Source organism: Tachyglossus aculeatus, chromosome 2 (genome assembly GCF_015852505.1).
Source record: "Tachyglossus aculeatus isolate mTacAcu1 chromosome 2, mTacAcu1.pri, whole genome shotgun sequence".
Lineage (NCBI taxonomy): Eukaryota > Metazoa > Chordata > Mammalia > Monotremata > Tachyglossidae > Tachyglossus > Tachyglossus aculeatus.
The window spans coordinates 14,631,189-14,693,443 of NC_052067.1; the positions used below are offsets into that span (position 1 = coordinate 14,631,189).

The 62,255-nt window shown below is 42.1% G+C and overlaps 1 protein-coding gene across 1 annotated transcript; it reads left to right on the top strand.

Moving 5' to 3' along the window:
* Positions 1–23,573: 23,573 nt before the first annotated feature.
* GPNMB (glycoprotein nmb) lies at positions 23,574–59,686 on the top strand. Its single transcript, XM_038742245.1, has 11 exons — positions 23,574–23,747; positions 37,848–38,000; positions 39,286–39,429; positions 41,384–41,551; positions 44,102–44,260; positions 44,458–44,769; positions 47,823–47,954; positions 50,560–50,662; positions 55,125–55,333; positions 57,831–57,924; positions 59,284–59,686. The coding sequence occupies exons 1-11, from the start codon at positions 23,678–23,680 to the stop codon at positions 59,435–59,437; spliced, it is 1,698 nt and encodes a 565-aa protein (XP_038598173.1). The 5' UTR covers positions 23,574–23,677; the 3' UTR covers positions 59,438–59,686.
* Positions 59,687–62,255: the final 2,569 nt, after the last annotated feature.

Below are 62,255 nucleotides of genomic sequence, written 5' to 3' on the forward strand. Positions count from 1 at the left end.
TGAAGGTGACAGCTTGCTAGAAAGGCATAGAATGAGAGGTGGAGGTGACAGACATAGCCAAAGCAAAGAAAGCATGTAGCAGACCTGGGCACCAATAATAATAATAATGATAATAATGGTATTTAAGCACTTTCTATTCAATCGTATTTATTGAGCGCTTACTGTGTGCCAAGCACTGTTCTAAGCACCAGGATAGACACAGGCTAATCAAGTTGTCCCACGTGGGGCTCACGCTTTTAATCCCCATTTGACAGATGAGGTAACTGAGGCACAGAGAAGTTAAGTGTGGCCCAGTGGAAAGAGCATGGGCTTTGGAGTCAGAGGCCATGGGTTCAAATCCCTGTTCAAATCGTCAGCTGTGTGACTTTGGGCAAGTCACTTCTCTGGGCCTCAGTTTCCTCATCTGTAAAATGGTTATTAAGACTGTGAGCCCCCCGGTGGGACGACCTGATCACTTTGTAACCTCCCCGGCGCTTAGAACGGTGCTTTGCACATAGTAAGCGCTTAATAAATGCCATCATTGAAGTGACTCACCCAAGGTCACACAGCAGACAGGTGGTGGAGTCGGGATTAGAACCCACATCCTCCGGCTCCCAAGCCCTCACACAGTAAGCGCTCAATAAATACGATTGATGATGATGATGATGATCCTCCCCAGCTGAAGCAGAAGTCGGCTTGGAAGCAATACTCCCACGGGACTGGGCTGAAATTTTTATCAGGAATTTCCTCTATGGAATCCTTGACAGCTTGTGCTCTGCACACAGTAAGCGCTCAATAAATACGATTGATTGATTGATTGATTGATTGATTGATTGTCCCAACCACCTCCGCTGGAACGAGGGCGAGGACTGCCTGTCTACCTCCCTCCGCTTCAGCCAAAATCACCACCTCTCCTCCTCCCGCTGAAACAGCAACCGAATTGATCTGCCTGCTCATAGTTGAGGTGGCAGGCAGGGTGGTGGGTAGCATTTTGGGACCGTCCCGCATCCGATCGGTGTTCGGGTCCATCGTGTTTACGCAGAATAAAACACCAAAAAGGAATTTAAGCGGGTAGGCCCGAAAGTGAATAGTAAAAGGAAAGACTATATGGGATTCTAAATTTGTCTAGAAAAGTGTTCGGTGAATACTTAAAATCTGAATTTACGTAAGAAAATTCATTAGCAACAGTGAACTTCATAAATAATAGTAAGCGCTTAACAAATACCATCATCATTAATCAATCAATCGTATTTATTGAGCGCTTACTGTGTGCAGAGCACTGTACTAAGCGCTTGGGAAGTACAAGTTGGCAACGTATACAGTCCCTACCCAACAGTGGGCTCACAGTCTAAAAGGGGGAGACAGAGAACAAAACCAAACATACTAACAAAATAAAATAATTAGGATAGATATGTACAGGTAAAATAAATAAATAAATAGAGTAATAAATAAGTACAAACATATATACATATATACAGGTGCTGTGGGGAAGGGAAGGAGGGAAGATGGGATGGAGAGGGGGACGAGGGGGAGAGGAAGGAAGGGGCTCAGTCTGGGAAGGCCTCCTGGAGGAGGTGAGCTCTCAGTAGGGCCTTGAAGGGCCCTACTACTTGAAGGGCCCATTACTATTATTATTATTATTATTATTGAGCACTTACCATGTGCAGAGCACCATACTAAGCATCTGGGAGAGTACAATACATCAGAGTAGTAAGTACTCACCCCTTTCTCAAATGAAAAAAAAAAAACAGAAAAAATTTATTCTCTTTGTCTCTTCTCCCTCCTGATCTCTCCCCCATTTTCTTTCCTTTTCTCCTCTACCTTTTCTTTTCCTCTTCTTTTTCAAATTCTCCCTTTCTGCTCACACTCTTTCTGTCACATCAGAAAACAGCAAAGTATTATGTTAATTTTGAATATTCATTACATAATTACACCCTCACAATGAGGTAAAAGATATTAAAATAATATAAAAATTGTAGGATGGGGTCTTCCACACACCAACTGTTCAAAGTTGAATTTTGTTTCTCTCTTCTGCACAAAAATGTTGCCAATCCCCGCTGTAAGATAGCTATCAACAGGACCAAACGTTAAACCGTTTTCTTTTTCTGAAACTTCATGTCAAGAAACAATCCATTCCCCGTGCGACTCTTCTTAAGAAAGCACAGGGTGAAGGAGACAGAATGAATGAAATCAAGTAATTACATTTTGTGTTTCTCTAGCCTATTGAAATGTGGATCTCTAGTGCCAAGTGGATTAGAATATGGTGCCTTTTGTCATTTTGTCATCTACTGAGGACCAAGTGGGTGAGCATTTTGGAGTGGCGTAAAAGACGTGTAAATAAACTATCACTTTTCACCAAGAAGCAACCAAGCTAAAGGGTATATTTATGACAATGAACCAAATATTGATTCATAGTATCCTAGCTTCTAAATTTGCCCCTGCAATGGAGTTTTAGCCTTGTGTTCGTAGTTTTTTCCTCTCAACCTAGAAGGGGGAGAACACTTGCAGTTGAAATCCCTTCAACCCCCTATGCCCACATTCATACACACGCACTTTCACGCTCTCACCCAGTTGTTTCTTCACAGGTCTCATGCAGAAGCACGTGAATGCCGAGTCAAGAACTTGGAGACTTTTAGGGAAGCTTCAGTCATGCCCCCTAACTTGTTTATAATCAAAGGAAGTAGAATGGTGGAAGAACCAATGACCCACGACCTTCATTCCTTCTGATTTTTTGTAGTTTTTTTTTAAAATGGCATTTATTAAGCGCTTACTATGTGCAAAGCACTGTTCTAAGCGCTGGGGAGGTTACAAGGTGATCGAGTTGTCCCACATCGTGTCAAGTAGTTGACACGATGATCCCTTTTTCAATCTTCTCTTGAGCTGTGCTTCTTCAGATAACCTGGTAATAGAGGATTATGGCTTCTTTTTATATTGTGCAATATTGTGGATATAGGTTCTACGTGTGTGAGTTCGTTGAGAAGCAGGACAGTCACTGCACATTCTAGGAAATGACCATCTATTCATTTAATAACAATGATGGCATTTGATAAGCGCCTACTATGTGCAAAGCACCGTATGAAGCACTGGGGAGGATATAAGGTGATCAGGTTGTCCCACGTGGGGCTCACAGTCTAAATCCCCATTTTACAGATGAGGGAACTGAGGCCCAGAAAAGTAAAGTGACTTGCCCAAAGTCACACAGCTGACATTTGGCGGAGCCGGGATTTGAACCCATGACCTCTGACTCCCAAGCCCGTGCTCTTTACACTGAGCCATGCTGCTTCATTTACCAGATTAAGCTATTAGCTAGGGAATTGGTCTCCTTCTCTGTTCTTCGATTGCTTCTCTGAATTCTGCAATGCTTCCTGTGTCCTTATAGATTATTCTGTCTCTTTAAATAAATCATCCCAACCTCACTTCTTGGAGCCTACCTAAAATCCCGGTTCTAGTCCAAATTGTATTTCTTGAGCACCCACTGGGTACTGACTTTAAGCAGTCATTTCTCCCTCTCCAGAGGGAAAATTAAATAGGGAAAAGGACCTTATGTTAGGTTGTTGGTCCCTAAAGAACTCAGTCTACTTATTTTCTTAAAAGGGATTGGAGGTGAAAGGGCAGAGGGGAGGGACAAGAGGGAAGAGGTGGATGGATGGATAGATGAGTTGAGATGGGGTAGGTATTTTGTTCTTGCATATAAGGAAGAGCAACCTAGTGACAGGAAAATCAATGTTACACACATCTACACTACACACATCTCCTCCACTTCCCAACTTTGTACAAGATCAATGGCATTTATTGAGCTTCTACTGAGTGCGGAGCTACACTAAGTGCTTGGGAGGGTACAAAGGAAGCAAACACACATTTCCTGACTCCCTAACTCTCTTCTTCCTCCTCCTGCCTCCCACTCTCCAAGGGATCCTTATGACATTTTAAATATGGAATCCAATAACCTGTAAGTTTTTCACTAAAATGAAAGTAACGAGCAAAATATTCAGTGTACATAACTACAAAGAGGAAATAAGCTCCTTCCATTATTCAGTTTAAGGGACTTCAAATGATATACAAGCATTTTCAGAATTGATTACCTTGTATAGTAAGTACGTCATTATTATTATTACATACACAATATTGGATAGGTTTCGGCTAAAATATGAATCCTAAAGAACACATAAAATATCCAAATCTTGAAATGTGAATGACCTAAGCATCATTTATTATGATGTCTGCCAACCTTAAATAAAAGTGACATTAGGCAAAATTGCAACATACTTTTAAAAACAATTTGAATCTTTTGAATTACTTAAGGGAAAGAAATTAAAAGAATTTGGATGACAAACTTTCATTTGTCAAGACAGCCAAGATTATGGTTTTGCAAAGATGAGTTCAATAGCATAAGCCCCTTGATTGGGCCACAGGCTTAACTGAACAGACCTCTGGAATTTCTAACATCCAGAGCAAAAAGGCATAACCCGGATTTTAAAGATCTGATCTCCAGGAAAGCACCTTCCCCTTTACTCATGTGATTGAAGGTCGGAGTTGATCCTGATGAAATTTGAACCATGGGTCCAAAAAACATGAGCAGTACAAAGCTAAAAACGTCAAGTTACTCTCTAGACCCGGGTTTCAGGATTTCAAGCCCACTGTGCTTTATAGCAACACTAAAAAAAAAAAAACCCAGCATATTTGCATGTTTAACACGCTTAGTATTTGTTCTTCTCACCCAAAGGCTTACTGATGGTGAACAGGCAGCTCTCGGAGGGCCCTAAAATCCATTTTACAGAGATGATGGCCAGAACAGCAGTCAATAATACCTCGTGGAACAACATTCACAACCTGTCCCCTTCCCAAAAGCACGGCCCTCCCACCCAATCACACAAGCCCCGAATTTCATAGACCAGAAGGGACGATGAATCTCCCAAGTGTATTATGTTGCCAATTTGTACTTCCCAAGCGCTTAGTACAGTGCTCTGCACATAGTAAGCGCTCAATAAATACGATTGATGATGATGATACTTCAGGGGCTTTTCTTAGAGCCAAGAGTCACGGGAAACCATTATTCACCCTAAATTGGGAGCCTGAGAGAGCAAGGGCGAAACCCATCATAAATTCTGCATAGTGACTATCATACTGAGTGCGTAATGAATGTTAAATATAAACCAGTAAGTTACCCCTATCTAATCCTCGCCCCATCGCACCCTCTCATAGAAACACTTATTGGCAGGGTCCCAGAGTTGAATGAATTTTCCAAGCGGAGTAGCCAGAGATTTCCAACGTGCCTCCTGCAAGCGAGAAAGCTTCAGATCGAGGACTGTCCAAACAGACATGCACCAATATCTCCAACACCAAGAGGGATTCCTGTGGTATTTCTGGCCAAAACAATCTCACCGGTGGCCCTGGCCACTTGGATTTCTTGTCGTCCCTTCAAACTTAATACAGTAAGTTGTACTCTATTTTCCATCTTAAATCTCCTCCTCGTTAACTAGCCATCATTGTGAACCACACCGTTCTCCTCCTTGCCCCTCACACTCGCATTCTTAAAGCCATCTTTTGTAGTGTATTCTCCCAAGTGCTTAGCACAGTGCCTCTGCACAGTAAGTGGTCAATAAATACCATTGATGTAGGCAGGGAATGTGTCTGTTATATTGAACTCTCCCAAGCACTTAGTACAGGGCTCTGCGCACAGTAAGGGCTCGATAAATATGATTAATTGATCGATGGATGATGATGAAGATCTATTGATTTCTCTCTAATTCACCTTCACATTCCAGCCCTGGCAGTTTTCTCACAGCAGGATTTTACAGATCTGGACTTTCCTCTCTGCTCTTTTGGCGTCATTATCACTGCCACCAGGACTACCAAAACAGCCTCTTTATCAGTCACCTTACCTCTAGCCTCTCCCCACTCCAGTCTAGCCAACAGGAGGCATGAGCAGCGTAAATCATCTTTCAGGGAAGCAGTATGCCTCAGAGACTAGAGCACAGGCCTGGGAGTCTGAAGGACCTAATCCCAGCTCTGCTACATGTCTCCTGGGCAAATCACTTCACTTCTCCGTGCCTCAGTTACCTCATCTGTACAATGGGGATTAAGACTGTGAGCCTTATGTGGGACAGGGACTGCGTCCAACCCAATTGCCATGTATCTACCCCAGCTTTTAGAACAGTGCTTGGCACATAGCACTTAACAAATACCACAATTATTATCATAACGATTAGTAAAACCACACTATTCCTCTCCTCTCTTCAGTTCCCAATCACTTCTCATATTAAACTAAATCTTGTGACCATTAGCTTCAACGGTCTCCATTTTCTGTCTACTTATCACCTATCCCATCACTTCCTCGCTTGTACTGTTTGCTTCACCCAAGAAAATCAGACTCCTGCAGTCAACTCCCCAGCATCTGAGCTCCTACTGTTTCCCCAAATAAACACTCTCTCTAGTCTGCTTCTCCAAACCTCTTCCCTTCTATCCCAAAGCCCTCCTAAAAAAACGCATCTCCTGCATGACACCTTTCCTGATTTGCCCCTTCTATCTTTCTCTTATATTTGTACATTTATCTAAATCAACGTTCTTCTATTTACTGGAATCCTCTATTAGATAAATTCCTCAAAGCCAGACGCATTGTCTTCTTCTTTTCTGCAACTCTCCTCAATGCCAAATACACAAAATAGAGGTTCAATAAATGCTGTTGTTGACAACAAAGAGTAGGAGTCAGTTACGGCACAGAAAGGTTTAGTAAATCTTCCAGGGACACACACTGAATAGAAGGAAGATCTGGGATTAGAATTACAGCTCGTACTTCTTCCTTTTCCTCTGTTTCTCCCTCCACAGTAACAAGTCCTAACAAATTACATCGTCTTCCTTCTTTTCACTGATTTTATTGCATGTTTTAATTTACCACTTTCACAAGAACCTCTCTTTTGGTTTTTACTCTTGCTGCACTCATCGGCTTCTCCTCTAACCCCACAGCTAATGTAGCTGTTTAAGAATCATTAAGTGCTGACTGGACACTTGACCAGTCAAACTGCCGGCTCTTAATAAGTTTGTGTTGCCCAATCCCCGCGTCTCTGCCCCAACTCATTCCTCCTGAAGCGTGGCTCTGTTTCCATGAATTCTTTCTGTCAACTCCGAATGAATTTTCTTCAGTGCTGAAATCTCTCCCCAAATTTCAGTTTCCCCACCAGCTCTGCATGGGACATCCATTTATTCATTCATTTTTTTGAAGTCTGATCCCTTCACAGTTCCCCACTAGTCTTTTCGGGAAGCCCATCTGACAGCTGTGTTCCCACTGCCCAGGCTTTACAGAGGTTTAATGTTCTCTCTTGAACAGCCCCTAGTTTGTTTCTGCCAGAAAGTTTACTTCCTTCACTGTCCTCTTTTTTCACGTCGTCGCTCTTCTTGGCCTTGAGTATCTTGCCAATTCTTTGCACACTTGATGAAATGATTCGAAAGCACAGGGATCGAATCAATGGGGTCTTTTTACCTCTGAATATCAGTAAACAGCACAAATCACTTACTTTCATGCTTGCTGTAATTTCTTCCCTGCATTAAACCACTTGGCAAATGCTTCTTATTATTCCCCTCCCATAAAGAGTACTGGTCTACTTCCTCGGTTTGAACACAGTCCAAGAGCTCGAAATCAATATAATGCTATGAGTTTAGAATGCGTAATCTTTTTCTTCTCTATACTCTTCACTGAAACATGAATTCCATCATTACTGTAGGCTGGAAAATTTCATGTTTGGGTAAATACACGCAAAAACCAGATTTTGTTCTCTTCATATATGTGAAGCAGAAAAATTCAAAAGTGCCAAATTCTTCCGTGTTGGTTATCTGACTCCTTTACTAATTTTGTTCAGTGATATTTAGTGGCCCTGAAAAAAACCCTACAATGCAAGCTAGCATAGTTTAGAAATTTAAGTCTTGGGAAAAAAAATAGCATTACATTCAAAACATAACAAAATAATCATAGTTACTTAGTACATGGACCTGTTAATTCATTGAATAGCATGTCAAAACAGTTATACAAGCCCAAATTGAAGCAGTTACACAACTGAGTAATAAAAATGCCATTCTCAAAACAGTGGCATTTTGCATTTAACAAACACCAGGAGACAAAGATGTTCAGAGAGAGTTAAGTGATTAGCCTGATATTCCAATTACCCCTGGGCTTATTTCTTAAAAGTTCAGAAACCTTCTACTTGGTCTTTCTGAGCTGCTTATTTTAAGATCAGTAATGTGTGCACTCATTTTTTTCCATCAATAGTACTACATAAAAGCTGAAATAAATCCGCCTTTTACTCATTATAATAAAATCAATAAGGTTATGATTAGGAAAGTGATCTTGGGATACCCAGTAACCACGCAATGTTATACCTTTCCCTCTAGAATTTTCCATAGCCTGATTGTGAGCATGAGTGGAGCACTGACACCAGAAAATTCCCCAGCTGATTCTCCTATCCAATTGTAGTGTTTTCCTTATGCTATTCCTAATTGGAAATTCAAACCCTCATTGAATATTCTCATGCATATTCTTCACCCTCAACTCTATTCTCAACCATAGTGGAAAGATTAATTTCCCTTTCCAGATACAGCGGGCTGAGAAATTCACTAAATTCCCTAAACTGAATTAAACCTAAATGTCAACAATTTCAAATTAACATGAACTAGCCTGGAGTTCCCAGTAGCACTTGCAGCATTACAAACGGATGATTTACAGCTTGACTTCACCAACTTTCAGAAATGTTTCTTAGATCTTTTTATGAAACAAAACTGCACAATGCTAATTTCATAGCTCAATTTAGATAAAAATCAAAGGGGCATTTTAACTGTTACTTGAATTTAAGAGTTACAGTCTAGTATTAAATGGATAAAGTAGGTTCCTAAAAGAAATTCTGATTTATATATTTCCTCTGATTTCATTTCCAATTTGTACAGCTGAGAGTGGTGGCTGTTTGAAGGGAGAGGAAGGAGCGGATCCAGGAAATATTGTTGAGGAAAATTCAGGAGGATTTAGTGACAGACGGAATGTAAGAGATGAAAGACGATGAATTAAGGAAAATGCCAAGATTGCAGGCTTCGGGGTCAGGGAGAATGGAAATCACCTTGACAAATTCTGTGTAGTTCTGTTGCATTCTCCCAAGGGTTTAGTACAGAGCTCCACAGAAAGTAAGCGCTCAATAAATACTGTTGGTTAACTGACTGGCTGATAGTGGGAAAGTTAGGTGGTGGAGTGGATTTGGGAGGGAAGTATCTGACCAGAGAGCCCAACAGGTGTGAGCTGGGAGATCCTCTGCTGGCCGGTATATTCCAGAACCTCACATTATTATCATTATTATTATTATTATTATTATGGTATTTGTTCAGTGCTTAGCCAGTTGTTAGGTAGGGACCATCTCTATATGTTGCCGACTTGTACTTCCCAAGCACTTAGTACAGTGCTCTGCACACAGTAAGCGCATATTAAATATGATTGAATGAATGAATGAATGCCAAGCACTGTTCTAAGCACTGGGGTAGATACAAGGTCATCAGGTTGTCCCAGGTGGGGCTGCTCAATAAATGCGATTGATTGATTGATGTATATATGTTTGTACATATTTATTACTCTATTTTACTTGTACATATCTGTTCTATTTATTTTATTTTGTTAATATATTTGGTTTTGTTCTCTGCCTCCCCCTTTTGGACTGTGAGCCCGCTGTTGGGTAGGGACCATCTCTATATGTTGCCAACTTGGACTTCCCAAGCGCTTAGTACAGTGCTCTGCACACAGTAAGCACATACTAAATATGATTGAATGAATGAATGAATGCCAAGCACTGTTCTAAGCACTGGGGTAGATACACGGTCATCAGGTTGTCCCAGGTGGGGCTGCTCAATAAATGCGATTGATTGATTGATGTATATATGTTTGTACATATTTATTACTCTATTTTACTTGTACATATCTGTTCTATTTATTTTATTTTGTTAATATATTTGGTTTTGTTCTCTGCCTCCCCCTTTTGGACTGTGAGCCCGCTGTTGGGTAGGGACCATCTCTATATGTTGCCAACTTGGACTTCCCAAGCGCTTAGTACAGTGCTCTGCACACAGTAAGCACATATTAAATATGATTGAATGAGTGAATGAATGCCAAGCACTGTTCCAAGCACTGGGGTAAATACAAGGTCATCAGGTTGTCCCAGGTGGGGCTGCTCAATAAATACGATTAATTGATTGATGCATATATGTTTGTACATATTTATTACTCTATTTTACTTGTACATATCTGTTCTATTTATTTTATTTTGTTAGTATATTTGGTTTTGTTCTCTGCCTCCCCCTTTTGGACTGTGAGCCCGCTGTTGGGTAGGGACTGTCTCTATATGTTGCCAACTTGGACTTCCCAAGCGCTTAGTACAGTGCTCTGCACACAGTAAGCACATATTAAATATGATTGAATGAATGAATGAATGCCAAGCACTGTTCTAAGCACTGGGGTAGATACAAGGTCATCAGTTTGTCCCAGTTGGGGCTGCTCAATAAATACGATTGATTAATTGATGTATATATGTTTGTACATATTTATTACTCTATTTTACTTGTACATATCTGTTCTATTTATTTTATTTTGTTAGTATATTTGGTTTTGTTCTCTGCCTCCCCCTTTTGGACTGTGAGCCCACTGTTGGGTAGGGACTGTCTCTATATGTTGCCAACTTGGACTTCCCAAGCGCTTAGTACAGTGCTCTGCACACAGTAAGCGTTCAATAAATACGATTGATTGATTGATGTATATATGTTTGTACATATTTATTACTCTATTTTACTTGTACATATCTGTTCTATTTATTTTATTTTGTTAGTATATTTGGTTTTGTTCTCTGTCTCCCCCTTTTAGACAGTGAGCCCACTGTTGGGTAGGGACCGTCTCTATATGTTGCCAACTTGGACTTCCCAAGCGCTTAGTATAGTGCTCTGCACACAGTAAGCGCTCAATAAATATGATTGATTGATTGATTGATTGATTGATTAATCCCCATTTTACAGATGAGGGAACTGAGGCACAGAGGAGAAGTGAACTGGCTTGCCCAAGATCACACAGCAGACAAGTGATGGAGCTGGGATTAGAACCCATGTCCTCTGACTCTTAAGCCCATGCTCTCTCCAGGATGCCACGCTGCTTCTGAACCCTTGACACGGACAAGTTACGGTGTTGGCTGGAACTCCTCCTTTAACCCCTGCCAGGTTTTGGGACCCAGTTGGAGACTTTCTCTGAGCCCACAGGTCTTTTTTTTTTCTCTTAATGGTATTTGTTAAATCAATCAATCGTATTTATTGAGCGCTTACTGTGTGGAGAGCCCTGTTAAATGTTTACTTACTCTGTGCCAGGAACTGTCCTAAGCACTAGGGTAGATAGAAGCCAATCAAGTTGGACACGGTCCCTGTCCCACAAAGGGCTCACAGTCTTAATTCCCATTTTACAGATGAGGGAACTGAGGAACAGAAACGTTCAGCGGCTTGCCCAAGGTCACGTAGCAAATAAGTGGCAGAGCCGGCATTAAAACGTAAGCCCTTCTGACGCCCACGCCCATGCTCTATCCACTAGCCCATGCTGCTTTTGGTTGGGTAGGGACTGTCTCTATATGTTGCCAAGTTGTACTTCCCAAGTGTTTAGTACAGTGCTCTGCACACAGTAAGCGCTCAATAAATACGATTGATTGATTGATTGATTATGGTCAGAATTTAGATAGCTCCCCCCGCCCCCAAACACACACTTATATCTGCCTCCTGAAGCATACTTAGTGTTTGGGTCACCTTCTGGGTTTTAGGCCAGATCAGGGTTTTGTTTGGGTTTTTTGCTCCCTTGCTGGACGTTAGGGTCTGCAGTTGGGACCAAGTATATTCATTCATTCATTCAATCGTATTTATTGAGCACTTACTGCGTGCAGAGCACTGTACTAAGCGCTTGGAAAGTTCAATTCGGCAACAGATAGAGACAATCTCTACCCAACAACAGGCTCACAGTCTAGAAGGGGGGAGTATATCATCATCAATCGCATTTATTGAGCGCTTACTATGTGCAGAGCACTGTACTAAGCACTCTAAGAGTATATGGTTCTAGCCCATAACCAATCAACCAATCGATAGTATTTATTGAGAGATTACTATGTGCTGTATTACTACTGTACTAAACTCTTGGGAGAATACAATGCAACGGAATTAGTAGACACATTCCCTGCCCATAACAAGCTTACGGTCTCGAGGTAAATTTGGAGATTAGTGTGATTAGGGCTGAAAACACTTGGCTATCCTCTCATTTTTTTTCATGAAAATGCTATTTATTGTCTAGCTTTTGGAACATCATCATCATCAATCGTATTTATTGAGCGCTTACTGTGTGCAGAGCACTGTACTAAGCGCTTGGGAAGTACAAGTTGGCAACATATAGAGACAGTCCCTACCCAACAGTGGGCTCACAGTCTAAAAGGACTCACAGTTTATTAACTCTTTCCTAAACTAGATTAAATAACCGATTAACATGAGAGGGATCACTGTTTTCCAAGACGGTTCTGTGCTGAGCACCAAACGCAGAAATGACTTTTTCAATCCCAATAATTAAGTAGATTTTGTTAGAAAAGTAGTTAAAACCTATAAAACGTGAGTTATCTAGACTTGATTTTTCCATGGTACCAAATGAAATGACTTTTTCAATCCCAACAATTAAGTAGATTTTGTTAGAAAAGTAGTTTAAAACCTATAAAACGCGATTTATCTAGACTTGATTTTTCCATGGTACCAAATGAAATGACTTTTTCAATCCCAATAATTAAGTAGATTTTCTTAGAAAAGTAGTTTAAAGCCTATAAAACGTGAGTTATCTAGACTTGATTTTTCCATGGTACCAAATGAATATTGCATTTGGAGGAGTCAAAAATAATATCATCACGTGTTCGGCCATTTCTAAATCTATGGCTAATCCCAACCAATTGTCCTCATGCAAACACAAGCTATTTAATATAACTATGGATTCCTTGAGAATCGTGGGATTCGAGGGAAACAGCTGAGTAATTATTACACTCGAGTGTGGGGCTGTTATTAGAGAAAGCTCTTATCCAGTGATGTGTTAGACAGACCAAGTTAGAAGCAACTGTGCCACACATGACCCCAGAATTAAATGATTCAGGCATGTTCCAACACAGTAAAGGCTTTCATTCTTCTTCCAAGCCACATGTTATTTATTGTAATTGTAAGCCCATGTTGCTATGATATAAACTGTATGTTTGATTGAGTAGATGAATAGGTGCAATGACAATAAACAAGAGCTGTTTTTAGAAACCAAACCAAACGGAGAACTTAACTTCAGCAACAGAGATCAAAACGGTAGTCACCTGTTTCACTTTGCAGAATATGCAGCGTTGGTTGAAGTCACTGTAAACTTCAAAGGCTTCTCTGTTGTTGCTTTTTATCTCCGGTATCCTTTGTAGTCGCTTGAAACCAAGGGGTGGGGGGAGAAACAAGATGAAAAATCGGAACAGTTCTTATGCCAAAAACAGGTTCTCTTTTTAAAAGGCAAATTAATCGGCTCCGCAGACACTGCTCAGTGAAGGAAGGATATTGGAAGCTGAGCTGATTAGACAAATCTTCTTATCCCAGTCTTTGCTGCGAAGAAAATCACATCCCCAAACCCTTTTTCTAGGTTGTGAGGGTTCAGATGTTTCTTCTCACCCACTTGCCTCAGTTCCTTACAATCTCACCTCAACAGTAGCCTGATGGTTTTATGTTTTGTTTTGTTTTGTTTCATGGTATCCGTCAAGTGCTTCCTGTGTGTCAGGAACTATAAAAAGCACTAGGGTAGATACAAGATAATGGGGTTGGACACAGACAATAGGCTCACAGTCTTCATCCCCATTTTTACAGAAGCGGTAACTGAGGCACAGAGAAGTTAAGTGACTTGCCAAGGTCACACAGCAGGCGAATGATGGAGTCAGGATTAGAACCCAGGTCCTTCCGATGCCCGGTCCCGTCCTCTATCCACTAGGCCACACTGACTTTCTGGGTTCATCTCAACTAAAAAGAACTGAGACCAAGAAATCATACGCTTAAAAGCAATTGATCTGATTTTCACCTCACATCTAATGTTTTTGCTTAGTAGGTCACTAAGCAGCGTGAAATAGAACACAGAATCTTGAAATAGAGCACAGAATCATCATCATCATCATCAATCGTATTTATTGAGTGCTTACTATGTGCAGAGCACTGTACTAAGCGCTTGGGAAGTACAAATTGGCAACATAACATAATATATAATATAACATAAGAATCTTAAAATATGGCCATGGGAAGATTCAGTCTTAATCCTATAATTTCTTTGAGATATTGCTCTGAGAAAATGATTCAATCTCCCTCTGAGTCAGATTCTTCATCTGTAAAAATAGTGGATACCACTACAAGTTTGCCAAAATGAATGAATTAGCTGAAATTTCTAGTGTTTTGAACTCATGTTAATTGGCATTACAAATCTGTAATTATTGTAGTTTATTTTATGCTGTCTAAATAACTTTTGCTGCAAGATTTCAAGAAGCTTTGCAGTTTGTAAAGGTTTCGCACTATAGAGAACTACAATAATTATATTTACAATCTTTATAAATGGAAAAATTACAAATCTGTAATTATTGTAGTTTATTTTATGCTGTCTAAATAACTTTTACTGCAAGATTTCAAGAAGCTTTGCAGTTTGTAAAGGTTTCACACTATAGAGAACTACAATAATTAGATTTACAATCTTTATAAATGGAAAAATTACAAATCTGTAATTATTGTAGTTTATTTTATTCTGTCTAAATAACTTTTACTACAAGATTTCAAGAAGCTTTGCAATTTGTAAAGGTTTCACACTAGAGAGAACTACAATAATTAGATTTACAATCTTTATAAATGGAAAAATTACAAATCTGTAATTATTGTAGTTTATTTTATGCTGTCTAAATAACTTTTACTACAAGATTTCAAGAAGCTTTGCAATTTGTAAAGGTTTCACACTATAGAGAACTACAATAGTTATATTTACAGTCTTTATAAATGGAAAAATTAAAACTATTTTTATTTTTATACAGTCTAATAGTATATCTGTTCCTCTTTTCTAGATCTCTTTTCAATAGTTTCTTTTTGCAAATTTTAAATCTCTAATATGCTTGCAATGGATTATCCTGAATTTAAAAAGTTTAATGAGATTATTATCATTATCATCATCATCAATCGTATTTATTGAGCGCTTACTGTGTGCAGAGCACTGTACTAAGCGCTTGGGAAGTCCAAGTTGGCAACATATAGAGACAGTCCCTACCCAACAGTGGGCTCACAGTCTAAAAGGGGGAGACAGAGAACAAAACCAAACGTACTAACAAAATAAAATAAATAGAATAGATATGTACAAATAAAATAATGTCTAGTCTTTTAATTCACACTATAAAGGGAACAGAAAATGTAAGTAAGTTGGGAAATGCCTTAGAACGGTAAGAGAGGAGGGAAATTAACTTGACACAAATAAGATCCCTTAGAAAAATCTTCCAAAAATCTTGTTGTGGAGAGTTTCAGATGAAGGGGTAACTGATATATTTATGTAAATATTTTCATTTGAAAACATGCTCGCCCAAATAGTTTAATCATTCCCATTCATGTCAGCATATCTGCACCTTCCGCTAGCTTTATGGATTTTGCAAGAATTTTGCTTCCAGTCTAAGCATCTTCTCAGTGAGTAAAACGAAGGTCTTTCAGATGCCTAAGTTGTTAGGTTACAATTTTAGCAGTTTTATACTAAATGAACTGCAGAAGTAGAAAAGACAAATGAAATTATCCTAAAACGTTGGTAACCTTCATTGTAGAACTGGTTTGAAAATGACTGAATTTGAGAGGGTGCCAGTTAATTAAAATTGAAGAGATTAAGCAAGACAACCAGTGACTAAGTTTAAATCAAGCAACTTTCTACTTTTACAAGGATTAAGGAGCCGAGGAGTCTGGGGCTTTGTTCTAGCAACTGGGCAAGCTTCATTCTCACATTTACCTTTCTTCTCTCCAGGACTGACGTTATTAACAGTATTGTTATATTGTAATATTGTAGTCTCCCAAGCGCTTAATACAGCGATCCGCACACAGTAAGTGCTCAATAAATATGATGGATTGATGGATTTCTTAGCCATCCAACTCAGACTCAAGCCCCTATGGATGGCGAGCACTGGTTGGCGAGCACTGGATGGTAGCAGGATGGGCGGTGGCTGAAATTTATGTCCCAGATCAATTTTACTATAGTAAAATGCCACCGTTTGTGATTTTTCCTATCCCTTTGCCTTAGCGGGTTATTGAGGGAAATTGGCAAATTATAATTTTGGAATATTGGAAAAAGTGTTAATTATTTATCCATTTGAGCGGAGTACTGTTTTAGTTTGTTTTTATGGTATTTGTGAAACGCTTATCACAGTAGAGTACTGTTTTAGTTTGTTTTTATGGTATTTGTGAAACGCTTATCACAGTAAAAACTGTTCCAAGCCGTGGGGTAGTTACAAGTTAACTAGGCTGGACACAGTTCCCGTCCCGCACGGGCCTCATTTATTCATTCAGTTGTATTTTTGCACTTTTGTGAGCTACAAGATTAACTGTGAGCTAAAAAGCTTAAGCAATATGTGTAACATTCAGGCACTAAATTTGCTTGTTATTGTGTAGCTTAACTTTTATTCTCTCTATCCAAAAGTATCCTCAGTATTTAAGAAAATCCTTCGATAGAAGCAGCGTGGCTCAGTGGAAAGAGCCCGGGCTTTGGAGTCAGAGGTCATGGGTTCAAATCCCAGCTCTGCCAATTGTCAGCTGTGTGACTTTAGGCGAGTCACTTCACTTCTCTATGCCTCAGTTCCCTCATCTGTAAAATGGGGATTAAGACTGGGAGCCCCCCGTGGGACAACCTGATCACTTTGTAACTTCCCCAGCGCTTAGAACAGTGCTTTGCACATAGTAAGGGCTTAATAAATGCCATTATTATTATTATTTATTGAGCACTTACTGTGTGCAGGGCACTGTACTAAGCGCTTGGGAAGTACAAATCGGCAACATATAGAGACGGTCCCTACTTAACAACGGGCTTACAGCCTAGAAGGGGGGGGGGCAGACAAAAAAAGCAAAACAAGTAGATAGGTGTCAAAACATGGCTCAAAGCATGGCTCAGTGGAAAGAGCCCGGGCTTTGGAGTCAGAGGTCATGGGTTCAAATCCTGGCTCCACCAATTGTCAGCTGTGTGACTTAGGCAGGTCACTTAACTTCTCAGTGCCTCAGTTACCTCATCTGTAAAATGGGGATTAAGACTGTGAGCCCCATGTGGGACAACCTGATCACCTTGTATCCTCCCCAGCGCTTAGAACAGTGCTTTGCACATAGTAAGCACTTAATAACTGCCATTATTATCATTATTATTTATTGAGCACTTACTGTGTGCAGGGCACTGTACTAAGCGCTTGGGAAGTGCAAATCGGCAACATATAGAGACGGTCCCTACTCAACAACGGGCTTACAGCCTAGAAGGGGGGGACAGACAAAAGAAGCAAAACAAGTAGATAGGTGTCCAAACCAACAGAATAGAGTTACAGCTATATACACATCACTAATAAAATAAATATAGTAAATATGTACAAATAAAATAGAGTAATAATTATGTACGAATATATGCAAGTGCTGTAGGGAGGGGAAGGAGGGAGGGCAGAGAGAGGGAGGGGGGTGATGGGGAGGACTCATAGTCTAAGTAGGAAAGAGAACAGGAGAACTGAGACTCAGAGAAGTTGTGACTTGCCCCACATCCCTTCCCAGGGAGGCCTTCCCAGACTGAGCCCCTTCCTTCCTCTTCCCCTTTTCCCCCTCCTCATCCCCCCCCGCCTTACCTCCTTCCCCTCCCCACAGCACCTGTATATATGTATATATGTTTGTACGGATTTATTACTCTATTTTATTTGTACATATTTATTCTATTTATTTTATTTTGTTACTATGTTTTGCTTTGTTCTCTGTCTCCCCTTTCTAGACTATAAGCCCACTGTTGGGTAGGGACCGTCTCTATATGTTGCCAACTTGGACTTCCCAAGCGCTTAGTACAGCGCTCTGCACACAGTAAGCACTCAATAAATATGATTGATTGAATGAATGAATGAATCCCCCAGCAAGTAATTGGTAGAACCGGGATTAGAACCCAGGTCCTCTGACTCCCAAGCCGTTTCTCTTTCCACTACGTCATGCTACTTCTCTTGCGTGAGGTAATTCTGTGAAAAGGGGCTAGGGAGGATAGGTTTCAAATAGAGGAGTTTCAATCAATCAATCAATCAGTAGTATTTATTGAGCGCTTACTGTGTGCAGAGCACTGGACTAAGAGCTTGGGTAGTACAAGTTGGCAACATATAGAGACGGTCCCTACCCAACCGTGGGCTCACAGTCTAAAAGGGGGAGACAGAGAACAAAACCAAACATACTAATAAAATAAAATAAATAGAATAGATCTGTACAAGTAAAATAAATAAATAAATAAATAAATAGAGTAATAAATATGTGCAAACATATATACATATATACAGGTGTTGTGAGGAAGGGAAGGAGGTAAGATGCGGGGATGGAGAGGGGGACGAGGGGGAACATTGCTTAATATAAACATTAATATTGCTATTAACAATGTTAATATTGTTAATATTAACATGAATATAAATTAATTTTGCAATCTTATAAAATTGCTATAATATTATAATATTAATAAATTAATAATATTGTTATGCTGATATTAACATTAACATTAATATAAACATTGACAGTGATGATGGCATTTATTAAGCGCTTACTATGTGCAAAGCACTGTTCTAAGCGCTGGGGGGGATACAAGGTGATCAGGTTGATCCACAGGGGGCTCACAATCTTAATTCCCATTTTACAGATGAGGTAACTGAGGCACAGAGAAGTTAAGTGACTTGCCCAAAGTCACACAGCCGATGAGTGGCAGAGCCGGGATTCGAACCCATGACCTCTGACTCCCAAGCCCGCGCTCTTTCCACTGAACCACGCTGCTCCTCCTAAACATTGCTTATAAACATTGCAATGTTTCAGAGACATTGCTCTCAAAACATTAAGACAATCCTTCATGTTTTCCTTCTATAAAAATGGATTCTCTGAGATATTTGATTCGTTTTTGCCTTTCCTCTCTGCCAAATACTGAGGACTTGGTTTAAACAAGTCTGTTTACCTCTAGGCCACTTTCTCCACCCCACCCATTCCCCTACATTTGCTCCTAGATCCCTATGGGTTAGGACTGTGGCCCTTGGAGTCAGAGGACCTGGGTTCTAATCCCAGCTCTGCCCAGTGCTTGCTGTGTGACCTTGGGCAAGTCGCTTCACTTCTCTGTGCCTCAGTCACCTCGACTGTAAAATGGGGATTCAGTAACTGTTTTCTCTCCTACTAAGTCTGTGATCCAGCGTGGCTCAGTGGAAAGAGCATGGGCTTTGGAGTCAGGCAGAGGTCATGGGTTCAAATCCCGGCTGCGCCAATTGTCAGCTGTGAGACTTTGGGCAAGTCACTTCACTTCTCTGTTGCCCCTTCCTTCCTGTCCCCCTCTCCATCCCCCCCATATTACCTCCTTCCCTTCCCCACAGCACCTGTATATATGTTTGTACATATTTATTACTCTATTTATTTATTTATTTTACTTGTACATATCTATTCTATTTATTTTATTTTTTTAGTATGTTTGGTTTTGTTCTCTGTCTCCCCCTTTTAGACTGTGAGCCACTGTTGGGTAGGGACTGTCTCTATATGTTGCCAACTTGTACTTCCCAAGAGCTTAGTCCAGTGCTCTGCACACAGTAAGCGCTCAATAAATACGATAGATTGATTGATTGATTGATTCTCTGTGCCTTAGTTCCCTCATCTGTAAAATGGGGATTAAGACTGTGAGCCCCACGTGGGATAACCTGATCACCTTGTATCCCTCCAGTGCTTAGAACAGTGCTTTGCACATAGTAAGCACTTATAAAATACCAAAATTATTATTATTATTATTATTACTATCCCCATTCAGGACAGGGACTCTGTCTGACCTAACTGTCCTTACCTACCCTGGTGCTTAGAACCGTGTTTGACCCATAGTAAGTGCTTAACAAATACCATAAAAAAAGGATTTGATGTTAACCCCCTTTTTAACATCCCCCCAACTCCTTCCCCTCCCCACAGCACCTGTATATATGTTTGTACAGATTTATTACTCTATTTATTTTACTTGTACATATTTACTATTCTATTTATTTTGTTAATGATGTGCATTTAGGTTTAATTCTATTTGTTCTGACGACTTGACACCTGTCCACGTGTTTTATTTTGTTGTCTGTCTCCCCCTTCTAGACTGTGAGCCCGTTGTTGGGTAGGGACCGTCTCTCTATGTTGCCAACTTGTACTTCCCAAGCGCTTAGTACAGTGCTCTGTACACAGTAAGCGCTCAATAAATATGATTGAATGAATGAATGAATGAACTGTCCAGATTTGATATGGGATCAAGCTTTAGTGGTAAGTAATGGAGGACTTTACAGTCACAGTCTAAAAGGGGGAGACAGAGAACAAAACCAAACATACTAACAAAATGAAATAAATAGAATAGATATGTACAAGTAAAATAAGTAAATAAGTAGAGTAATAAATATGTACAAACATATATACATATATATCGTCTCTATATGTTGCCAACTTGTACTTTCCAAGCTCTTAGTACAGTGCTCTGCACACAGTAAGTGCTCAATAAATACGATTGAATGAATGAATATACGGGTGCTGTGAGGAAGGGAAGGAGGTAAGATTCAATAAATAAATACGATTGATGATGATGATGATGACTAAATAACCCCACTTCTGACACCTGACTGTTCCTGCCTGAGGTGAGCACCTCCAAATGTATCCCTTCTTTTGAGGAACTGACGAAAATTCAGACATCCGCGCCAAATCCATCCAGAGATAATTCCGTAATATAATGGACTTTTCTGATGCATTCTGATTTTGCCTGGCATTCATTCCCAATCAGGTGATGCCATCCCGTCTTCTTCCACTAATGAGAAAATTGCCGCCATACAATTTCTGAAGTCTTCTGGAGGCTTTTTCAAGGGGTAGTCTATCACCTGTCTTTCTCTGTCCTTTTTGACTCAGAATAGACACGGGTCTGACCCAAAAGTTAATTACTTTTCCTGCCTAATATAAAATTGCCTAAAAGCTTCAAACTATTCACAAGATGACTCTCAGCTTTAGCCCATCTGCTACGTGAACTCCAGACAGCTCTGGTTCATTCTTGGACTGACTAGCTTGTGTATTATTCAGGTTTTCTTCACCTCTTCCCTCCTTGGCCTTTTCACCGTTCCTTAGCACCTCTAACTGCTCCGAGCAAGAAGAGGAAATAATAATGGTGGCATTTATTAAGCGCTTACTATGTGCAAAGTACTGTTAGCGTGGCTCAGTGGAAAGAGCCCGGACTTTGGAGTCAGAGGTCATGGGTTCGAATTCCGGCTCCGCCACTTGTCAGCTGCGTGACTTTGGGCCAGTCACTTCACTTCTCTGGGCCTCAGTTTCCTCATTGGAAAATGGGGATTAAGTCTGTGAGCCCCACGTGGGACAACTTGATTACCTTGTATCTCCCCCAGCGCTTAGAACAGTGCTTTGCACATAGTAAGTGCTTAATAAATGCTATCATTATTATTATTATTACTGTTCTAAGTGCTGTGGAGTTTACAGTTGATCAGGTTGTCCCACGTGAGGCTCCCAGTCTTAATCCCCATTTTCCAGATGAGGGAACTGAGGCCCAGAGAAGTTAAGTGACTTGCCCAAAGTCACACAGCCGACCAGTGGAGGAACCGGGATTTGAACCCATGGCCTCTGACTCCAGAGGCCCGGGCTCTTTCCACTGAGCCACGCTGCTTCAAGCAAAACACAAACCGTCGTTCTGGGTAGGGAAGGTATCCACCAACTCTGTTGTTTTGCATTCTCCCAGGTGCTTAGTACACAAGTGCTCAGTCAACATTGCTTGCTTGATTGATTGAAATCAGTATGCTTTTCTACCGGCTGAAAATGTTGAAAAATGGTTTAGTTAAGGCGACGGTAGAGATAGTTGGATGTATTAAGGTAGAGATTATTTGTTGAATGCACTTCATCATCATCATCAAGCATATTTATTGAGCGCTTACTGTGTGCAGAGCACTGGACTAAGCGTTTGGGAAGTACAAGTTGGCAACATATAGAGACAGTCCCTACCCAACAGTGGGCTCACAGTCTAAAAGGGGGAGACAGAGAACAAAACCAAACATACTAACAAAATAAAATAAATAGAATAGATATGTACAAGTAAAATTAATAAATAAATAACCTACTCACCGTGCGTAATTGCTAGCTGGCTGTAACCGAAAGCAGAAGCCCCTAACAGGTCTTAGTCCATGAACTGAAAATTCATATGAGAGGTCAATTTGAGGCAAAAATTCAATTATTAGAATGCATTCTAGTCACTGTGTGCACAGCGCTGTACTAAACACTTGGGGAAGTGCAGTATAACAGAGTATACGTACCAGGCGTGTCCCCCTTTTAGACTGTGAGCCCACTGTTGGGTAGGGACTGTCTCTATATGTTGCCAATTTGTACTTCCCAAGCGCTTAGTCCAGTGCTCTGCACATAGTAAGCGCTCAATAAATACGATTGATGATGATGATGATGATGATCCTGGGAGTCAAGAGGACATGGGTTCTAATCCCAGCTCTGCCTCATGTCTGCTGCGTGACCTCGGGCAAGTCACTTCATTTCTCTGTGCCTCAGTTACCTCATCTGGAACATGGGGATGAGGGGGAGCCCCAAGTGGGACAGGGACTATGTCCAACTTGATTTAACATCTATCAACCCTCAATAAATACGACTGAATGAATTTATTACAGTATTTATTTCACTTGTACATATTTATTCTATTTATTTTATTTTGTTAATGCATTTTGTTTTGTTCTCTGTCTCCCCCTTCTAGATGGTGAGCCCGCTGTTGGATAGGGGCCGTCTCTGTATGTTGCTAACTTGTACTTCCCAAGCGCTTAGTACAGTGCTCTGCACACAGTAAGCACTCAATAAATGCAATTGAATGAATGAATGAACCCTACTGTTTACAACAGTGTTGGGGCCTCTTAAGTGCTTAACAAGTACCGTTATTATTATTATTATTATTATTATTATTATTATTATTATTATTATTATTATTATCCTTCCTCAGTACTTGGTTTAGAGATGCAGACACAAGTACTGCAATAACAATCATGAACCAACGATCATGAAGCTGGACTTTATTCAGTCAGGATCCAACTTTCATTTGAAAAGAAGTTATGTAAAAAAAAAATGGCAGTCGTAAAACCAATTTAAATGTCTGACAGTGTGATTTTGAAATTGAGGGGCTACTAAAAAAAAAGTTGAGTGAGTCATAAGCACATGAGCTATAAGAAGTTGAATTCAAAACACCAAATCATGCAACTCTACTTAATACCATCACATGATGTGCCCTTAGGCCCTCCACTTAATTAAAGAAAGGAGGAGCCGGCCTTGTGCGGGGACCAGAGGAATATTATTCTTGTTCTCTGCCAGACTTGGAAGACTTGAAAGCTGAACTTTGCAAGCGACTGAGGCCTGTTAGTTCACGGAAAACGCCATGAGATTCCCCCCGCAACTCCTGGGTCTCCTGTTTCTGGCAACGGGAATGACGGTAGCCGCTGCTAAAAGTAAGTCAATTTTCTCAATTTCTGCATTTATTATCACTATCCTCGGGAGAGAGCACTTTCTTAAAACTGCACGAAAGCTGGAGTCTGTCTCCCCGTTTTAGACTGTGAGCCCACTGTTGGGTAGGGACTGTCTCTATGTGTTGCCAATTGGTACTTCCCAAGCGCTTAGTACAGTGCTCTGCACATAGTAAGTGCTCAATAAATACGATTGATTGATTGATTGGTTGATCGATTGGAAGCCGGAGCTGAAGTAAAGCCATGCTAACTCCTGATTTTCAGCAGCGTGGCTCAGTGGAGAAGAGCCCGGGCTTTGGAGTCAGAGGTCCGGCTCTGTCAATTGTCAGCTGTGTGACTTTGGGCAAGTCACTTCACTTCTCTGGGCCTCAGTTACCTCATCTGTCAAATGGGGATTGAGACTGTGAGCCCCCCGTGGGACAACCTGATCACCTTGTAACATCTCCAGAGCTTAGAACAGTGCTTTGCACATAGTAAGTGCTTAATAAATGCCATTATTATTATTATTATTATTATTTACTATTTTGTTTTCACTCTGGGAGTGATGATTAGAGCTATTCTTCCTAGCTCATTTCCATCCACCCGGGTTTGCAAAAATGACCCTCCTGAAGATCCCCTACAGATTAATATGTAGCCCAAAGTCAGCTGTACTTAAACCATATCCCTTTTGGGCTTTGCACATAGTAAGTGCTTAATAAATGCCATTATTATTATTATTATTATTATTATTATTATTATTATTATTTACTATTTTATTTTCACTCTGGGAGTGATGATTAGAGCTATTCTTTCTAGCTCATTTCCATCCACCCGGGTTTGCAAAAATGACCCTCCTGAAGATGTTGGGTAGGGACTGTCTCTATATGTTGCCAACTTGTACTTCCCAAGCGCTTAGTACAGTGCTCTGCACATGGTAAGCGCTCAATAAATGCGATTGATGATTTCTTACTCTATTTTACTTGTACATATCTATTCTATTTATTTTATTTTGTTAGTATGTTTGGTTCTGTTCTCTGTCTCCCCCTTTTAGACTGTGAGCCCACTGTTGGGTAGGGACTGTCTCTATATGTTGCCAATTTGTATTTCCCAAGCGCTTAGTACAGTGCTCTGCACATAGTAAGCGCTCAATAAATGCGATTGATGATGACTGATGATGATGATCCCCTACAGATTAATATGTAGCCCAAAGTCAGCTGTACTTAAACCATATCCCTTTTGGGCCACTGATTTCTTCCCCCACGAAGGGATTTAGAGAAGCAGCGTGGCTCAGTGGAAAGAGCCCATCATCATCAATCGTATTTATTGAGCGCTTACTATGTGCAGAGCACTGTATTAAGCGCTTAGTACAGGCCCAGCTTTGGGCCAAAGCCAAAGCCCAGGCTTTGGAGTCCGAGGTGAAGGGTTCAAATCCCGGCTCTGCCAACTGCCAGCGGTGTGACTTTAGGCAAATCACTTCGCTTCTCTGGGCCTCAGTTCCCTCATCTGCAAAATGGGGATGAAGACTGTGAGCCCCCCGTGGGACAAGCTGATTACCTTGTAACCGCCCCAAGCGCTTAGAACAGTGCTTTGCACACAGTAAGCGCTTGGTTTTGTTCTCTGTCTCCCCCTTTTTAGACTGTGAGCCCACTGTTGGGTAGGGACTGTCTCTATATGTTACCAACTTGTACTTCCCAAGCGCTTAGTCCAGTGCTCTGCACACAGTAAGCGCTCAATAAATACGATTGATTGATTGATTGATTGATATCATTATTATTAGACTGTGAGCCCACTGTTGGGTAGGGACTGTCTCTATATGTTACCAACTTGTACTTCCCAAGCGCTTAGTCCAGTGCTCTGCACACAGTAAGCGCTCAATAAATACGATTGATTGATTGATTGATTGATATCATTATTATTAGACTGTGAGCCCACTGTTGGGTGGGGACTGTCTCTACATGTTGCCAATTTGTACTTCCCAAGCGCTTAGTACAGTGCTCTGCACATAGTAAGCGCTCAATAAATACGATTGATGATGATATTATTATTATTATTATTATTCAACTCAAACTCTCAGCCAAAGTCCAGGGATGCTTGAACGGTAAACTCACCGTGGGCCCCCCTTCTAGACTCCCCCACTTCTAGACTGTGAGCCCACTGTAGGGTAGGGACCGTCTCTATCTGTTGCCAACTTGGACTTCCCAAGCGCTTAGTACAGTGCTCTGCACACAGTAAGCGCTCAATAAACACGATTGATGATTGATGATAGGGACCGTCTCTATCTGTTGCCAACTTGGACTTCCCAAGCGCTTAGTCCAGTGCTCTGCACACAGTAAGCGCTCAATAAATACGATTGATTGCTTGATTGATGCGTCTGTTCATTGTTGTATTGTACTCTACTTCCCAAGCGCTTAGCACAGTGCTCTGCACACATTAAGCGCTCAATAAATGCAATTGAATGAATGAATGAATGTTTTGTACAGTGCTCTGCACACAGTAAGTGCTCAGTAAATACAATTGATGATAGGAACCGTCTCTGTTGCCAACTTGGACTTCCCAAGCGCTTAGTCCAGTGCTCTGCACACAGTAAGCGCTCAATAAATACGATTGATTAATTGATTGATGTGTCTGTTTATTGTTGTACTCTACTTCCCAAGTGCTTAGTATAGTGCTCTGCACACAGTAAGCACTCAATAAATGCGATTGAATGAATGAATGAATGCTTTGTACAGTGCTCTGCACACAGGAAGCGCTCAATAAATACGATTGATGATTGATGATAGGGACCGTCTCTATCTGTTGCCAACTTGGATTTCCCAAGCGCTTAGTCCAGTGCTCTGCACACAGTAAGCGCTCAATAAATACGATCGATTGCTTGATTGATGCGTCTGTTCATTGTTGTATTGTACTCTACTTCCCAAGCGCTTAGTACAGTGCTCTGCACGCAGTAAGCACTCAATAAATGCGATTGAATGAATGAATGAATGCTTTGTACAGTGCTCTGCACACAGTAAGCGCTCAATAAATACGATTGATGATTGATGATAGGGACCATCTCTGTTGCCAACTTGGACTTCCCAAGCGCTTAGTGCAGTGCTCTGCACACAGTAAGCGCTCAATAAATACGATTGATTGCTTGATTAATGCGTCTGTTCATTGTTGTATTGTACTCTACTTCTCAAGTGCTTAGCGCAGTGCTCTGCACACAGTAAGCACTCAATAAATACGATTGATTGATGTGTCTGTTCATTGTTGTATTGTACTCTACTTCCCAAGCGCTTAGCACAGTGCTCTGCACACAGTAAGCACTCAATAAATGCGATTGAATGAATGAATGAATGCTTTGTACAGTGCTCTGCACACAGTAAGCGCTCAATAAATACGATTGATGATTGATGATAGGGACCGTCTCTATCTGTTGCCAACTTGGACTTCCCAAGCGCTTAGTCCAGTGCTCTGCACACAGTAAGCGCTCAATAAATACGATTGATTGATTGATTGATGTGTCTGTTTATTGTTGTACTCTACTTCCCAAGCGCTTAGTACAGTGCTCTGCACACAGTAAGCACTCAATAAATGCGATTGAATGAATGAATGAATGCTTTGTACAGTGCTCTGCACACAGTAAGCGCTCAATAAATACGATTGATGATTGATGATAGGGACCGTCTCTATCTGTTGCCAACTTGGACTTCCCAAGCGCTTAGTCCAGTGCTCTGCACACAGTAAGCGCTCAATAAATGCGATTGATTGCTTGATTGATGTATCTGTTCATTGTTGTGTTGTACTCTACTTCCCAAGCGCTTAGCGCAGTGCTCTGCACACAGTAAGCACTCAATAAATGCGATTGAATGAATGAATGAATGCTTTGTACAGTGCTCTGCACACAGTAAGCGCTCAATAAATACGATTGATGATTGATGATAGGGAACGTTTCTATCTGTTGCCAACTTGGACTTCCCAAGCGCTTAGTCCAGTGCTCTGCACACAGTAAGCGCTCAATAAATACGATTGATTGATGTGTCTGTTCATTGTTGTATTGTACTCTACTTCCCAAGCGCTTAGTACAGTGCTCTGCACACAGTAAGCACTCAATAAATGCGACTGAATGAATGAATGAATGCTTTGTACAGTGCTCTGCACACAGTAAGCGCTCAATAAATACGATTGATGATTGATGATAGGGACCGTCTCTATCTGTTGCCAACTTGGACTTCCCAAGCGCTTAGTCCAGTGCTCTGCACACAGTAAGCGCTCAATAAATACGATTGATTGCTTGATTGATGTGTCTATTCATTGTTGTATTGTACTCTACTTCCCAAGCGCTTAGTGCAGTGCTCTGCACACAGTAAGCACTCAATAAATGCGATTGAATGAATGAATGAATGCTTTGTACAGTGCTCTGCACATAGTAAGCGCTCAATAAATACGATTGATGATTGATGATAGGGACCATCTCTATCTGTTGCCAACTTGGACTTCCCAAGCGCTTAGTCCAGTGTTCTGCACACAGTGGGCGCTCAATAAATACGATTGATTGATTGATTGATGTGTCTGTTCATTGTTGTGTTGTACTCTACTTCCCAAGCACTTAGTACAGTGCTCTGCACACAGTAAGCACTCAATAAATGCGATTGAATGAATGAATGAATGCTTTGTACAGTGCTCTGCACACAGTAAGTGCTCAATAAGTACGATTGATGATTGATGATAGGGACCGTCTCTATCTGTTGCCAACTTGGACTTCCCAAGCGCTTAGTCCAGTGCTCTGCACACAGTAAGTGCTCAATAAATACGATTGATTGCTTGATTGATGCGTCTGTTCATTGTTGTATTGTACTCTACTTCCCAAGCGCTTAGCGCAGTGCTCTGCACGCAGTAAGCACTCAATAAATGCGATTGAATGAATGAATGAATGCTTTGTACAGTGCTCTGCACACAGTAAGCGCTCAATAAATACGACTGATGATTGATGATAGGGACCGTCTCTATCTGTTGCCAACTTGGACTTCCCAAGCGCTTAGTCCAGTGCTCTGCACACAGTGGGCGCTCAATAAATATGATTGATTGATTGATTGATGTGTCTGTTCATTGTTGCGTTGTACTCTACTTCCCAAGCGCTTAGCGCAGTGCTCTGCACACAGTAAGCACTCAATAAATGCGATTGAATGAATGAATGAATGCTTTGTACAGTGCTCTGCACACAGTAAGCGCTCAATAAGTACGATTGACAGAAATAACCCCCATTGCCGTGAGGGAGACCCTCCAACCTACGGATTCTTTCTTATCACGTCCACTCCAGTGCAGAGTGTCTAGCACACAGATGCTGCCCCAAGACGGGCCACTTCTCTCTTCAATCAATCAATCGTATTTATTGAGCGCTTACTATGTGCAGAGCACTGTACTAAGCGCTTGGGAAGTACAAATTGGCAACATAAATTAGCTCCTCTTGGTGAGGAGCAGATGAACTTTTAGACTTTTAGACTGCGAGCCCACTGTTGGGTGGGGACTGTCTCTCTATGTTGCCAACTTGTACTTCCCAAGCGCTTAGTACAGTGCTCTGCGCCCAGTAAGCGCTCAATAAATACGACTGATGATGATGATGGTGATGATCGGTGGCATTTACTGAGCACTTACTGTGCGCAGAGCGCTGTATTAGCCGCTCAAGATTGAGGAAAAAGTGTGGTCTAATGGAAAGAGCGTGGGCCTCAGAGTCAGAGGATCTGGGTTCTAATCCCACTCTGCCACTTGCCTGTTGCGTAACCTTGGGCCAGTCAATTAATTTCTCTATGGCTTAGTTTCCTCAACTGTAAAATGGGCATTCAAGACTTAGCGCGGGGCTGGGAGACAGAAGGTCACGGGTTCTAATCCCGGCTCCACCGCCCGTCTAGCACGTGGCCATGGGCAGCTCATTACAGTAAGCGCTCAATAAATACGATTGATTGATTGATTGATTTCACTTCTCTCATTACAGTAAGCGCTCAATACATAGGATTGATTGATTGATTGATTTCACTTCTCCCTGCCTCAGTTCCCTCATCTGTAAAATGGGAAATTAGAGAAGCAGCGTGGCTCAGGAGAAAGAGCACGGGCTTTGGAGTCAGAGGTCATGGGTTCAAATCCCGGCTCCACCAATTGTCGGCTGGGTGACTTTGGGCAAGTCACTTCACTTCTCTCTGCCTCAGTTCCCTCATCTGGAAAATGGGAAATTAGAGAAGCAGCGTGGCTCAGTAGAAAGAGCCTGGGCTTTGGAGTCAGAGGTCATGGGTTCAAATCCCGGCTCCACCAATTGTCGGCTGGGTGACTTTGGGCAAGTCACTTCACTTCTCTCTGCCTCAGTTCCCTCATCTGGAAAATGGGAAACTAGAGAAGCAGCGTGGCTCAGTAGAAAGAGCCTGGGCTTTGGAGTCAGAGGTCATGGGTTCAAATCCCAGCTCCTCCAATTGTCAGCTGTGTGACTTTGGGCAAGTCACTTCACTTCTCTCTGCCTCAGTTCCCTCATCTGTAAAATGGGAAATTAGAGAAGCAGCGTGGCTCAGTAGAAAGAGCCTGGGCTTTGGAGTCAGAGGTCATGGGTTCAAATCCCGGCTCCACCAATTGTCAGCCGGGTGACTTTGGGCAAGTCACCTCACTTCTCTTTGCCTCAGTTTCCTCATCTGTAAAATGGGAAACTAGAGAAGCAGCGTGGCTCAGTAGAAAGAGCCTGGGCTTTGGAGGCAGAGGTCATGGGTTCAAATCCCGGCTCCACCAATTGTCAGCCGGGTGACTTTGGGCAAGTCACTTCACTTCTCTCTGCCTCAGTTCCCTCATCTGGAAAATGGGAAACTAGAGAAGCAGCGTGGCTCAGTAGAAAGAGCCTGGGCTTTGGAGTCAGAGGTCATGGGTTCAAATCCCGGCTCCACCAATTGTCAGCTGGGTGACTTTGGGCAAGTCACTTCACTTCTCTTTGCCTCAGTTCCCTCATCTGTAAAATGGGAAATTAGAGAAGCGGCGTGGCTCAGTAGAAAGAGCCTGGGCTTTGGAGTCAGAGGTCATGGGTTCAAATCCCGGCTCCACCAATTGTCAGCTGGGTGACTTTGGGCAAGTCACCTCACTTCTCTTTGCCTCAGTTTCCTCATCTGGAAAATGGGAAACTAGAGAAGCAGCATGGCTCAGTAGAAAGAGTCTGGGCTTTGGAGTCAGAGGTCATGGGTTCAAATCCTAGCTCCACCAATTGTCAGCTGGGTGACTTTGGACAAGTCACTTCACTTCTCTTTGCCTCCGTTCCCTCATCTGTAAAATGGGAAATTAGAGAAGCAGCGTGGCTCAGTAGAAAGAGCCTGGGCTTTGGACTCAGAAGTCATGGGTTCAAATCCCAGCTCCACCAATTGTCAGCTGGGTGACTTTGGGCAAGTCACTTCACTTCTCTCTGCCTCAGTTCCCTCATCTGGAAAATGGGAAACTAGAGAAGCAGCGTGGCTCAGGAGAAAGAGCCTGGGCTTTGGAGGCAGAGGTCATGGGTTCAAATCCCGGCTCCGCCAATTGTCAGCTGGGTGACTTTGGGCACGTCACTTCACTTCTCTTTGCCTCAGTTCCCTCATCTGTAAAATGGGAAATTAGAGAAGCAGCGTGGCTCAGGAGAAAGAGCACGGGCTTTGGAGTCAGAGGTCATGGGTTCAAATCCCGGCTCCACCAATTGTCAGCCGGGTGACTTTGGGCAAGTCACTTCACTTCTCTTTGCCTCAGTTCCCTCATCTGTAAAATGGGAAATTAGAGAAGCAGCGTGGCTCAGGAGAAAGAGCCTGGGCTTTGGAGTCAGAGGTCATGGGTTCAAATCCCGGCTCCACCAATTGTCAGCCGGGTGACTTTGGGCAAGTCACTTCACTTCTCTCTGCCTCAGTTCCCTCATCTGGAAAATGGGAAACTAGAGAAGCAGCGTGGCTCAGGAGAAAGAGCACGGGCTTTGGAGTCAGAGGTCATGGGTTCAAATCCCGGCTCCGCCAATTGTCAGCTGGGTGACTTTGGGCACGTCACTTCACTTCTCTCTGCCTCAGTTCCCTCATCTGGAAAATGGGAAACTAGAGAAGCAGCGTGTCTCAGGAGAAAGAGCCTGGGCTTTGGAGTCAGAGGTCATGGGTTCAAATTCTGGCTCCACCAATTGTCAGCCGGGTGACTTTGGGCAGGTCACTTAACTTCTCTTTGCCTCAGTTACCTCATCTGTAAAATGGGGATTAAGACTGTAAGCCCCCTGTGGGACAAACTGATCACCTTGTAACCTCCCCAGCGCTTAGAACAGTGCTTTGCACATAGTAAGCACTTAATAAATGTCAGTATTATTATTATTATTATTGTTATTATTATTATTAAATAAGACTGTGAGCCCTATGCAGGACAGGGACTGTGTCTAACCCGATCTGTAACCACCGCAACGCTTAGTAAAGTGCCTGACGTATAGTAAGCGCTTAACAAATACCCCAATTAATTGCCTATTTTCCCTCCTACTTAGACTGTTTGCCCTGTGTGGGACCCCAGCAGTTTAAACAGTGCTTGACACATAGTAAGCGCTTAACAAATACTATTATTACTATTATGATATTGCTATTAATAAGAAGAATATCAAGACCACTGGTCTCCTTGGTCTGTGGTTGAGATGGGGAGGGGGTAACATGGCAATGTGTTGGCATAAATTACGCCTCAGGACTAATTCCAATTCATCCATTCAGTCGTATTTATTGAGCGCTTTCTGTGTGCAAAGCACTGTATTAAGCGCTTGGAAGAGTACAAATATAACAACAAATGGACGCATTCCCGCCCACAACGAGCTCACAGTCTAGAGGGGGAGGCAGATATTAATATAAACAAATAAATTATTTATTATTAATCTTATTTATTGAGCACTTACTTTGTGCAAAGCACTGTATTAAGCGCTTGGGAGAGTACAAATATAACAACAAACGGGCATATTCCCACCCATAACGAGCTCACAGTCTAGAAGGGGAGACAGGTATTAATATAAATAAATAATTTATTATTAATCTTATTTATTGAGCACCTACTGTGTGCAAAGCACTGTAGTAAGCGCTTGGAAGAGTACAGATATAACAACAAACGGACAAATTCCCGCCCACAACGAGCTCACAGTCTAGAGGGGGAGACAGATATTAATATAAACAAATAAATAATTTATTATTAATCTTATTTATTGAGCACTTACTGTGTGCAAAGCACTGTATTAAGCGCTTGGGAGAGTACAGATATAACAACAAACGGACACATTCCCGCCCACAACGAGCTCACAGTCTAGAGGGGGAGACAGATATTAATATAAATAAATAAATATTTTATTATTAATCTTATTTATTGAGCACTTACTGTGTGCAAAGCACTGTATTAAGCGCTTGGGAGAGTACAGATATAACAACAAACGGACACATTCCCGCCCACAACGAGCTCACAGTCTAGAGGGGGAGACAGATATTAATATAAATAAATAAATATTTTATTATTAATCTTATTTATTGAGCACTTACTGTGTGCAAAGCACTGTATTAAGCGCTTGGAAGAGTACAAATATAACAACAAACGGACATATTCCCGCCCACAACGAGCTCACAGTCTCGAGGGGGAGACAGATATTAATATAAATAAATTATTTATTATTAATCTTATTTATTGAGCACTTACTGTGTGCAAAGCACTGCGCTTGGAAGAGTACAGATATAACAACACACGGGCACATTCCCACCCACAACGAGCTCACAGTCTAGAGGGGGAGACAGATGTTAATATAAATAAATAATTTATTATTAATCTTATTTATTGAGCACTTACTGTGTGCAAAGCACTGTATTAAGCGCTTGGAAGAGTACAGCTATGACAACAAACGGGCACATTCCCGCCCACAACGAGCTCACAGTCTAGAGGGGGAGACAGATCTTAATATAAATAAATAATTTATTATTAATCTTATTTATTGAGCACTTACTGTGTGCAAAGCACTGTATTAAGCGCTTGGAAGAGTACTGATATAACAACAAATGGACGCATTCCCGCCCACAACGAGCTCACAGTCTAGAGGGGGAGGCAGATATTAATATAAATAAATAAATGATTTATTATTAATCTTATTTATTGAGCACTTACTGTGTGCAAAGCACTGTATTAAGCGCTTGGAAGAGTACTGATATAACAACAAACGGACGCATTCCCGCCCACAACGAGCTCACAGTCTAGAGGGGGAGGCAGATATTAATATAAATAAATAAATATTTTATTATTAATCTTATTTATTGAGCACTTACTGTGTGCAAAGCACTGTATTAAGCGCTTGGAAGAGTACGGATATAACAACACACGGGCACATTCCCACCCACAACGAGCTCACAGTCTACAGGGGGAGACAGATATTAATATAAACAAATAAATAATTTATTATTAATCTTATTTATTGAGCACTTACTGTGTGCAAAGCACTGCATTAAGCGCTTGGAAGAGTACAAATATAACAACAAACGGACATATTCCCGCCCACAACGAGCTCACAGTCTCGAGGGGGAGACAGATATTAATATAAATAAATTATTTATTATTAATCTTATTTATTGAGCACTTACTGTGTGCAAAGCACTGCGCTTGGAAGAGTACAGATATAACAACACACGGGCACATTCCCACCCACAACGAGCTCACAGTCTAGAGGGGGAGACAGATATTAATATAAATAAATTATTTATTATTAATCTTATTTATTGAGCACTTACTGTGTGCAAAGCACTGTATTAAGCGCTTGGAAGAGTACAGATATAACAGCAAACGGACACATTCCCGCCCACAACGAGCTCACAGTCTAGAGGGGGAGACAGATCTTAATATAAATGAATAAATTATTTATTATTAATCTTATTTATTGAGCATTTACTGTGTGCAAAGCACTGTATTAAGCGCTTGGGAGAGTACAATATAATATCAAACGCATTCACTGCCCACAAGGAGCTCACAGTCTAGAGGGTGGTAAAAAAAATAGATTAAATCAATCCATCCCCCAACTTTCCTCCTTCCCTTCCCCACAGCACCTGTATATATGTATATATGTTTGTACATATTTATTACTCTATTTATTTATTTATCTTGTACATATCTCTTCTATTTATTTTATTTTGTTAGTATGTTTGGTTTTGTTCTCTGTCTCCCCCTCCTAGACTGTGAGCCCGCTGTTGGGTAGGGACTGTCTCTATGTGTTGCCGACTTGGACTTCCCAAGCGCTTAGTACAGTGCTCTGCACACAGTAAGTGCTCAATAAATCCGATTGATTGATTGATTGATCAATAAGTAAATTACAGATTTATGCAGATATATACATATTCATTCATTCATATTTATTGAGCGCTTACTGTGGGGTTGGGAGGAAGGATAATAATAATAATAATGGCATTTATTAAGCGCTTACTATGTGCAAAGCACTGTTCTAAGCGCTGGGGCGGTTACAAGGTGATCAGGTTGTCCCACGGGGGGCTCACAGTCTTAATCATCATCAATCGGATTTATTGAGCGCTTACTGTGTGCAGAGCACTGTACTAAGCGCTTGGGAAGTACAAGTTGGCAACATATAGAGATCCCCATTTTCCAGATGAGGGAACTGAGGCCCAGAGAAGTGCCCAAAGTCATACAGCTGACAACTGGCAGAGGCGGGATTTGAACCCATGACCTCTGACTCCAAAGCCCGCACTCTTTCCACTGAGCCGCAAATATGTTGCCGATTTGTACTTCCCAAGCGCTTAGTACAGTGCTGTGCACATAGTAAGCGCTCAATAAATACGATTGATTGATTGATTGATTGAGCCCCGCCGCTTCTCTAAGCAGCGAAGGAGTGGATGAATGAAGGAGCAAGGAAGAGTGGCGCGGAAGGGAGCGGGAGAAAAGAGGAGGGAAGGCTTCTTGAAGAGGTCATTTATGGGTTCGAGTCCCGGCTCCGCCACATGTCTGCTGCGTGACCTTGGGCAAGTCACTTCAATCAATCAATCAATCAGTCGTATTTATTGAGCGCTCACTATGTGCAGAGCACTGTACTAAGCGCTTGGGAAGTACAAGTTGGCAACATATAGAGATCCCCATTTTCCAGATGAGGGAACTGAGGCCCAGAGAAGTGCCCAAAGTCACACAGCTGACAACTGGCAGAGCCGGGATTTGAACCCATGACCTCTGACTCCAAAGCCCGCACTCTTTCCACTGAGCCACAAATATGTTGCCAATTTGTACTTCCCAAGCGCTTTGTACAGTGCTCTGCACATAGTAAGCGCTCAATAAATACGATTGATTGACTGATTGATTGAGCCACGCCGCTTCTCTAAGCAGCGTACTTCACTTCACTTCTCTGGGCCTCAGTTCCCTCATCTGTAAAATGGGGATGATGACTGGAAGCCCCACGTGGGACAACCTGATCACCTTGTATCCCCCCCCCAGCGCTTAGAACAGTGCTTTGCACATAGTAAGCGCTTAACAAATGCCATCATTATTATTATTATTATTATTTACGCAGGCCTCCTTGAGGCTCACAAAACGCATCCAAAGGCTCTCCGCAAAGGGGACCCCGCTTCCGTTGTGGGCGGAGAATGCGTCTATCGACTCTGTTCTATCAATCAATCAATCAATCAATCGTATTTACTGAGCGCTTACTGTGTGCAGAGCACTGTACTAAGCACTTGGGAAGTCCAAGTTGGCAACACAGACAGACGGTCCCTACCCAACAGCGGGCTCACAGTCTAGAAGCGTGGCCCGGTGGAAAGAGCCTGGGCTTGGGAGTCGGAGGTCATGGGTTCGAATCCTGCCTCTGCCACACGTCTGCTGTGTGACCTTGGGCAAGTCACTTCTCTGAGCCTCAGTGACCTCATCTGGAAAATGGGGATTAAGATTGTGAGCCCCGTGTGGGACAACCCGATCACCTTGAACCCCCCCCCCCCCGCAACCAGCGCTTAGAGCAGTGCTTTGCACATAGCGCTTAACAAATGCCATCATTATTATTATTATTACTCTCCCCAGTGCTTAGTACAGTGCTCCGCACACTGTAAGTGCTCAAAAAATACGATTGATTGACTGATGCCCAGGGGTGCCCGGGCCAGGTCAGCGAGGGCCAGAAACTCAGTCCTGGTCGGAGCCCCCGAGGTGGAACACCTCCGCATGAACCTTTTAGACTGTGAGCCCACTGTTGGGTCGGGACTGTCTCTATATGTTGCCAACTTGTACTTCCCCAGCGCTTAGTACAGTGCTCTGCACACAGTAAGTGCTCAATAAAGACGATTGAATGAATGAAGGAATGAATGCGCCTTGTACAAAGTGCTTAGGAGAGTACAATACAACAGTAAAAAGACACACTCCCTGCACACAATGAGTTTACAGTCTAAAGGGGACTGAATCTTGTATAATGATAATGGCATTTATTAAGCGCTTACTATGCGCAAAGCACTGTTCTAAGCGCTGGGGAGGTTACAAGGTGATCAGGTTGTCCCCCGGGGGGCTCACAGTCTTCATCCCCATTTTACAGATGAGGGAACTGAGGCACAGAGAAGTTAAGTGACTTGCCCAAAGTCACACAGCTGACAAGTGTTAGAGCCGGGATTTGAACCCATGACCTCCGACTCTTTTTTCACTGAGCCATGCTGCTTTTATAGTATTCAATCAATCAATTTATTGAGCGCTTACTGTGTGCAAAGCACTTTACTAGGCGCTTGGGAAGTACAAGTTGGCAACATATAGAGACAGTCCCTACCCAACAGTGGGCTCCTATTCATTATGCGCTTACTATGTGTCAGGCACTGTACTAAGCACTGGGATAGAGCCAAGCAAATCGGGTTGGACATGGGGCTCACAGTCTTAATCCTCATTTTACAGATAAGGTAACTGAGGCACAGAGAAGTGAAATGACTTGTCCAAGGTCACCTAGCAAACAAGTGGCAGAGCTGGGATTACAACCCAGGTCCTTCTTGGCTCCCAGGCCACTGGGCAACACTGCTTCTCTATCCCAAGTGAACTGTGTAGAAGATAAAGGGGAAAAGAGGCACATCTTGAAATTGCCAATCACTTGGTTTGGGGATTGTGTCGATGTCACTTTTTGTTGCGATTCAAACCCTAATTTAGGATTTCAGGATGTGATGAGCCGTGGAAGAGGCCCTACTTATGGAAGGCACCATAACCAGCTGGAGGACTGGTCTTCTGACCAAAATCAATGGGATGAAAAACTCTACCCATTCTGGAAAGAAGGAGACCCCCGATGGAACAACTGCTGGAAGGGTAAATCTATAAATGTCCCTGAAACCGATAGGACAGTTTGTTAAGAACTAAGAAATAGAAGTAGAGTGTAACTATAGAAGTAGAAAGTAACTAGACGTATAATATAGAAGGAGCATGGCCTAGTGGATGGAGAACAAACCTGGAAGACAGAAGGACTTGGGTTCTAATCCCGGCTCCGCCACTTGTCTGCTGTGTGACCTTGGCCAAGCCATTTCACTTCTCTGTGCCTCAGCTACCTCATCTGTAAAATGGAGATTAAGGCTTTAGCTTGTATCTACCCCAGCCCTAAGTACAGTGCCTGGTGCATAGTAAGAGTTTAACAAATAACCATAAAAAACAAACCTTGAGGCTGTCAAGTTTACTGACTATTTATTTGTACCACAATTTATTTTGCAGACGACGGTAAGTATATATTGGTAATATCAGGACTTTGGATGCAGTTTTTTCCTTTCTCAAATTTGAAAACTATCCAGAAATAAAAAATTACCCCAGACACCAAAATGTATTTAGTTGGACAAAAATATTAGCCAGCCTACCTTCGCTGTAGTCTTTCAGGTCCTCCTTATTCCAAATGATAGAAAACCAAGATCCCAGTTTAATAAATGATAGTCTGGTGTTTCTGGGGAATAACGAGTATCCAACGTTTGAACTAACAGAGACGGAATAAATGGATTCTTTCAAAAGTGAAATATTTTCATCAATTATTTGAGATTTCCTATCCTTTCATGACAGTAGTATTTATTGTGCGCTCTCTTGGTTCAATGCACTGTACTAAACTCTAGGGAAATGCAGAAAACAAAAGAGACACGTTCCCAGCTTACAAGGACTTTATACTCTAAATGGGGAGACAAGTATAAAATATTTACAGGAGTAGAAAAGATAAATAATTGAATGTATCACAGAGCAAGTAAATCTTTGTATATAAATGAGTGGTGAGGATGGATGTAAATAAGTTCATAAATTCGTTGATGGGTTTATATGGGTGTTAAAAAATGGAAAATATCCTGCATTTGGTCGTCACTTGACGGTCAATGAGTTTTTCTGACATGAGACTCGGCTAGCCTTAATCGTTGATTGTAGTGTCTGCTTTTCGAAAAACATACGCCTCCAGAAGCAGTTGCTGAGGCTGTGGATTCTGTGCATCCAGTAAATAAGTAATGTTCTGTAAAGAGGCATGTGGATACTTGAATCCTTCATAGTCAGTTTAATATGAGTAACTTGAGATTTGTTTATATAAGTATTTATAGATGAAAGGGTTATGATTGTTCTACTTTTTATTTCTTAGGCGGGCGTGTTCAGGCCATCCTGACAAGTGACTCTCCTGCCCTGGTGGGCTCAAAGGTGACATTTACAGTGACCCTCAAGTATCCCAGATGCCAGGAAGAAGATGAGTTTGGCAACATAGTATATGAGAAGAGTTGCAGAAATGGTAAGACGTGGTATTCAGTTACGTTTTCAAAGTCAGTCATGCTGTTCGGGTCATACTAGACCTTCAACTAGTGGGAGTTTATTCATTCAGTCGTATTTATTGAGTGCTTACCGTGGGCAAAGCACTGTGCTATGCGCTTGGAAGACTGCAATACAACAAACAAGACACTTTCCCTGTCCATGACGAGCTTAAGGGGCCAGACCCGATAGCTGCAAAACCAGAAAATGACTGTTTCTGTTTAACTCTGGGCTGTCAGCCCCTGATCCTTATATGCAACATGTACGGAGACAGCGTGATCTCCTGGAAAGATATCGGCTCTAGGAGAGAGGTGATGTGGATTCTAGTTCCAGTTTTGTTACTGGCCAACTGGCGTCAGAGTACCTGTGCTTCAGTTTCCTCAATTTCAGTTTGAGATGAGAATAACTAACCACCTCTTCCTTCTTCACAGAGATGCTATGAGGCTTAAATGAACTAAGTAATATGTAAGCACTTAGTGAGAAAAATGTCCTAGACAAATTCAAGGTGCTATATTCAAGTGGCATTAAAATGGCACTATCATCACTGAATCTGATAGAGTTATTAAACTCTGTTTCAGAACTCTTCACTATTCTCGTCTGTGTTCAGAGAGCGATTATCTCCCCGTTGAATGGATTCCTCAGGCCAATTTTTGGAAAATAAGATTTATGTTTTTGTTCTTTCAAGTTTTTACCAAAAGCAGGTTTTAGACTGGTCTTGCATGTTAAAGAGCAAAGACAGAAAAGGCGAGGCGCCTGGACTTCTTGCAAGTAGAAATTTTGGATATCCTCCAGAATCCAGATGTAATTAATTAAATGGATGCAAACACTAATCGAAGAAAGTGATAGTAATTGCTTTTATAATGTACATTCTATTTCCCATTTCATCACTGAATGTCTTGTGAATTCATTTCTTTCGGATTAAAAAATTATGAACTTTAATGTGTCTCAAAACGTTCTTTGCACATAGTAAGTGCTTAATAAATGCCATCATTATTATTATTATGAATCAAGCCTCTTTAACAGCTGATGCTTTTTTTCAGTTAAGAATATATGTATCAGTTGATCAGAAAACTTGAAACCATTGGACATCTAGATCACTACTGTTCTTGAAAGGCGTCTCGATAACACATTTTTATGCATTGTTCATAAAAGAAAATACCTGGGGATGGAATTTAACATGAAATACCCATTTTCATAAACCATGTGTCCTTTATAAAATAATTTTCCCTATCATTTAAAAGGCTAATAAATAGAAATAATTATGGGCACTATGAACCAACTGGAACATTATTTCTGAGGGGATCTACCAGCAGTCAGATGACTTTAAAATGTTGGGTCCCTAGTCCATTTGTGTTATCACTTCATATTCATTCTTTAAGCACATTCAGTTCAGCACTAGTGAAGGCCAGACATTCAATTTGTTTTGCAAATGAGTTGAAATCAGGCTATGGCTCCTGACCTAAATGTGATTATCTTAATGAGAATTTCTATATATAATATATGTCATAACAGATTTATTGATCAACATTGCAAATGCCAGGAGTTTCAACTGCACCCCCCTACATTTTACTACATCCTGTTTAAGGGGTCTTCTGTCTTGGCACTAAACAGATTTGATTTCAAATCTGGCCCAACTAAACTAGTTCCAAAGCCATCTTTCAAGTGGTAATTTCACAAATGCAGATGAGAAAAGAGTCCTCGTTAAAATCCCTATGAAATAGCCGTGAGTTTGGTTTGAATGTACTTGCACTTCGGGAAACAATTTTTAGGGAAAATGGCAAATTGACTGGAGGTTTTCTTTAGATCTAATCAGTCCTGAATTACAGGGCAGATTTTCAGCTGTCTCGACTAAATTCAAAAATACCTAACTCCTAAATTCTTTTGCCCTTCTGACTGAGCTTGGATATAAACTTTGATCTGGTTGTGTTCACCCTTAGGCTCGTCTCCTGACCCCTATGTTTACAACTGGACCGCATGGATAGATGACAGTGGCAAGAGAAACCCCACCAACAAGAGCGATCACAATGTATTTCCTGATGGGAGGCCTTTTCCTCACCACCCTGGTTGGAGACGAAAGAATTTTGTCTATATATTTCATACACTAGGTTGGTTCTTTTTATTCTTGAGTCTTTTCTTCCTGTAGCTCAGCGTTTTTGTTCGGCGCTCTTCCTCCTCAGTTACCCCACACTAGGATTTCTGAGAGTGTTGTTGGGTGGCTGAATTCCTAAGTCCCCAGCACAGGGAATGCAGCTGCCGCCCTGATGATGTGCTTTAGAGTTCAAAGTATGATATTTAACGGGATTAACCTGCTAAGTTTACAGGTGTACTGCCAAACCAATATGAAGACTTTGGTAAGTAAAATCTAAAAGGAGCAATGCCTTCCGTGCCTATTGAGGGAGGGGAGTGTTGTCCCATTCATTCATTCAATCATATTTATTGAGCATTTTCTGTATGCAGATCACTGTACTAAGCTCTTGGATAGTACAATACAACAATAAACAGACACATTCCCTGCCCACAACGACCTTTCTCCCTTTGCCCACCACATTATCTATTGCTTTCAAAAATAATGCCAAATCTAAAATTCTACAAGATTTCTTCCTTGAGTGAATGCTGCTGCTGCAGAGAATATTCTTTTTTTTTTAATGGTATTTGTTAATCACTTACCATGTGCCACACACTCTTCTGACCACTGGTGTAGATCCAAGCTAATTTGGATGCAGTCTGTGTCCCACATGGGGCTCCCAGTCTCAATCCCCATTTTACAGATAAGGTAACAGACACAGAGAAGTTAAGTGACTTACCCAAGGTCACACAGCATCTGGAATTAAAACCCAGGTCCTTCTGATACCCAGGCCCCTGCTCTATCCACTGGACCATGCTGCATCCCATTGCCAGGCTAGGAATGATTATTGTTGGATAAAGGGAAATCATTCTGATTTGCCCTACTAATTATCTGAAGTGGCGTTCTCTATTTCTGACTTGGTATCTTGTTTCAGTGATCCACGGTAACCCTTGAAAATTTTCCACTGTTTGCTTTTTCCTGCTTCAGGGATAATGTATGATGCAGACCACTGCCTTTAGCCACAGTATAAGTAGAAAATCAGTTAATAGGATTTGTGGATCACTTACTCATTCGCAGAGAACTGTACTTAGGGGAGTACAATAGAGTGATACCATATCTGCCTTCAAGGAGTTTACAATCTAGGCGAAAACTTCAGTTTCCTCACTTACGGCTTCGTTAAAAATGAACCATGGGCTTGAATCTCTCCTTCAAATCCAGGAGGATAAGAAGGCCATACTGAGCCACCGCAGGATGAAAGGGAGAATATTCCAATTTTTTCCAGCTATATTTTCTTAGCTGACAAGAAAGAAACGTGGTTTCACTCATTACAAAATATAGAGAGCTGGTCATTACCCTTGCAAGATGTGCTTGTCGATTTCTCCCTTCCTATCATATGATGCACAGTGGGAGAGAGGCTAGGCACAGGATTATCTCGTAGTGACCCTGTGCCCATTGGTAGAAGAGGGAGTGATTCTGTATCTACACTCTCAGCATTAATCTGGTGAGGCTAAGGAGTCGGGAGTCCCAGATCCTTTTAATTTTTTAAAAAGGTATTTGTTAAGCGCTTATTACTAAGCATGGGGGTAGGTACAAGATAATCAGGATGGACACAGTCCATGTCCCACGTGAGCTCACAGTCTTCGTCCCCATTTGCTTTACAGATGAAGTAACTGAGGCACAGGGGAGAGAAGTGACTTGCCCAGGGTCACACGGCAGCCAAGTGGCCGAATCTGAATTAAAACCCAGGTCCTTCTGACCCCCAAGCGCATGCTCTGTCCACTAGACAATGTTGCTTCTCAACCTGAACTCTCCACTGATCCGATGTGTCACTATGCTGGGCCTCAGTTTCCTCATATGTTAAATGGGGGTGATACCTGCTCTCCCTTTCTCTTAGAGTCAAAACTCTCCTAGACTATAAGCTCACTGTAGGTAGGGAATGTATCATCATCATCATCAATCGTATTTATTGAGCGCTTACTATGTGCAGAGCACTGTACTAAGCGCTTGGGAAGTACAAATTGGCAACATATAGAGACAGTCCCTACCCAACAGTGGGCTCACAGTCTAAGTAGAATGTATCTACTAACTCTGTTGCAGGGTACTCTCCCAAGTGCTTAGTGCAGTGCTCTGCACACAGTAAGCAGTCAATAAATGCCTTTGATTGAGACTCCATCTGATCTGATTATCCACTCCAATGCTCAGCACAATGCTTGGCACAGAGTGTATAATAAATACCCTAATTATGAAAAGCATCTTTGCCCACTTTTGCAGCAGCCCCTGGCCTTAGCGAACAAACCTCATTAAACTCTTTGACTTTTGAAAGCAAAAATCCCACTTGATTATAGTTTTTTATTCTTAATCATTCAAAACTTCTAAAATGATTATGCTAGTGTGAGACCAATTTCAAAAGGATCGTCTGTTAATCTATGGCTTTGCAACATAGGGCCTCCTGGAAGTTATAACCTGCTATCATCTAGCTAAATGGAATGGTATGCTTTCGGGTGGGAAATGTGAAGCAGACAAGTGGGGAAACCTATGGAAACTGCTCGTGTGATTCTGCCAATAACTGTAAGGGTGTGTCAACTTGCAGGTCAATATTTCCAAATAATGGGAAGATCTACGGCAACCATTTCCGTAAACACAGCCAACGTGAGTCTTGGCCTACAGCTTATGGAAGTGACTGTGTACAGGAGAGGTTTCCGGGCGTTTATTCCAATTGCATCTACAAAGGACATATATGAGGTAACAGGTGAGTGCCGTGTCACATAGTTCATAGCTGAAGATTTGCCTCCTAATTCCCAGCAATGCCAATTTACCCTATCGGTGGGCTAGATAAGAGAGAAGGAAGATGATTTGGGAATATACCTCGTATTTTGATTTTTGGTTCGATTGAAGACTGTGTTATTCAAAGCCCAACTAAACATTTGCTTTTTATGTTTCTTCCAGACCAGATTCCTATATTCGTGAATGTGTCTCAAAAGAATAATCGCAATGCCTCTGACGATATTTTCATCAAGGATCTTCCCATTACATTTGACGTCCTGGTTCATGACCCCAGCCACTATCTTAATGCTTCTGCTATCTACTACAAGTGGGACTTTGGAGATAGCAGTGGTTTATTTGTTTCCAACAACCCAGTTTCTACTCACACTTACACACTGAAAGGAAACTTCAGCCTTAATCTGACTGTCCAAGCCGCAGTTCCTGGACCTTGTCAACCAATTACCCCCAGCTCTCCAACACCCACTCCGACTCCCGGTAAGAGTTTTTTCCAATGAAGCTTCGTGTTTCCCTCATAGCTGAAAGTTTCCATATCAATGGCAACTTGATGGCATTGGCAATGACGATGGTCTAACCGCTTCCACTTTCTTTTGCCGCTCATTTCATCAAGTTATGAGAGAATTGGGGAATGGTTCATTGCCTGCAGAAAACGTATTCAGAAGTCCTCGACTGATGCTTATCGTTTTTTGTTTTGTCACCCCTAAGATGGTGTTTCACCATCTTGCCGTTCGGTTTGGACAGAGAGTTTTGGGAGATGTAGCCTCTGCCTTTCTAACACAGACCCCATTTCCCAGAGCGGTCAGGCCATCTGCCAAGGGAGCGACATCGTGAGGAGATGGAAGGCTCAGAAAAAGGGTGTTTTTGTTGTACATTTAAATGATTGCTCAGGGGTTTTCCCCTGGGGCATTAGTTCTGCAAGGAAAATCCCCAGGAAGCCACATTAAAGCTGTCCCTCAGAGAAGGTGGGGAGCCTTGATGATAACTCTCCCTCAAATTTGCCACCTACTTGTCCTGATGGAGAGCAAGTTGTCAATTCCTGGTGGCCTTCCCATCGTCCCTTCCCCAGTGATCCTCCTCCAACCAGCGAAATGCAGAGTCCATTCATTCATTCATTCAATCGTATTTATTGAGTGCTTACTGTGTGCAGAGCACTGTACTAAGCGCTTGGGATGTACAAGTTGGCAACATATAGAGACGGTCCCTACCCAACAGCGGGCTCACAGTCTAGAAGGGGGAGACAGACAACAAAACAAAACATATTCACAAAATAAAATAAATAGAATAAAAATGTACAAGCAAAATGGATAGAGAGGGAATTGTCTCTGAGAGGTTCTCTCCCTGGCTCACAGCCCTAGCATCCACAGTTTAAGATTCAGACCAACAAAGGGGGTTGTAACTGCCGATGTTAATTGCAGTCGATCTTCATCTTCATTTAAGGCAACTTGTTTGGACTTGAAAAGCTAAAGCAACCGGTCTGTAGTGTACCTTCCTGACTGGGTTGAGAGTAAAGACAATTCATTCTTTCAGTCATATGTATTGAGCATTTAATGGGTGCAGAGCACAGTACAAAGAGCTTGGAAGAGTACAGTACAACAATAGACACATTCCCTGCCCTTAACGAGCTTATAGTCTAGAAGGGGAGAGACAGACGTTGACAGCTGATAATTAATACCTTGGGGACAGGAATTGGGGGCTCGAGGCAGGGAGGGAAGCCGTCTGTCAGTCAAGTAGTCAAGGTTCCACCTGGATTCCTGGGAAAGAGAAGAAGGTGGGATCAGTGGCACTTGCTCTGTCAGAATTTGTGACTATCCATCCATCGAGAACCTACATAAGGTTAAGTGTGTGGTTTGCATCCGTGGAGGTGAAGCAAATTCATTTAAAAGAACCAGGCTTGCCTATCAGGAGAGAAGCATCGTATCAGCTATGGGCTTTTCTCCATCCCTTGACCTCTACAGGAGACGCAAAAGACCTAATCTGTTCATACGGAGAGAGGAAGGGGAAGAGTGAAAAGCCAGAGCGCACTGCAGGGCCCAGTTATAATATAAACCTTGACGTTGAAAGCGGAAAACAGAAGCAAATGCAGAAGGAATTGAGCTTCAAGGAATGTGAAACTGACAGGGACTCAGTGGAAAAGTCAGGGGTGTGGCAGGGAGGTAGAAAGTTGAGTGCTCTAACAGATGTGTGCAATTTATTCCTATGTCACTCATTCCATAGTTTGCAGTTCAGGATTAGTGCTCCCTTTTTGGATTTATGTAAACTAACTAGAAAAATTTCCTTTGCAAGATCAGTTTTGTTTGGTTTGTTCAGTATCTCATTTCCTGCAGGGGGGAAAAAAAAAGCTACCGCTTTATATCCTTTTTAGAACCATGCTACTGTTTTCCCCACTTCCCGGGATCTATCAACATTCTCTGTTGAAAGGGTGTATGTGAAAGTAATGGGGTGAACATCAGTTTGTCTTCAAGGACTTTTTTGGAAGATTAGGAAGGAAGAAAGATGAATGATCTTTTGATCCAGTTTTACAGCTAGAAGTTACTCGCACTACCAGTATTTTAATTATGGCTCTATTGCCAAGGAAGGCCTACAGGAGAAACGTCTGCTGAAATTTATGAGCATCTTGCTTGCATTCAAATGATGGGATCGTTTCTCCAGGTGTAATCACATGCTTTTTATAAAGATATAAAATTAGTAATCGGGTATGTGAGTACACGCCTCCCAAACGTTTATATTTGAAACCAAGGCAGTTATATTTTTGCCTCTATCATTCCCATTTATATATCAGTTCTAAGGTGGAGATCTACTTGGTGGTCGGCAGCAGCACCGGGCCTCTCAAAATCTTTCTCCTTTTTTCTACCAAAAGTTATAAAGTTACTAGATGGTGACCAGCCTGAAAAATACATGAGCAGAGTAGGGGATTGTTTTATTGATTGTGGTATTTGTGAAGCGCTTACTGTGTGCCAAGAACTGTATTACGCGCTGGGGTAAATACAGGACAATCAAGATGAACACAGACTCTATCCCACAGAGGGCTCACAATCTAAGCACGCTAAGTTCTTTATTGCTGCAAAGTCTAGGAGTCATAGCTATTGTACTACATTAATTATCCACAAAGTCAATATCCTCACCTACTGCCAATGTCACAACCGCTAGGAAGTCCATAGTGCTTATGTACATAAAAATTCCAGACACTCATATCAGTTTTCTGTTATAGGTTTCTCTGATTTTAGCGGAATGTGGCTAAACAAGAAATTTGCTCGCCTTTCATCGGGTACTAACTTCGTTTTCGTAATACCCCTATGCCCCTTTGAAATGAATGATAAAATGAAAGTGCTTAGGTCACCCCTCTTAAGTTTTTTCCCACTGGTCACAATATCTTCTTTAAATTAAGTGCAAAAAGCTCAAAGTGTTTCGAAGGTGTAATATTTTAGCTTCCGTATTAAAGGTAAAAAATTATAAACTATTTCCTCTTCAAATGGGTTAGATTTATGAGAAGTGGTATGATTGGTTCTTCTTAAATTCCTCAACAACTATAGGTCAATTCTCCAATTCTACCCCTCAAATGCACTCTGATGCCAATCTGTTGGCACGGAAGAAGAGAGATGTGCTTTATGAAAATTGCCAGATCAACAGATATGGACATTTTCAGGCTGAAATTACGATTGTAGGTAAGTGCCTAAAATTGAAAGACTTGAATTAAGGACTAAGAACACTGATTCTTTCCTTACCCACTTTATTGCCTGTCTATGCTACGAGCTGAGTGGAAGTAGCTGAAATTTTAGGATTGAATTTGATTTCTTAGCACACTCAATGCACTGCACATGTTTTCACTCTACATGTTGTGAAGGATGAAATAGCAGAATTAGGAAATGTTTTTTGTGCATCTGTCTGCATACCGCCTGACCTGTGTCAGAACTAACAGATTTGAAGTATTGATGTTCCTCGTTATGTTACAATGCTGCCTTGACTTATATGCCTGATGTTTCTCTTCAGTCCCTGTGCCAAATAAGCTCAAGGTAAATTAAAAGTTGAAAGTTTCCATTGTCGAAGTATTTCAAATTGGGGTTACAAGTTTGGTGTTGCTCAAAATCTAAATTAACCAGCACTTTGTGTAATTATCTCTTTCTTTTGAAATTGATAACGTCTTAGTGTACTACATTCGATCAGTGCTATTTATTGAGTGCTTACTGTGTTCAGAGCACTATACTAAGTGCTTGGACAAGTATAATTCAATAGATAGGGAGACACGATCCCTGCCTCCAAGGAGCTTTCAAGCTCATGTTATTATGATTGTATTTAAGTGCTCACTGTGTGTGAAGCACTGCTCTAAGCACTGGGATAGATCCAAGTTAATTGGGTTGGACGCAGTCCCTGTCCAACATGGGGCTCACAGACTAAGTACTAACAATAGTAATAGTATTCATTGAGCGGTTAGTGAGTTCAGAGCACTGTACTAAGTTCTAGGAAGGATTACTCAGTTGGAAATTAGACATAATCCCTATTCCTAGAAGGGATCACAATCCAAAAACAATGAAGAGGGGAAAGGGGCGAATGGTGACAGACACATAAGGAGAAAATGTAGAACCAGATATCAGGGAACCCCGGGGGTAATAAGTTGGATGTGGAGAAACAATGGAATGTCGCTGAGTATCAGGGAAGATAGTGGTGATTGAAACGTAAAGCCAGAAGAGCATGGTATAGTGGATAGACCACTGGCCTGGGAGCCACTTAATTTCTCTGTGTCTGTTACCTCATCTGTAAAATGGGAATTAAGACTGTGAGCCCCATGTGGGACATGGACTGGATCCAACCTGATTACTTTGTTTGTGCCCCAGTCCTTGGAATAGTGCCTGTCACATAGTGAGCGCTTAACAAATGCCATAATACCTTCCCCCAAAACCAAGAGGGGCTGGTTGTGATGGATCCTCCTCTGCCTCCCAACCTCTGTCATCTATGGGGATATATGTCTATCTGGTCTGGATCCCCTTTTATTCTCCATCATTCACTCCCATAGTTTCCACTACCGTCTCTAGGCATATGATTCCCAAATCTACATCTCCAGCCCCGACCTCTCTCCTTCTAGACTTCTGTAGGCTTCCATTTCCTCCTGCCTTCAGGACATCTCTAACTGGGTGTTTTGCCAACACCTCAAACTTAAAACGTCCATGTTGCCACCCAAACCTTGTCCTCCCCTTGACTTTCCCAGTACTTCAGACAACACCACCATCTTCCCTGTTTTATAATCCTGAAACTCACTCTCATTCAACCCACGTATTTAATCTGCCACCAAATCCTGTTGATTCTACCTTCATATCATCTCTAGAATATGCCCTTTCCTCTCTATCGAAAGTACTTTTGAGTACCATTGAGAAGCAGCGTGGCTCAGCTTGTTGCCAACTTGTACTTCCCAAGCGCTTAGTACAGTGCTCTGCACACAGTAAACGCTCAATAAATACGACTGAATGAATGAATGGACAAAGAGTTGGACGTATATGCATGCAGCATCGCACGCCACGAGTACTACAACACAAGTTTTCCTTCTGGAGTTCTTCAAAGCCACAACCCCCATGTTACGGAAGAACTGGGTATATGTGAAATCTAGTCTACTGCAAAATTGCACTTACCATTTTCCAGTTAGTCATTGAACTCTCGTTGTTTTGGTTAGTCGTATTTACTGAGCATTTACTGTGTGCATAGCAGTGTACTAAGTGCTTGGGAGAGTATAAGCATTTGTTGAGTTTGCTCTCTTATTTCTTTCCCCTTGTACCTGTCCTTTCTCACTCTTTGAGATGGCCAGCTTCCTGGAGGCCAGGGATCATGTGGGAAGTAATATCTTTGTATATTTCCCCAGCCATTTGTACATGCCAAGTTTAACCAAACGGTTTATGATTATTACCACAACCTTTAACTTGGTTGTGGAAAAACAGGTGCTTAAAGCCAGTCGTTTATTTTTATGCTGCCATGTGTGGGTGTCAGGGACTGCGACGGATGCCTTCTCTTCCTATCCACCCTACTGCAATTTGAGAGTGAGTCAGGGTCAGCGGATCTTTCATTCTTTCCCAAACTACTAGTGTTCTTCTGACGAGTGTTCACAGGCTTGCACTTCAGTGAAGGAGAAAAATTTTAAGTGGTTAGACTGGAAATTGGCTGTTCACTGTTGTGTTTTGGAAGTGAAGTGCACATGCAACAGGGATATTTATTTGCTTTTATCATTTGATCTTCTGATTTCCTGGTTATTGTTCCTTTTTTCTTTCTTTTTTTTTTTTTTGATAGAGGGAATCCTTGAGGTAAATATTATCCAGATGACAAATGTCCAGATGCCAACCGCTCAAGGTGTGAACTCTCTGATAGACTTTGTGGTTACTTGCCAAGGGAGGTAAGTACCTGAATGAGATTAGTGCCCTGTACACTGAAAAAATAGCCAGGAATCTTAAAAGATCTCAGGTTAGAAAGATAAGTTATTTGAAGAGAGCAAGGGTTGGATTGGCTTTTATTCTAGGCACTTTTAAGAAAAGTGTTTCAACTTTAATGAAATGTGTTTTATTTTGATAGGCCAGGTCTATTCTACTAAGCTAATAGGTTACCTCTAGGCTTGCGTAGTTCACTTTCTATTACCAAGTGTGACACCTGGTCAGAGATCACCACTCAGGCAACTGAGGCAGAAAAACAGCCAAGTGTACTGCAGTCAAGAGAGAAGGGATGATTTCTGAGAGGAAATCTTGGGATGATCAAAGGATGAAGAGGCAAAAAAGAAACGTGTGCCAGGCTCTGCAGAGGGCCTACATGTTTGCACAACCGGGACTGGTGTGGGTGTAAGCCCGCTGGGGTTGGAACTGTTGGTCCCCCGGGTTGGCCTTTTCCGCCACACTTGCACACATGGATAAATTTCGTTGCCAGTAGCATTCTCTTCTAATACAAAAGACAACTACGTGTGTGACCCTATCCCTCCTCACCTCCTAAAATCCCTTGAGCATGGTATAGTGGTTAGAGCACACAGACCCGGGATTCAGAAGGTCATGGGTTCAAATTCCAGCTCCGCCACTTGTATGCTGGGTGACCATGGGAAAGTCATTTCATTCATTCATTCATTCATTCATTCAATCGTATTTATTTAGCGCTTACTGTGTGCAGAGCACTGTACTAAGCGCTTGGGAAGTCCAAGTTGGCAACATATAGAGAAGGCCCCTACCCAACAGTGGGCTCCTCCTTCCCTTCCCCACAGCACCTGTATATATGTATATATGTTTGTACAGATTTATTACTCTATTTATTTATTTATTTTACTTGTACATATCTATTTTATTTATTTTATTTTGTTAGTATGTTTGGTTTTGTTCTCTGTCTCCCCCTTCTAGACTGTGAGCCCACTGTTGGGTAGGGACTGTCTCTATATGTTGCCAACTTGTACTTCCCAAGCGCTTAGTACAGTGCTCTGCACACAGTAAGCGCTCAATAAATATGATTGATTGATTGATTAGGAGGGGGGGACAGAGAACAAAACAAAACATATTAACAAAATAAAGTAAATAGAATAAATATGTACAAATAAAATAAATAAAGTGGCAAATATGTACAAACATGTATACATATATACATTTCACTTCTATGTGCCTCCATTGCCTCATCTGTAAAATGGGGATTGAGGCTGTGAGCTGCACGTGGGACAGGGTACTGTGCCCAACCCGATTTGCTTGTATCCACTCCAGTGCTTAGTACAGTGCCTACCACATAGTACACACTTAACAAATACAAATATTATTATTCTAATTATTATAATTAATCTTTCCCCCTCCCTCAGTACCATCTTCACCTTTCAGTCTCCAATGGCTCCCTTTCCCTCTACTTTCAGACGTAACTCGAGTCTTCCACCATTTTAAAAAGGCCCTCTCTTGACCTACTCCATCTCCATTGTCCCATTCCTCTCCAAATTCATAGAAAGGGTAGTGTTCACCCTCTGCCCTAATTTCCTCTTCACCAACTCTGGACCCTGTGACTCTCTACCCCCTCACTTAACCGAGACTGTGCGCTCCAAGGTCGCCAGTGACATCCTTACAGCCAAGTCCAAAGGACTAAACTCCTTCACGAATTCCTTGATCTTTCTGTAGCTTTTTAAAAAGATTGCATTTGTTAAGTGCTTACTATGCGCCAGGCACTGCACTAAGCACTGGGATAGATGCAAGTTAATCAGGTTTGACACAGCCCCCATCCCACATGGGGCTCACAGTCTTTATCCCCATGTTACATATGAGATAACTGAGGCTCAGAGAAGTGAAGTGACTTACCCAAGGTCACACAGCAGACAAGTGGCAGAGCTGGGATTAGAACCCAGGCCCTTCTGAATGCCGGGTCCATGCTCCATCCACTAGGACATGCCGCTTTTCAAGTAAGAACTGCAGATTTTACTAAGTTTTTTTATGGTATTTTTTAAGTGCTCACTAAGTGCCAGGCACTGTACTAATCACTGGGATAGATACAAGCTAATCAGGTTGGACGCAGTGCCTGTCCCACATGGGGCTCACAGTCTTAATCCCCATTTTACAGATGAGGTAACTGCAGTCCAGAGAAGTTTTGTGACTTGCCCAGGGTCACACGGCAGACAAGTGGCAGAGCAGGAATTAGAGCCCAGCTCCTTCTGACCCCCAGGCCCATGTTCTACCCACTAGGTCATGCTGCTTGGACCACTCCTTCATCTTCAAAATGCTATCAGGACTTAGTTTTTTAGCAGACACAATTCTAACCTGTTTCTCTTCCTCCCTCTCTGACCACACCTTCTCAGTTTCATTCGTTGCCTTCTCCTCTGCCTCTCATCCTCCTACTACGGGTGTCCCCAAGGCTTTCTTCTGGGTCCTCTACTCTTCCTGCTTTCCCCTCACTCTTTTGAGAAGATCGTCGGGTCACATCACACCAACTATCATTTCTACGCGACTGACTCTCGAATCCATTTCTCCATCCCTGACCTCTCATCTAACCCACAATCCCAGATCTCCTCTTGCCTCCAGGATGGATGCCGGCACTTCAAACCAACATGTCTAAAACCAAACTTCTTATCTTTGCCCCTAAACCCGCTTCTCCCCTTAACTTTCACATCTCAGTCTACAGCACCACTATCTTCCCTGTCCCAGAAGCTCGCAATCTCAATGTCATCCTGGACTCTTCGCTATCGTTCAACTCTCACATCGTGTCTACTGCCAAATTCAGCTTGTTCTCCCTGAAAAATCTATCCCTAATCTGTCCCTTCCTCTCTACTCAAACTGCTGCTTGGTATCCCTGGTATCAGCCCTGGTCTAACTATGGCTAGACTAGTGCATTCTAGACTGTGAGCCCACTGTTGGGTAGGGACCGTCTCTATATGTTGCCAACTTGTACTTCCCAAGTGCTTAGTACAGTGCTCTGCACACAGTAAGCGCTCAATAAATACGATTGAATGAATGAATTAGCTTCCTCGCTGGTCTCCCAACCTCCAGTCTGTCCCACCCCAGTGTATACTGCAAGCTGCTGTGTGAATCATGTTTCTGAACTATCTAGCACTTAGTACAGTGCCTGGCACATAGTAAGTGCTTAACGAATGCCATTATCATTATTATTACTCAGCCCATTTCTTTCCTCTCCTCACAACCCACTACTGACTTCCTATGTCTCTCTGCAGTAAACAAAAACTCCTCACAAGCGACTTCAAGCTTCTCTAGTACCTGGCCCCACCTTCACCTCCGTTTCAACTCTCCCAACTCCATCCCTTCTCCTGGAGTTTTCCGCCAGCCCGGAACGCCTTTCTTCCCTTAATCGGGCAGACCTCACCTCTTCCCACATTCCAAGCTCTCCGACAATCCCACCTCTTCCAACAAGCCTTGACTGATTACTCTCCTGATTACTCTCCTATCCCTTTGGCCGACTCTAAAACTTGTGAACTTATTTATACCCATTCTCAGCACTCATTAATATATGTGCCCTCAGTGTTTATTTTGATCATTCTGGTTGTAACTATTTTAGTTTGTCTCCCCCATTCAAGTGAATGGATCACTTAATTATTCTGTACTTCCCAAGCACCTAGTACAAATCACCACACCAAATGCTCAATAAAGCAGGACTACTAGAGGGAGAAAGAGAGAAAACACAAGAGTGACCAGATTGTGCTAAATCGGTTTGATTTATGGGTACAGCACTCTAATTGCCTTTCTTCTGAGTAGGCAGTATAATTCCCATTATAGTCCAGGAAGCAATTTGAATAAATACCCCTCTCACCCCCCTCAACACCCACCCCCTGCCACCACTCAAATTCCCTCTCAGAAGAGGAGAGAGGATGCATTCTGAGGAATAAATCTGTCAACTTGCCTGATTGTACAGGCAATAAAGTCAAGACAATACTCTTTGCAAAGTCCTGTAGAAACAGCATGTGCAGCATGTATGAAGACCCAGGGATTAATAACAATATAATTTCTCCCCAGAGTGTGATTTAGCAGCATTAAGAGCAGTTTTATGACTCTCCAGAGAAGACTAAGCCTGGAAATATTCAGTTATTTGCACACCCAGGGTCCCTAAACCTGGGAGCAAGTTAATTTTCTGCTACCCCTTTCCTACATGCTCCTGAAGGCCCTCACTTCTGTCCCTTGCCTTGGCCAATGTTGCCTCTACATATCTCTCACTGGCGAAGAAAAGGGAAACCAAGCGAATCACCACTTCCAGGCTTTTTGAAAAGCCTTTCTAAGAAATCTCTGCAATGGGCTCTTAAACCCTATAGGAAGAAGAAGCCTTTTCAACCATAGGGATTTTAATCCTGTAGAAAATAATTGGATTGGTGACACTGTACTAAACAGGCTCTCTTTCTCCCTCCCGTCTTCCAGCACTCCTACAGACGTCTGTACCACGGTTTCCGATCCTACATGCCTTTTACCTCAGACTGTGGTGTGTGATCCTGTGGAAGTAGATGATGAATGTTTACTGACTGTAAGAAGAGCCTTTAATGAGTCTGGGACATACTGCATGAATATTGCTTTGGGTGATGAAGCAAGCCTGGCTCTCGCAAGTACATTGGTATCTATCAGTGGAGGAGGTGAGTAACTCCTTGGGCAAAGAAAATATTTTAGAATTACACTTTGTGTCATACTGTGGCTATGTTACCAAATCACACTTGTTAAAAAAGGGACAAAAGGTAATTTCGCATTCCCAAGTTTCCTTGGGCTGCTTAGTTTCGTTCTCCAAATGTTTTTGTTTCCTTTAAGTAGCCCTAGATTAACGGTTGATAAGGATACATAGACTGGCATAATATTAAACTAGTGTTTCCATCCATGAAACTGCTTTAAAACAAGGGGTCTGCAGGGTTGGTTAGAGTATAGCCTTTGGATAAATTTACAGAAATAGGGAGGATGGATCAAATACTAAAGTATACAGTTAGCCTCACCTTGGATGGTTCGGTATTTCTACAGTCGCCAGGTTCAGTTCTATAAATAGTCATATTACATCACGTTCTTTAAGTTATGTAGACTGGTGTTGGTCTCAGTATTATATGCACACAATCAGTAACCCACATAAAATAAGCAAAGGAAAAGGAAACTCACTCTCACCCAATCGTATTTATTGAACGCTTATTGTGTGCAGAGCACTGTACTAAGCGCTTGGGAAGTACAATTCGGCAACAGATAGAGACAGTCCCTACCCAACGACAGGCTCACGGTCTAGAAGTGGGGAGACAGACAACAAAACAAGTAGACAGGTGTCAATACCATCAGAATAAAGAATAATTATAATGTTGGTATCGAGGCTCAGTGGAAAGAGCCCGGGCTTTGGAGTCAGAGGTCATGGGTTTGAATCCCAGCTCCACCACATGTCCGCTGTGTGACCTTGGGCAAGTCACTCAACTCCTCTGTCTCAGTTACCTCATCTGGAAAATGGGGATTAAAACTGGGAGCCCCGCGTGGGACAACCTGATCACCTTGTATCCTTACTATTGGCACATAGTAAGCACTTAACAAATGTCATTATTATTATTATTTGCTAAGTGCTTACTATGTGCCAAGCACTGTTCTGAGTGCTGGGGGGATATAAGGATACAAGAAACTCTGAGCGGATTTTCCCAGCACCCAATTTCTTTCCTGTGAGCCTTCTAGTTCTCTTTTCCCCAGATCAACAAGGCCAAATGTAACTCCAGAGCAGAGCCAGGAAGTTTCCCCTAGTGTAGAGGAGTGCAGCCTACAATTGCCTGTGGTTTTACAAACTGAATTTGAATCCACTGTCTTTCATTTTGGAAGATTCCACCTGTGTCGCATGCATCTCCTGTTTAAGAACACATGCTAAGTAGTAGTAGTAGAAGAGAAGGTTGGAATTATTTACCCATTAGGTACTTATTCCAGTGTCTAATTTGAATAGAGTTAGGGAGAACGGAATCATTAATTCACTTTGAACTCCCATCGATTTGCCATTTTTCTCCCAGCCAGCCAAAATATGTCAACATAAATTAACTCATTTACTAGATTAAAGGCAATCTCAGATCTATTGAAAGAGATGCCGGAGGGAATTCGTGAAACAATAGTCATTTCACTTTTATGAGGTCTTACTGTTGATAAGTAAACTCTGGAGTGCTGCTCTCTTACAGCAAAGAGGAAAAGTGGGAAAAGCCATTTGGTAGTTGCAGGTGCCGTTTTACAAGCCGGTTATCACTTTCTCCCAGAGGACAATGGGATACTAAAGTGTCCAAGGGCAGAGTAAGCTTTTAAAATTATCCTATGATCAATCAGTCAGGTATTTATTGAGGGCTCGCCCTGTGCAGAGCAGTAGAAGCAGAGTGGTTTAGGGGATAGAGCACAGAGTCCCAGCTCTACCGTATGTCTGCTGTGTGACTTTGGGCAAGTCACTTCACTTCTTTGTGCCTCAGTTTCCTCATCTCTAAAATGGGGGTGAGTGTGAGCCCCATAAGGAACAAGGACTACGTCCAACCTGATCAACTTGTATCTACCCCAGCGCAGAGTAAGCGCTTAACAAGTACCACTGTACTAAGAACTTGGGAGAGTATAAGAGAACTGGTAGACATGATCCCTTCCCTCCTAGAGGTTACAATATCATCATCATCATCATCAATCGTATTTATTGAGCGCTTACTATGTGCAGAGCACTGTACTAAGCGCTTGGGAAGTACAAATTGGCAACATATAGAGACAGTCCCTACCCAACAGTGGGCTCACAGTCTAAAAGGGGGAGACAGAGAACAAAACCAAACATGCTAACAAAATGAAATAAATAGAATAGATATGTACAAGTAAAATAAATAAATAAATAGAGTAATAAATATGTACAAACATATATACATATAAATATTGTATATATAAATATACATATAAATATACATATAAATATTGTATATATAAATATACATATAAATATTGTATATATATACAATATAGTGGGGGGTTGAGAAGGGTGGGAGAGGGAGGGAGCGGTATTTCTTTGGTCTTTGTGAGGTCCAAGCTGCTTTGCAAAAGTCATGATTCCACCAGAGGTGGAACCTCAGGGGAGGAAGAATGCAAATAATCAAAGTCTGGCCTTTTCATTTCTAGCTCCAGTGTCATCTTCAAGAATTGTAGAAGGTGTCCTGATTTCTGTTGGCTTCTTGACGATGGCTATTATCGTCATAACCCTCTTCGTACACCGGTGAGTTTCAGGGTCCAAAGATCCCCAGTGTTTCTAATTGCGTTAAAGCCAATATAGCAGACATTTCTTAAAAAACAAAAAAGTGTCCTATCATTTGAGAAAGTTCACCTGAAGAGAGGAGTAGATTACCTTTTTTCTATGTTCGAAGCATTTATTTTCAGTGGGGACTTTTATCCATTCTCATGAATTATAATACAAATCAATCCACGGAGTTTTGCAAAGGATAAAAGAAAGAAAAGAAAATTCTGTTAACAGTTAGTTTTCTCTTCTACCCTCACCTAAGGCTGTGACCATTTAATGTAATTCAGCAGTTTCCCTTGGGTGATAGAAAAAGAGGCAAGGGTGTAATCAGTACAGGTGGTCTTTATAGTGTCTAGAAGCCCTGCTGTTGGTTCAGTGAAAAGAGACCACTCGAAGGAATGCCTGATGGGGCTATCAGTCCATCAATCAGTCAATCTTAATGTGCTTAATGTAGAAGGTGCTTGGAAAGTACAGTATAACAGAGTTGGTAGATATGATCCTTGCCCACAGAGAGCTTACAGTCAGCAGGAGGAGACAAACCTTACAGTAAAATACAGGTAGGAGAAATAGAATTCAAATATTTCCATATGTGCTGGGTGACTGGGATGAGTAGGAGGGTGGGTAAGTGAAGTGAAGGCTTGGTCTGGGAAGGCCTCCCGGAGAAGATGTGATTTTAGGAAAGTTTTGAAGATGGGGAGAGTGGTGGACTGTCAGCATGAAGCAGGAGGAAGTTCTGGGCCCAAGAGAGTATGTGGGCAAGGGGTCGGTGGCGAGAGAGACGAGATCGAGGTACAGAACGTTGCTTAGCACTAGGTGAGCGACTAGTTTCTGACTGAACCGTCTTCCTTAGGGCATTTCACGGGGTGGACCTCCCAGTAGGAATTCTAAAAAAAATAGTCGACCAGCTTGGGGTATGAAAACTGCAGTGACTAACCAAGGCGACAAGCCGGGTTATGCACTATAACTCGGATCACACCGGGTTATCGTCACTAAGCTGATGACACCTCAGCCCTAAGGGGGTCCTGCGTGTAAAACAATTTGTGTATTCACTTCCCAAACTGCCGCACTCCAGCCCACCTATTCGCTTATTGCACCGTTTGCCCCAGCGGGAACACGTGAGGCAGGGGCAGCGGAGAATCAATCCCTTTGTGCCGTCTCGGTCCTGAGACTCGGCCCTTGTTCTCAGTGGGAGGCTGCCAGAGCATCTGGCATCTTGCCGGCGTTTCAGAAGGGGTAAATGGTACTCATCCTTATTCGGTTTTCTTATACTGCATTCAACAAGTAAGGGAATGACGACACTGAAGGTCCTCCGAGTTAACTTTAAACCGTTACTTGCAGAAGGTACAAGGAATACAAACCAATCGAAAGAAGTCCTGGAAAAGCGGTCAGTGGCAAAAGGCTGAATGTTTACTTCAACAACGTGAAGGCAGTGTTTTTCCGTGGAGACAACGAGAAGAATCCTCTCCTGAAGACTAAAGCTGGAGTTGTTTAAATCTTCAGGCTAATCGCTGACTGGACAGCACACAGTGTGTGGGACTTTATGTTTCAACTCTCCTGGTGTGGATACAATTAAAAGAAAGGGGAATATTGTGTACACTGCTGAAGGGTCTGTAACGTTTTGGGGGGCGGTATGTTTAGGAATATTAGCCTAAATGTCCTTTTAAAGAATTGTAGAGGGGATTTCTCTATACCACATCCACCTCAGTCATATAATTGTCTAATTAATAAAACACTTTACAGACTTCTAGTCCAGATGAGTTCTTTTCTTCTTTGTGATGCCCTGTCTACTCAATTTCCCAGCTTTAGGATCGGGACCCCAAGAGGGTTGTGATGAAGCCCTGAAGAGGGATGCTGAGACTGGAACTGCAGAGAGATGAAGAGCAGAAGCCACCGGTGGGTTCTGTAATGGGATAAACCAGTTTTCGCCTCCTCCTGATCCCTTAGTACAGTGCTCTGCACACAGTAAGCGCTCAATAAATACGACTGATTGATTACTCTACCCAAAATGTCTCCCATCTTTTACATTCCACTGCCACAAGAGAGGCAGACAGTCTGTTTGGGGAGTGATGTGAAGCACAGAGGGCTATTGAAGTCAATCAATCAATCAATCATATTTATTGAGCGCTTACTATGTGCAGAGCACTGTCCTTATGCTTAAGTCCTTATGGGGCTGCCCTCAAAATGAAACAGTGCTCCTTATTTCAAGACGTTCACCCTCTAAGTATATTTGAAATTTGGGGCTATTAATATTTTTATACTATGCCTTGCTCTGGCCCTTTCCAGGACTCAAAAATATCACATCAGCTTCCATTCCACTATGGCAAAGGATGAGCTTTATGATGCATAGCATGTTCATCAACATCCCCTCTTATTCGGTGTCTGCCACTCTATTGAGAAGCAGGGTGGCTTAATGGAAAGAGCACAGGCATGGGAGTCAGAGGACGTGGGTTCTAATCCCGACTCTGCCACTTGTCTGCTGTGTGACCTTGGGCAAGCCTTCTCTAGGCCTCAGTGACCTCATCTGTAAAATGGGAATTATAATAAAGATAATAATGACGACATTTGTCTAGACTGTGAGCCCACTGTTGGGTAGGGACCGTCTCTATATGTTGCCAACTTGTACTTCCCAAGCGCTTAGTACAGTGCTCTGCACACAGTAAGCGCTCAATAAATACGATTGAATGAATTTGTTAAGCACTTACTATGTGCAAAGCACTGTTCTAAGTGCTTGGGGAATACAAGGTGATCAGGTTGTCCCATGTGGGGCTCACAGTCTTAATCCCCACTTTACAGATGGGGTAACTGAGGCTCAGAGAAGTTAAGTGACTTGCCCAATGTCACACAGCAGACATGTGAGCCCGTTGGTGGGTAGGGACCGTCTCTGTATGTTGCCAACTTGTACTTCCCAAGCGCTTAGTACAGTGCTCACAGTAAGCGCTCAATAAATGTGATTGAATGAATGAAGGTGGCAGAGTCGGCATTCAAACCCATGACCTCTGACTCCAAAGCCCCGTGCTCTTCATTCATTCATTCAATCGTATTTATTGAGCGCTTACTGTGTGCAGAGCACTGTACTGAGCGCTTGGGAAGTACAATCAATCAATCATATTTATTGAGCGCTTATTGTGTGCAAAACACTGTACTGAGCGCTTGGGAAGTACAATCAATCAATCAATCGTATTTATTGAGCACTTACTGTGTGCAGAGCACTGTACTGAGCGCTTGGGAAGTACAAGTCGGCAACATATAGAGACGGTCCCTACCCAACAACGGGCTCACAGTCTGGAAGGGGGAGACAGACAACGACACAAAACATGTAGACAGGTGTCAAAATCGTCAGAACAAATAGAATGAGGAAGGCAATGACTGAGGGCACATTTTCTAGTCCTTCGGCATTCAGAGCGGGCAGGTGCTCTTTCCACTGGGCCACGCTGCTTCTCTGTTGTGAGCCCCACTTGGGACAACCTGATGCCTTGCATCCACCCCAGGGCTTAGAACAGTGCTTGGCACATAGTAAGCGCCTAAGAAATACCATGATTATCGGTATTATTCTGATTATTAGATACCAGAATCCGCCAGCCTTTACCGTGGCCCTTTAAATAGCTGCAATTCACTAAAACGTTGGTAGAGGCCAGCGTCTCCCTATTTCTTTTTCTCAAAAAGCATCTGCTCCTTTATTGCTTTTCTGCTACCAAACCTCCCCTCCGAAGGACATCCGATTGGCTAAATTATCCATCATCGTTTCAGGATATGTCAGAATCCAAACATGTTACATGGGCGGGGAGAATCCCCCCCGTCTTCTTGGTGAGGAAAAACGTATTTCCCCCTATATTTGTCGTGGAAGATCTTGGGTTTCAACAGGGAAGGATTCATAACCTAATTCATCGTCATCATCATCATCAATTGTATTTATTGAGCGCTTACTATGTGCAGAGCACTGTACTAAGCGCTTGGGAAGTACTAATTGGCAACATATAGAGACAGTCCTTACCCAACAGTGGGCTCGCAGTCTAAAAGGGGAAGACAGAGAACAAAACCAAACATACTAACAAAATAAAATAAATAGAATAGATAGGTACAAGTAAAATAAATAAATAAATAGAGTAATAAATATGTACAAACATATATACAGGTGCTGTGGAGAAGGGAAGGAGGTAAGAAGGAGGGGATGGAGGGGGGCGAGGGGGAGAGGAAGGAAGGGGCTCAGTCTGGGAATGGAGTGTTCATTTTCTCAAAACAGGACCGAGATCTTCATGGCCTCACTTTTCCGTATGTGGAAACAGATCCCCGACTCTCGCTTTAATTGCCAC

Excerpts from the sequence above, each read along its gene's own strand:
- GPNMB (XM_038742245.1), top strand. The coding sequence starts at position 23,678 with ATGAGATTCCCCCCGCAACTCCTGGGTCTCCTGTTTCTGGCAACGGGA. Across the intron at positions 41,552-44,101 it reads CTATATATTTCATACACTAG|GTCAATATTTCCAAATAATG; the intron begins GTTGGTTCTTTT and ends GTCAACTTGCAG. Across the intron at positions 47,955-50,559 it reads GGCTGAAATTACGATTGTAG|AGGGAATCCTTGAGGTAAAT; the intron begins GTAAGTGCCTAA and ends TTTTTTTGATAG.